Raw genomic sequence first — 72,089 nt, forward strand, 5'->3', positions numbered from 1 at the left:
AATTGGGGGGCTCCAGAAAAAATGGGTGTCCCCCCAGCAGAAATCTGCCACAGGGTGACAGGGGAAGTCCCAGCAGCAGCACCCTCCCCCCGTCCCCAGAAGCACCGAGCAGGGAGGGCAGCCCTCAGCACCCCCCCAACCCTGCCCTCAGCGTGAGGTGAAAGCGGAAGCCCGGGCTTCAGGAGATGCCCCCAGTTCCCAGAAACACTGGGCAGGCGGGGCAGCTGCCAACGTCCTCCTACCCCAACCCCGGCAGAAGCCATTGGCCAAGGGAAAACCCAGCACTCCCACCCTGGCAGAAGCCGTGGGACGTGGAAATAACCCAGTGGCCAACTCCACCCCTGGCAGAAGCTATGGGGCGGCAGGGGAGTCCCCTGCACACAACCCTCCTCTCCAGCAGAAGCGCCGGGTGGGCAGGGTGAGAGAAGCCCCAGCACCCAGACCTCTGCTGCAGCCCTGGGACTGGAGGAGCTCTCACTCCCTGTTGTGCCCCAGGGCCGTGGTGCAGGGACAGAGCTTCCCCAGTCTTGGGGCTACAGCAGGGGTCTGGGTGCTTGAGGGGGGAGGAGAAAGGAGCAAATAGGTTGGGGGTTGCAGTGGAATGGGGGGACCCTGGATGGAACAGGGACAGGCCCCAGGGAAGGGGCAGAAAGGGTGGGACTGCAGGCGGAAGTGGTGGGCCCCCACTTGCTCTGGCCCAGAGCCCCAGAAAACCTTAATCCTCCTCTGCTCTGGATGCTCTCCAAGTTGTCCACATCTTTCCCAAAGTGTGGCATCCAGAATTGGACACTGTACTCCAATTACCTGTGCCAAGTAGAGCAGGACAGTTACCTCTCATGTCTTACATACGACACTCCTGTTAATACACCCCAGAACAATATTAGACTTTTTCACAGGTGCATCACATTGTTGACTCATATGCAATCTGTGGTCCACTATAAGCCCCAGATTTTTTCATCAGTACTACCACCTAGACAGTTATTCCCCATTTCGTAGCTGTGCATTTGATCTTTCCTTTCTAGTGCTTTGCACTTGTCTTTATTGAATTCCATTTTGTTGAATTCAGACCAATTCTCCAGTTTGTCAAGGTCATTTTGAATTCTTATCTTGTCCTCCAAAGTCCTTACAACCCGTCCAGCTTGCAAATTTTATAAGCATACTCTCCACTTCATTATCCAAGTCATTAATGAAAATACTGAATAGTATCAGACCCAGGACTGCCCCCTGCAGGGCCCTACTAGACACATCCTCCCAGTTTACTAGTGAGCCGTTGATAACTACTCTTTGAGTAAGGTCTTTCAACCAGTTGTGCACCCACTTTGTGGTAATTTCATCTAGACTACATTTCCCTAGTTTGCTTATGAGAATGTCATGTAGGACTGTGTCAGAAGCCTTACTAAAATTAAGATATATCACATTTACTGCTCCCTCTTTCACTACTCCAATAACCCTTTCAAAGAAGGAAATTAGGTTGGTTTGGGGTAAAGGGTTCTGAGCAGTCTAGCCCCAGCCCAGCAAAGCACTCAAGCATATTAATTTTAAGCCTCCGAGTAGTCTCACCAGAGTCAAAAGGACTACTCACATGTTTACATGCTCCACTGGATTGGGTCATGCCGATAGCCCTACTCCTGCAGTGCGTCCTATGCATATGCACAGAGCCCCAGTGAGGTCTATAGGGCTCTGTGCAGGAAGCCTGTGCAGATCTCACTGCATGATCAGAGACAAATGGCCTGAATGCAGGATATTTCTGAAGAAAAAACAAATAAAAAGCAAGTGTCCCGTGCAGAAAGACCAAGAAATTACAATACAAGATGATAAAGAGACTATGAAGGAGACAAAAGATGAAATTTTCAAAAGAGACTAAGTCACTTGAGAGTCTATGTCTCATTTTCAAAGTGACTTAGGTGCCTCAATTACTTTGACACTCAATGGGATTTAGGAGCCCAAGTCTTTTGAAATTGAGACTTATGTGTTTTTATAACATCAATCGTAAATACAATTTTCATTATCATTTCAGTTGTTCTCTGGGGCCACCGTTGGCCACTACTAGTTAAATCTTTTAAGTCATATTACAATACAGCTTCTGTAGAGTTTTATTTAAATAGCATTCTTTTATTGCTTTCTTCCCTCTCTCAGGATAACATTAACATTAATGGAAATCTTAAGAGTGTAAGATGTTCACTGCAGGGATCATGTTCTTTGTCTAGAATTTAAAAATAATCTATTTTAAAAGCACTTTGTGCATGTAATGTCCTTCAACATATAAACAATAATGAATTTAATTCACTTCCATGCATTTCTTTAAAAGGTATGCATGACCTAGGAGATAGGGCACTGGATGTAAAGTCAAGAAGCGTGAGTTCTATTCCCACCTCTGTTACCAACCTGTTGTGTGATGTTGGCATGTCACTATTTCTCTTTGTGCCCATTTTCCCTTCCAAGTTTTTTTTCTGCTTATACTGTAAGCTCTTTGGGCAGGGACTGTCTCTCTTTCACTATGTGATTTTATTTTGTCTAGCACAGCATGGTCATAGTCTCGTTGAGGCCCCTAAGCACTACTGTGTCCAGTTTTGGGCCCCACACTACAAGAAGGATGTGGATAAATTGGAGAGTCCAGCAAAGGGCAACAAAAATGATTAGGGGTCTGGAACACATGACTTATGAGGAGAGGCTGAGGGAGCTGGGATTGTTTAGTCTGCAGAAGAGAAGAATGAGGGGGGATTTGATAGCTGCTTTCAACTACCTGAGAGGTGGTTCCAGAGAGGATGGTTCTAGACTATTCTCAGTGGTAGATGAGGACAGGACAAGGAGTAATGGTCTCAAGTTGCAGTGGGGGACGTTTAGGTTGGATATTAAGAAAAACTTTTTCACTAGGAGGGTGGTGAAACACTGGAATGCGTTACCTAGGGAGGTGGTAGAATCTCCTTCCTTAGAAGTTTTTAAGGTCAGGCTTGACAAAGCCCTGGCTGGGATGATTTAATTGGGGATTGGTCCTGCTTTGAGCAGGGGGTTGGACTAGATGACCTCCTGAGGTCCCTTCCAACCCTGATATTCTATGATTCTATGAACTATCTCTTACCAGATCCCAGTTGTTTCTCCCATAATAATGCTCATTATTCTATGCAATTTTCTTTCTTTTTTAAAGGGCTATATTTTTACAATTGGTCAGATTATTTTGAATGAAAAAGTCTGACTTTTGAAGCAAATATCCTACACTCTAAATCATATTCACGTGGAAGAGAAACGTCTACAAGGTGACTCAGTTCTCTCTGTAACCTGCGGGATTCCCTACCCTTTGTAATAGTGAGATTTTTCTGTCAGAATGTGTTCCAATCTCCAAACACTCCCTTCCATGACTACAGTCATCCAGGAAGGTTTATGAAAAGAGCCACAATTCATTCAAACTATAGCTACTTTATCTAACATGACACACACTAAATGGATTAAAAACTAGCTGATCGTTTGCAAAATGTAATTGTAAATGAAGAATCATAGAATCATAGAATATCAGGGTTGGAAGGGACCTCAGGAGGTCATCTAGTCCAACTCCCTGCTCAAAGCAGGACCAATCCCCCATTAAATCATCCCAGCCAGGGCTTTGTCAAGCCTGACCTTAAAAACTTCTAGGGAAGGAGATTCTACCACCTCCCCAGGTAATGCATTCCAGTGTTTCACCACTCTCCTAGTGAAAAAGTTTTTCCTAATATCCAACCTAAACATCCCCCACTGCAACTTGAGACCATTACTCCTTGTCCTGTCCTCTTCTACCACTGAGAATAGTCTAGAACCATCCTCTCTGGAACCACCTCTCAGGTAGTTGAAAGCAGCAATCAAATCCGCCCTCATTCTTCTCTTCTGCAGACTAAACAATCCCAGTTCCCTCAGCCTCTCCTCATAAGTCATGTGTTCCAGACCCCTAATCATTTTTGTTGCCCTTCACTGGACTCTCTCCAATTTATCCACATCCTTCTTGTAGTGTGGGGCCCAAAACTGGACACAGTACTCCAGATGAGGCCTCACCAATGTCGAATAGAGGGGGACGATCACGTCCCTCGATCTGCTCGCTATGCCCCTACTTATACATCCCAAAATGCCACTGGCCTTCTTGGCAACAAGGGCACACTGTTGACTCATATCCAGCTTCTTGTCCACTGTCACCCCTAGGTCCTTTTCCGCAGAACTGCTGCCTAGCCATTCGGTCCCTAGTCTGTAGCGGTGCATTGGGTTCTTCCATCCTAAGTGCAGGACCCTGCACTTATCCTTATTGAACCTCATCAGATTTCTTTTGGCCCAATCCTCCAATTTCCAAAAACATCTGTGTTTATGGGGGTACCACAGGGATCAGTTCTTGGCCCTATGCTAATTAACATTTTCATCAATTACCTGGAAGAAAACATAAAATAGTCACTGATAAAGTTTGCAGATGACACAAAGATTAGGGGAGTGGTAAATACAGAGGACAGGTCAATGATACGAAGCAATCTGGATCACTTGATAATCAGAGCAAAAACAAAAATATGTGTTTTAATACAGCTTGATATAAGTGTATATATCTAGGAACAAAGAATGTAGGACATTTATAAGATGGGGGACTGTATCCTGGGTAGCAGTGACTCTGAAAAAGATTTGGGGGTCATGCTAGATAATCAACTGAACACGCATTCCCAGTGTAACACTGTAGCCAAAAGGGCTAATTTGATCATGGGATGCATAAACAAGGGAATCTCAAGTAGTGGTAGAGATGTTATTTTAGCTCTGAATTTGGCACTGGTGCAACTGCTGCTGGAATACTGTGTCCAGTTCTGGTCCCCACAATTCAAGAAGGATGGTGTTGGATTAGGGAAGAGCCACAAGAATGACTAAAGGATTAGAAAACATACCTTACAATGATAGACTCAAGGACCGCAATGTCTTTGAATTACTAAAGAGAAGGTTAAGGAACAATTTGTTCGCAGTCTGTAAGTATGTACATGGCGAATAAATAATCAAGAAAGGGCTCTTCAATCCAGCAGATAAAGGTAATAACAAGATCCAGTGGCTGGAAGTTGAGGCTAGACAAATTCAGAGTGCAAATAACGCACGCATTTTTTAACAAGTGAGGCTAATTAACTATTGGAACAATTTACTAAGGATTTTGGTGGATTCTTCATCACTGGCAATTTATAAATCAAGGTTGGATTTTTTTTTTGACGATATGCTCTAGTTTAAAATGAATTGTTTTAGGAAAGTTCTATGACCTGTATTATACAGAAGGTCAGACAGGATGATCACAATGGTCCCTTCTGGCCTTGGAATCTATGAATCTCTAATTGTTTTGTTTTGTTTTAATTTTAAGGTAGTGTTGTTGTTTTACAAACTGCAAATAGGGATGAGGTTGTTGTTCTTGTTCCTTTTCTGCTCCCTGTTCTGGCTCACTCATTTGATCGAATAATATTAGGAAAACTGTACACTGCATTGGCAAGGATACGATTCAATGATCCATAGTTCTTTTCTGTTTATACCTTCTATGACCCTATATGCATTAGAATATGTTGGTTTATTTTTAGCAAGTATATAATTTGTTTATTTAAATGTTGTTAAATGTTGTTAAGGTTCCTAGAGGCCTTATTCAATGTTTTGTTTTTAAAGTTGATGCTCTGACCTCAGCCCCACATTGGTCCAGAGCCTTAGATCTACAGCGGATCTTTAATTATCTTGTTGATAATGCAAATAAATACAATCACAATTGCCACCCCTCTTAATGCTTATGTGTCGCTTTATTTATTACCCTCAGTTTACTATCGACAAAAGGTTGAGTTTGGGCTCACTGAATGCTAGTTTTAAAAGCTCAGTCCAGGAAGTAGAGACATTGAAAGCTCTGTTGAGCAAAGTCATGTTACCCAGTGCTTATTTGTATCAGTAGTTCCATTGCCTTAAGTGGAACTACTCTGGGTAATCAGCCTCTAGAATTAGTATATGTTTGAGGGACAATTATACAGTAACTCCTCGCCTATCATTGTAGTTATGTTCCTGAAAAATGCGACTTTAAGCGAAACGATGTTAAGCGAATTCAATTTCCCCATAAGAATTAATGTAAATGGGGGGGGTTAGGTTCCAGGGAAATTTTTTTCACCAGACAAAAGACTATATATATACACACACACACACACACAGAGTATAAGTTTTAAACAAAGAATTTAATACTGGTACACAGTGATGATGATTGTGAAGCTTGGTTGAGGTGGTGAAGTCAGAGGGTGGGATATTTCCCAGTGGATATCTTACTGCTAAATGATGAACTAGCAATTGCCTGAGCCCTCAAGGGTTAACTCATTGTTGTTAATGTAGCCGCACACTGTACAGGGGAGCATGAATGGAGGGAGGGGAGACAGCATGGCAGACAGAGACACATACCCCGTGTATGAGAGAGATCTGCATTGCTCCTTTAAGTACGCTGACCCCACTCTTAAGTACACTGCCTTTTTAAGTTAATCAGCAAGCTGAGATGGCAGCTGCTGCCAGGAAGCTCCCTTCATCCTGAGCCCTGTCGTGTGTCCCCCCTGCTCTATGGAAGATGGGGTAAGTGGGGTGCAGGAGCAGGGAGGTGGGGGACACCCTGACATTAGCCCCCCACTCTCCCTCCCCGCACAGCAAGCAGGAGGTTCATTAGCCCCTTTCTCCTCCTCCCCCTCCCAACTTTAAACAAGTATGTTCCCTAACTGATCAGCAATGTAACAACGAAACAACGTTAATCGGGACAACTTTAAGTGGGGAGTTACTGTATGTGGTAAATGTGGAAATTCAACTCCAGGTCTGAACTACCTTAGCCAAGAACAATCCTGAAGTAGTAATGAAATGATGCAATTTCACATTGTTCTTAAAATATTTGATATACTATTATACCTATTAAGAGAAATACTTTGAGAATAAGGTACAATCTTGTCTACTTAAAAATCTTTCACTACAAAAAGGGAGATTATTATTTTTTGCTCCTCCCAACCACCCAGGAACTCATTGTTAAACAATAGTATTCACTCTGCAAGGAAGGAAGTTCCCTGCAAAGAAGAAGGCCTCTTAAATGGACAGGGCTCTCATCTTAAAGCATCATAATAATTAAGTGAGGGTTAATACGCCAATATATTTTTTTCAGTATTATTTCCTTTGACTAGCCAATCACTTTCAATCTTCCCCACATCACCAGCTCACAGGGAAAAAAAGAGTGGCAACCAGACAAACTACTATACACTACAATGGGTAAGACTAAACAAAGCCTTCTTCCAATAAAAGCTAGGCTCCTTCTCTGCTTTTTCTGCAAGGCAGGCACTTTCCTTTCCTTTCCTTGTTTTTGCCAAGTGTGTCTCTTTAGAAAAACAACATAATACTTGACAAATATACCTTTCCTAAATAAAAGTATGAATCCCTTCACTGATCTCTATTAGTTTGATATACAACCATACAGATGGCATATGTCTGGCCTTGTGGGCACATTCTATATATCTCCAAAGACTTTTGAATTTGCAGAAGGCCCAATGAATATTACAGGGAAATCTAAGACTCCTGTGCAATCAACAACTGTGATCCTCAAGTGGCTGATTTTCCAATAATGGAATGGATTTATAAAATATAAGTAGAGATGCATCAGGATCTCTGGATAATCAATAGTGTTGCTTCTTGAATCCTTAGACCTACACAGCTTCTCTCAGTATGAATATGGAAGACAATTCTCTTGATTACACAGGATACCATGACAGGAGTTCACTGATATTTAAAAATATGAGCCTTTAAAATTATGATTCCTCTTTTTTGTTACAAAGATTATAAGACCAGATAACAGTATAGTGCTATTCCACTCCTGTGACCAATGACTGCATTGATAATAGAAATGGTAAAAATTACTCCTTTTCTTGATAAATTCTTAAGATTACAATCAGTGATATCCTCTTTGGATGCCACAGGCTTCAGGATAGGAATACAATCTTATTAGGGAACTGGATGACTCAGGGAATTGGTAGGAGCTACAAAGACATTCACTGTTATATCACTGATTCAAACCTTGCCCAAGACTGGTGAAGAGTGAAAGAAATAACCATTTGAAGGCAACCTATGAGTTGGAGGGCTCAGTCTAATTCTTATTGGACAGGAGTTTACATTGAAAAGACAGGCCTAAAAATGGAACCCTTTGTTGACAATGTCAGAAGAAGCACCAAAGATTTAGGGAGACTGAATTATCCAGGCCTCCTAACCCCAACCACCCAGAAGATGTCCATCCAGAGAACATGTGAGGTAGTGGGGGTTGGGGGGGGGGGTGTCCTGCTTTGCTGATGGAATGCCCATGCTCAGGAATTAGACTGAGTCACTACTCCATGGCATACCGTGCCAACTCTTGTCACTTTCTGCAGAATTTAATCATTCATTTAAAAAAAATAAAAAACTTCTAAGCTTTACGGTGGCAAAGAAAACTTCTGAACTCATGCGATCCAGTGCTATGCTATCTTTAGAGTCTACATACAGACAGAAACAATAGCTCTAAGAGAGGTATGAACCTCCACTTCATCTCAATGTGGTGTTAACCCTAAGCCTAACTATTACTATTTAAATGCTAAATATTTCATTGATGATAATTTTAGCATAAAAATATCAACTATTCTCAGATTATGAGTGGAGTTTGGAAACGCCAGAGTGGCTTGACTAGAGTACTTCCAATTTTTTTACAGTCTCATTTCTATGCATGTTATATTGGTCCAACTAACCTTTCACAAATACTAAAAACAGTTCACATTAACGTCCCACCCCCCTGCTCCACACTCACACACACCAAGGTTGTAGAGTCAAGCATGTTCAACTCTGTTTAGTTAGCAACCATTTTATCATCTCCACAGGGAGGGCTACTGTGCTAAAAGCTAACAACTGAGAAGTTATTTACATGGACAGCTTGCTGAGACTGGGCAGATTCCAGATGCATTAAAAGTTTGTTTTTCCTAAAGTCTAATATTAAAGCTCAGTCTTTTCTTTTCTTGCCTTAAATCCCAGTGGAAAACTGTGAACGTAATCCAACCAGATATCTTCAAAATCTTAATAGGCAAAGTGGATTGACCTCAGTTCATCTTCATGGAGCTTAGGACAAATTGATCAATTTACTTTCAAAATAATTACCATTTGAATGTTGACTTTGTCCTCCTAAGATTAGCGCATTAAAAAGCTTGTATTCAGGAATGTTAATGCAATGCAGCCCCCCCCCACACACACACACACATACCCCACTAAACGCACTTTATTTAGGCATGCCTCAACTGATTCTGGGTAATGAGAATTTACTAATTCTTTTGTTAAAGAAAAAGAACAAGACAAGAAATAAAACTCAGAAATGGATATGCTTAGAATTGGGGAAGTGGAGACTTATTTGGGGGAAGCAGACCTTCCCTACCTGCCACTATCTTCTTGAGAGAGGCCTTCTCAGGTTTCTTCAAGGGAGGAGGACAGTCCCTTTTCATTCATCCTGGCATTTTTAAGGGGAGAATAGGAGACTTACTCCTTCAATACTTCCCCACAATACTTCCAGGAAATTTGAATGGGGATGAGTTAGAAGTTTCTCTCATTCCCTTAAGGAAACAAAGAGCTTCTCTTTTTTCCCCTCATCACCTGTGAGCAGCATGAGGCTGGTAGTCAGCTTCTCTATTTTCCTGAAGTTTCCTTTACATTTCTTTGTACCGAAAACTTTTTATTTTTCCCCATCCTATTTTGTGTCCTGATTCCCAGTCCATTTATCTCCCCGGATGTTTATATCTCCCTATTTTGCATCTCCCAGCATTTTTCTGAGGTTCTCTCTTGGAAGTCCTCCATACCAGCTTTAATATCATTTATTGTTTTATGCACAGAAGCCATATGTTCAGTGAGGAAACAAACCTTTCTATATTGCTTTTAGAATGTTTTTGAGTTGTAGCTTCAGCATTTCACACACAGACCTGCCTTTTCTCTGTTTGGAACAAGGATAAACTCTGAGGGACTCTCCATCATCTTGGGTCACTATATATATATATATATATAATTTATATTTATATTTTAAATTTAACTAATCTTATATGGCTCAAAGAATTGGTAATGAGATACAGAGCTCTCTACCTCTAGGTCACTGGATCAATTCCAGCTCACATCAGTAGTGTCCAAAAGTTATTGCTACCTGACAGTTGTTTGATGGCCCCTTTTAAATGAATTAGTGGTTTCAGTCTAGGTCCTAAGAGACATGCAAATTTAGCGCTAATGGACATCTAGTGAGATAAGGGACTGAATGGGCATGGAGACTGAACTAGCCCCTGAAGTAGGCCTTCCAGATTAGAACTGAGGCTGGTGGCATGGGAAATATGAACTCCCACTATCTTTGCTTGTATCTATTGCATGAATGACGACTTCAGTATTTAGCGTTCTTGATTTGACTCCTTTCATAAGTCAATTCAATCATAAAAATGTACTGTAAGGAGAAAAGTACACTAGACAATTATATCTTAAAACAGCCATAGACACTATTCATAGTGCACCATCATCTCTGTATTTTATGTGTATGTACACACATATTTTGTGTGTTTATATATTACATTTAGTAAGGGTGTTTTTCCTTTTCTATATTCCCCTTTCCCTTTTATGTTTTCAATACTAATAAAGTTTTATATAATGTAATGAACTTTGTTGTTGTTTTTTAAAAAATGAGGACAGATACCCAGGTTAGTGTTAAAGATTTACACAGGTACCAACAATGTTTCCTTCTGGAAAGATATTCATCATGAATACGTGGGAAAATGATTATTATTCAGTCAGAGTTTAAATACTAGTATTTACATGCTTAATTTAAACCCAGATGAATTAAAGAGTTATATTTGTATAAAAGTTGGGCTAGTGCATAGTTCAATTGGTATGGCTTAGAGTGTGCCTTCTTATCGCCCAGTTCTAAGAATTACCACAAGACCACATTGGTATCAGAAGGCATTTAGACCAGCAGCTCTCAGACTGTGATCCCTGAACTGCTGCTTTAGTTACATAGAGAAATATCTGTCAAACACCAAGAAATGACAATTGCTGTGAGTTTCTTTCTTTTAGGGTTTCCAGATGCTTCATGAACAAATACATTAGAAATCCTACCATTACCTCTTTCCATTCAATATTTCTTTGCCAATTCTTTTGATTATCTTCATATCTTTCCTTAGAAAAGAAAAATCTTTTCAATAAATTATGAATCATGTATAATTCAATCATGACCAAATTTGTAAATGTGCTAAAATCCAACAGGAGCACACCAATACTGCCAGACCCAAGGGCTGCAACAGGGCATCTGTATGCATCACCTTAAAAAGTGAGTTTATTTCAATCTTGTCAATTGTATAGTATCCTAAATATCTTTTCAGATAGCCAAGCACTTTGTTTCCTGCAAAAAATATGTAATTTGGAATAGGAGTGAGAGGTGTTCTACAAGTTAGCCTCAGTCCTAAGAAGAGATATGCTTGATTAAAAGCTTCTAGAACTATTGATTTAGACAAATGGACCCCAAAGTTGCATTTGTATTTTCCTACTCTTGCTATAAATACTTCTTCTTTTTTAGGGAAAGCTTTTCCTGGATGTTATTCTGAAAGGATCAGTCACAGTGTTTATGACCTTTTGCTGTACACTACTCCATTAACATCTTGTAGGAAAGTCTCAGTATATATGTAACTGATGCATTTTATGAGACACAAATCAAAATAGTTAAAAAAAATAGATAAGGTGAAACTCAAGAAGAAGTGCCTGCTTGAGTCCTTCTTTATGGGCAGTGTAGTCTCAGAAGCTTGCCTCTCTCACCAACAGAAGTTGGTCCAATAAAAGATATTACCTCACCCACCTTGTCTCTCTGAGTAGTCCTTTGGCATACTGCCTATAGTTGTTAGTGTCAACTCAACATATGGCCCTTCAAATATACCAACAAATTCCCTCACTGAAATAAAAGAAGGCCCATCTAAGATGCATTATAAGTTTCAAACTAGTTCAACAAGTAAAGGTTTGTGTTTCACTGTGGATGAGACCTTATAGAACTGTGCTTAAATGCTACACTGTTCCCAACCAAACTGTTTTCTACCAGCTTGGCAGGCCAACATGGACTAGATTAGAGCAATATTTAAAAAGTAAGTGCTTGAACAAGAGAGGTCAGAGTTCCTTTAAGGGTTCCCTTCTCCATTGGGGTTAAGAAGTTGGGGTAGGAGGTATAGTCTGAGCCAGGCGGTGGACCAGAGATGGCTCAGATGGGCTACTGGCCCATTGTCACCTGCATGAGGGAAGGTATTTATAGTCTGTTCCCATCAAATACAGTCCCACTTTACCTCAGAGCAGCAACAGCCACCCGTGCCCCCTGCATGGGATCAGAATAGGACTGGGTTTTTGTGGTCTGATGTGGGCATTGCGCTCGGTGCCTTTTTCATGACTGGGAAGGAATTTTTCCCTCACCACCAGATTGTCTACGATGTGGTGGGATTTTTTGCCTTCCCCACAGCAGCCCCAGGAGCCAGTTGGTAGGTCAGGAGGCAAGTTTCAAGCTCTTGTAACTTAGCTGCTGGCAGGTGTCCAGTGCAGACATTGTTTATGCTGTTATATGACAACCTCCTTTCCCTAGCACCTTAAACCTCATACAAAGGGACAACGGTGAGATTCCAGGAACAGGCTGGGACCCAGAGGGCAGTCCTCCACAAATAGGTGGAAATTATTAGGAATGGACCTTCACTGTATGATTTATTGACAGGTAATTCCCAGATAAGTGAATAAAAGTGCAGCCTCCATAGCGCCTGCATTTTGCTTTCTTCTTGCATGGCTGGGACAATGCCTATGGAAGCCTCTCAGCCAAATCCAGCAGTGATCTAAACAGTATGTAAATTATACGTTCTGTTAAAATTGTGTAAGAGGTAAAGCAGAGTAACGTGAATCAATTTGGCATTCCACATGTATGTGCAAAACAAGTACAATCTCCACACCAAGAAACAAAAGGGTGTGCTGCAGGAAAAAGCAACTGAAAGGATGGATGAAAGATGGAGGAGGTTGGGACGACTCTATTATTTGAAAGAAACGAAGGAAGGCAGTGTTTGTTATCTGACACATGAAGGATATAGGAAAGCTCTAGCAACAACCTGATTGCCTTTTTTAACAGTGTTGTTAAGAATGAGGCAAACATGTGTATGCTTCTGTGAAAAGCTCTCTTTTCAGTAGGTTTTCACCACTGCTGCCTGGCCTCAGGCAATGAATAAAACCCAAAGCAGGGGCACTATGGTGCACAAATGTTCTTGTTATTTTAAAGGGATCATGGGTCAAAGGTGAAAAAAATTCATAGAGTAGTTATGATTAAAGGTAGGTTTTTAAATGGTTTTGATAAAGACTTGTAAAATAGCCAAAAGAAATCCTGCAATTTTAATGTTAAGTGGCTTTGTATTGGAAAAATGCCCAAGGGCCATGTCTAGCACGGTCACTTACAAATGACTGATGGGAGATCAATACAGACAGAGTGGGGATGCAGCTTTGTCACTGGGATATGCAGTTAGTATGTGATTAGCCTTAAATAGCATTGACTTAGAGGTAGATGGGCAGTGAAGTGCTTAGTATCCAGTCAGCATGATAGCTGGATGTATACAGCAGTTAATGTAACAGGAACACTACACTAGCATTACCCACTCATGGGGGCACACCACACCCATTTGGGAATTTTAGGAGAAGGTCAGCTTAATGAGTTGAGTAGAGTTGGCAGTCCCAGTTGCATTAGGTCATGAGTCTGGTGTTCCTCTATGACAAGCAGTCCCCTAGGATTTGATAAAATCCAGTGCCTAGTTAATCTGTATATGCAACATTATTATGGGAGGACAAGCAGTCCAGTTTATCTTTCCCAGAGGAAGAAACTTATGTAAAACAAGCAAATAGAAGCCAGACAGTGGGGAGAATGGGAGAGAGAAGGAATTTGGTTACTCCTTTGAACAGCTATAGAATTTAGAAAAAAAATTATCTGGCATTGATAACCCTCCCTTTAGTGTCCCACACTTCATAAGCCAAAGGTCTTCACATTTATATTTCATTAGACATTTCAGAAAGCTGTCTGCCACCGCCCCTTTTCAATGGTGATTTTATTACTGGGAAAGAGGGATTTTAAAAACATGCCTAATCAAGTGTTTTGTAAAGTTTTCCCCAGCGATGATATAGGCAAAAAATCCTAGCGACTTCTCATTTTTATGTCACACACACAATGCGCGCACACACACACACACACACATATACACTTTAGTGCCTATTTGTAATCCCCATTAGCTGGTCAACAGAACTGTAGATAACAGTTATTGAGTGATGCTGTGACAAGCATATAAAATATAGAATAGGAAATTAGTGATTTAAAATGTTTTAAATGTTTACTTTTCACTTATTAAAAATAATTCTCTTTGAAAACCTTCCTTCGTCTGTGTTGTCTTCGGTGACTTTCTACATACCTATTCTCTCAATACCAGAAAACACACTCACATTTGTAAAGTGAAATTATTGCACTGGTAGTCTAATATTTCGGGGGCCATGGGGAGGCCAGTAATCTGTGGCCTAGGGCTATCATTTGCCATCCTTAGCACACTAATTACAGGGAGAATTTGGGTATCCATCTGTCAAAAACTGATGAGCTACAGCACCAGCTAGGAGAGCTCCAGTTATCATGATGTCTGTTACATTGAACTCAGATATTCTTATACGCTTTCCCACTTAAAATGGAGATGACTCAGAAGAGCCCAGAAGGCGTAATGTTGGACGCTGCAAGTGTAACATTCAGGTGGGACTTTACAGCAAAATCATAGCACTCTTTATTAGCAAACTATAGTGCACATATCAGCTAATTAAAAATGGGCCAAAGCCACTAATGGAGCCATAACCTGGGTCAAAGATTCACAAAGCATTTGCTCTTTTACTAAGCTCAAGGAGCAGCTCTGAAGTTCAAACAAGGCAGAGCCTCTGCTATATTTACTCCATCTTTTTTAACTACTAGAACTCACTGTTGACTAAGGTTCTTCTGGAAGTATTATACTGTGTTAGTAACTCAGCTTTTTAATTTGGGCTATTTCTTATTATTTGTTCATACTTACTAGAAGGAGACATGGTTTCTTCTCCAAAGAGTTTGTAATCTAAATCAGAAGACAAAACCAATTTATTCTTCTGATTACATTTATGCAACTTACCAAAGCTGAACACCTCTCTCAAGCAACATTTTGACTATTTACAAAAAAGAGTGTGATTATCAAATTACTTTTGAACACAAACACTAATGGGGGTCATAGTGGATCACAAGCTAAATATGAGTCAACAGTGTAACACTGTTGCAAAAAAAGTAAACTTCAGTCTTGGATGTATTAGCAGGAGAGTAATTCTTCCACTCTACCCTGCGCTAATTGAGCCTCAGCTGGAGCATTGTGTCCAGTTCTGGGCACCACATTTTCAGGAAAGATGCGGACAAATTGGAGAAAGTCCAGAGGAGAGCAACAAAAATGATTATAGGTCTACAAAACATGACCAAAAAGGGAAGATTGTTTAGTCTGGAGAAGAGAAGACTGAGAGGGGACACAATAACAGTTTTCAAGTACATAAAAGGTTGTTACAAGGAGAAGGGAGAAAAAAATTTCTCCTTAACCTCTGAGGATAAGACAATAAGCAATGGGCTTAAATTGCAGCAGGGGCAGTTTAGATTGGATATTAGTAAAAAACTTTCTAACTGTTAGAGTAGTTAAGCGTGGAAATAAATTGCCTAGAGAGGTCGTGGAATCTCTGTCACTGGATATTTTTAAGAGCAGGTTACACAAACTCCTTTTGGGACGGTCTAGATAATATTTAGTCTTGCCATGAGTACAGGGCACTGGACTAGATGACCTCTTGAGGTCCCTTCCAGTCCTACATGTCTATGATTCTATATGCAAGTGTCTTATTGAAACAACTTTAAACATACAGTTAGATTATACTCAAGAGGAAGATAGCCTTGTTGTTAAGGCTCCAGCCTTGGATTCAGCGCATTGGCATTCATAGCTCCCAGGACAGTCGCAGACTGCCTTTGTGACTTTGGATAAATCACTTAATCTCCCTTTGTCTCAGTCCTGCATCTGTAAAATATGGGTAATAGTAGTCCTTCTCTCCTGCCATTTGTTTTGTCTATTTAGAGTATGTTCTTGGGGGCAGAGACTGTGTCTCACTATGGCTATATCTACACTTACAGCAGTGTGTAGAGCACAGACACTGTACATCCCCCTAGCATGGCTATAAGTACCAGTGTGGATGGTGAGACACTACTTAGGCAAGTAAAGGAAAGACACACCAGAACCTTAGAGCATATACCCTACATAGTTGCCCATGTGCCCAAGCAGTGCCTCTCATATCTACACTTCCTCCCCGCTGCCTCAGCTTTTCCTCGCAGCAGTGAAAGGCTTCTTGAGTGGGAATTTGCCAAAGCCTTTCCCCACTACCAGAGGCTTTTACTGCCACATGCAGCTACATTCCAAAGTATGGACACAGCCAGCTTTTCACTATGGCTTGTAGCTACATGTAACATCATAAACAATGTTTATGTGTATTTACAGTGCCCAGCACAATAGGACCCTGAACCCAGTTGGGGCCTCTAGTTGCTGTTATCACACAAACAATAAATAATCACAAAATCATAACTGAAGATTCAGCCATGTTCATTTTCTAAATTGGTTTCCATAGGCTTATGGTCCTTAACCTAGACCTGGAGAGAACAAAGCTTTTTTTGTAAACAATTTTTTTTATTTAAATGGTAGTGGTTGTTCTGAGGCTTAAATTGAATTACAGGACTCCTATCCTCTCCAAAATTCACAGGATGAATTCAAGATTGATGTTAATATGATCTTCTAATAAGTCATAGGTTTTGGAATGATCCTGTGGTTTCACCCATTTGGCACAATGAAAAAAAGTAATTAATTTTGTCTTAAATCTAACCTTTTATCACCACTGGCTTCTTTTTAGAGGGAGAGGAGGACAGAGGTCAGGCCATATTTACACCTTATCAGGATTTAGTCCCCACAAACTACAGCAGCTGCCAAAGAGAGGATTCTCATGATCTGAGAAGCTAAGAAATGTTTAATATTGATTAGAAGATTCATACATTAATGGAAATAGCTATATTGGAAGAGACCCTCTTTACACACAGTGGCAAAGTGTATTTGCTTGATTGGGTAGGGCAACCTTTTATTGAACTGCATAATGCTTTACCTTCAGTGTAGTTTTCTTCGTTTCTACAGAGCATTTTGCCATATGTGCAGTGCCCTGAATAGTTCTTTGGGTAGAAAAAAATGTCTTCTCTTTCCTGACCATGTTTAGTCCATATCTACCTCAATAATATATGAAGATGTGCAGGTAAGTAAAACTTGGCTTCAATACATCCCTGTGATGTAGGAGGGGCAAATGGAACTTCTTGTGCCAATGAAGCCCTTTCCAACAAAGGAATAAATTTATCCCTAATGACAACAGGCAGTATTTCGACCACTGCCTTCCTCTCAGGGTTTCGCCAAGGAAATGCAGATTTAATCTCCACTGGGAACTCCATAACAGTCTGTCATTGGAGGCTGCTAAAAGCTGCCCTAGCCATGTCCCTTTCACAGAAAGTGCTACCAACTTTTAGGATACTGCTTGCCTAAAAACACTTATGCGAAGGGAGGTTGCACTTAACTTGTGACCCTGCAATCCCTTCTGGGAGAATTTTCAAGTTCTGGGGTTCTGTGCCAGTTTCTTCTAGTGCCATGAGTGAATCCAACCTATTCCATGTAAACTAGAGGTAGGGAGTGGCCAGATCATTCGCTCCGTCCCCTCCCCCTGCACATCAGCTAGTATAGCTCAACTGTCATAGGAAAATGGCTTGTGCACTCCTAATGCAAGGGGGAAAGCTATGCATTGTCCTTTATTCACACTGGAGTGTGAGGTACCAATAGAGCACAATATTACAAAATAACACATTTGGTTACAATTCAATAACCTTGTCATTAATATAAAGGGAAGGGTAAACCCCTTTGAAATCCCTCCTGGCCAGGGGAAAGCTCCTCTCACCTGTAAAGGGTTAAGAAGCTAAAGGTAACCTCGCTGGCACCTGACCAAAATGACCAATGAGGAGACAAGATACTTTCAAAAGCTGGGAGGAGGGAGAGAAACAAAGGGTCTGTGTTCTGTCTATATGCTGGTTTCTGCCGGGGATAGACCAGGAATGGAGTCTTAGAACTTTTAGTAAGTAATCTAGCTAGGTATGTGTTAGATTATGATTTCTTTAAATGGCTGAGAAAAGAATTGTGCTGAATAGAATAACTATTTCTGTCTGTGTATCTTTTTTGTAACTTAAAGTTTTGCCTAGAGGGGTTCTCTATGTTTTTGAATCTAATTACCCTGTAAGATATCTACCATCCTGATTTTACAGGGGGGATTTCTTTATTTCTATTTACTTCTATTTTTATTAAAAGTCTTCTTGTAAGAAAACTGAATGCTTTTTCATTGTTCTCAGATCCAAGGGTTTGGGTCGGTGGTCACCTATGCAAACTGGTGAGGCTTTTTATCCAACATTTCCCAGGAAAGGGAGAGTGCAAGTGTTGGGAGGATTGTTCATTGTTCTTAAGATCCAAGGGTCTGGGTCTGTAGTCACCTAGGCAAATTGGTGAGGCTTTTTACCAAACCTTGTCCAGGAAGTGGGGTGCAAGGTTTTGGGAAGTATTTTGGGGGGAAGGATGCGTCCAAACAGCTCTTTCCCAGTAACCAGTATTAGTTTGGTGGTGGTAGTGGCCAGTCCAAGGACAACGGGTGGAATATTTTGTACCTTGGGGAAGTTTTGACCTAAGCTGGTAAAGATAAGCTTAGGAGGTTTTTCATGCAGGTCCCCACATCTGTACCCTAGAGTTCAGAGTGGGGGAGGAACCTTGACAAACCTCAATTATGGAGAGGCCTAAATGAGAGCTAAACTGTAGTGTGCAAATCAAGCTTAAGGTGCATGTATGGGACTCTCTTATTGCTCAGCATCTGACTGCACCCTACCAGCCACTCGGCAGCACTTTGATTGTTTATTTTCTCTTTGAAAAATCACAGCATTCTATATTTATTTATTACACACACAAATAAGATTGGCAAGCAGTTCCTTCAAGTAATCTGCATGGTGTGATACAGATGAGCATAAAATCCTTGAAGAACACAGAAAGATTCTTCCTGTTGAGATGATGGCAGATGTAGCCTAAGCCAGGCTCTTGATCAACTGGTCATTTTTGTTTAATCACGTTACACTTTCAACACAACATTCCCATTTAAATAATATTCTAAATGAAAATGACTATTCAGTAAATAATTGTTTGCATTGCAATACTCTTACTTCACTTAGACCTAAATTCCATTTGCTTTTAAATATCTGATATATCTCTGATGTCTACAGAAATGAACTGTGGATTGTTATTGCCACTGTGATCAAGCTATGTTTTCCTCATTTTGTGTTGCTCCTAAACAAAAGGAGCAGGGATGAAAAATATCTATTGCTGATCTTGGTCTGAATAAAAGTTAATAGAAGGAAGATGATCTGTGTTCTTGTAGATCACTCAAGTCCTCTCATTTCCATTGATGTTCCATTTATGTAATTGTTAAATATACCATTAACACTTTTCCTACTCATCACACGGAATTATTGCAGTCATGTAACACAACACAGTGATGCATCATCATACTTCATAATGAATGGTATAATATGTCATGACATTGAGAAAGCAGGGAAGCAAGGACCTTCAAACATAACCAATTTGTGGAAAAGGTTATTCAGAGGCAGCCTGGTTTAGGGGATTCAGTGTGGGCTACAAGCCTGGAGCAAGTTATTTCAATTTTCATATCTCAATTTCCCCATCTATAAAATGGAGCTAATTATACATATCCAATCTCACAAGAATACTGTGATGATTCATTAGAATGGGTCAATTTCTTCTCACTTTACTCATATGAGTAGTCCCAGTGCAATCAACAAGACTGCTCATACAAGTAAGACAAGAAAGATTTGGCTACTAGTTGCTGAAAATATTGAGTGCTAAACATTATGTGGAGCAAAATGATTGTAATTTCTCAGCCTGAAAAAGTGATTTTCATTCGAATTCCTACACAAAATACGTTGCCATGGCTCAGCTAAGTCACCTCTCGTAACTCCCAGAGACACACTTTCAAAATATTTCTTCCTTACCTTCCAATGTGAGCTGGTACAGTTCAAAGGGTTAAACTTCTGTTTCCAAAGGATCCAGAATAACAACAAGTCCTGACAAGGAAAAGCTGTAACAGTAACTCACTGGTAAATTGTGCACACCATTCTGTTTTGGAACTTACCCATCTACAAGGTACTAAAGTATATTATGTTCACATTGACCTATGTTGACTTGTAAAAAAAAGTATTCTTCTTCTTCTATATAACATATAAGGGATGGAGGATTATATAGACTAGGGATAAATACTAGAGAAAAGAAAAGGTTCTGTGGAAATCAATCTCTCCTTTATATACTCCCAAATTATACTCATAAAGAAGAGGCCTCCAGGAGCTCTGTCAGTCATGATAAAGCTATCACTCTGAGATTTATTACAGGTTCTCTCTTCATGTTTTCAATGGAAAACATCCCACAGGTGTGTTCGCATTACCAGAGATGTATGAAGATGAATTACATGTCTGAGTATTGAAATTCATTGACATATTTTCTAAGATTTAAGCTGTATTCGATCAAATGACCTGAAAAGGCTACTATCCAGAAAACATTCAGAGAGGATTAAAGCACTTTCAAGGGCCAAAAGGTATCATTTAACTCTGGGAAGTGGGAATTCAGCTGGAGCCAAGGAAGGTCAAAAGAGTTGTGATGTACTACAAAGCATAGACAACCACATATACTCTTTCACTCTTGCTCCACAAAATAAGAACTTCATCTCCTTAACTCCTCAGGGTTCTAACTGACTCACATTGAGCAGCACCTTATATACTGGAACAGTTCTCAACTACTCAGCACGAACAGAGCAGCAGAACAAAGCCTTTAAACAGTGCGGGGGGGGGGGGGCAGTGAGGGGAGACTGTGACTATTAAGGGGGCAGTGTATACTGCCCAGCTGCCTGTGCAATGGAGAATCATACTCTGCTCCGTCCTAAGGTAGAACATATTGTTAGCCAGATGCACTGTTCCCAGTCTAACAAATGGGGAAGAGATAGGAGAGGGCCATGACCTGCCCTCTCCCTCCCAGCACTGCAGTAAAAAAGCTGGTACCTGTTTTAAATACACCATCTTGGCAAACATCACCTACATCAATCTGTGGTTTTCAACCTGTGGTCCCTGGGTCCTTCGGGGTCCCCATACTATGTCTAAGGGTCCGCGAAAGGTTGTTGTTACATCATAGAACAGTGGTTTTCAACCAGGGGTCTGCAGACCATGTCTAAGATTTCCAATTCAAAATTCACCTCCATTCAAAAAATTTTAGGGGTCCACAAATGAAAAAGGACTGAAAACCACAGGTCTATATAATCTACAGAGTACTGTACTGGTCCTGTCCTGAGAATTAAAGTCCGCCCAAGAAAGATTTTTGATTTACTGGTTTTCAAAGTCTTAGATGAACATATACATGCATATTATTTATATACTTTCAACTGATGCTGAAGTAGCACTTAGGCAATGAAGTATAAAAGTTGCACTTTTAAAAAATGGAAAAAACCTACCCACACTTGCACATGCCCCCCACCCCTTGTTAAAATAAATGACATTATTGCCAGACCCTGTTCAGCAGAAATTCAGAGTTCCCAGGTGCTACATATCTCATCTTCTCCCAACTCAAGTCAGGAGGGAAAAGGTTTGCTCTTGCTCCTCTTTGCTGCTTCCTTGAGATTCTATCCCTTCCCTTCTCCCCGCAAGCACACACAGACACAACAAGCATACACACATGGGCTGTGTATTCTGCTTCCATCTGATGGCCATATATCAAACATGCTGAATTCATATTCAAGTCCACTGAAGTCCTTACTGGGGAGAATTCTCCCAAGCTCAAAGGCAACAAGTCAGACGCTGAGAAGCCACACAAGACCTTTAAAAACAATAGGATCAGATTGATGGCATCAAGTCTCACGTGCTTATACAGCAGTAAATTTGACCCAACATTGTAACGACAGGAAAAATGCAGCAAATCCAAGTCAGCCAATTCATGTCAGAGTAGGATTTTTTTTAACACTGGTAAAAAAAAAATACTCTGCACAAATTTTAACAGCAACAACAAATTTCTAAGCAAAAAAAGACAGCCCTAATGACCTTTGTGATTCACAAAGCTCTATCAAAAATCGTTTTCATTTCAGTCTTGGTTGCTTTCTCTCTCTTCATCAATAGCAAGACATTTTATATAAAATACTACTATTGGCTACTGTGGATTCAAAAGTTAACAGGAGTTTTTCCCAGAGAGGCATGGAAAAGAAATGATCAGCTTCATATTTTTTAAGTATACTAATTTTTGAAACAATTCACGAATCTGATAGAAACTTGAAATACTACCTTCTACATTTAAAAAGAATCATTGAAATAAATGAAAGGATTTTTAGTCTGCTCCCCTGTGAAGTCTTTTTTGCAGGTCTGAGAGCACCCCCCCAAACACTGGCCCTGATCCTGTCATAGTCAATCTTCAGTGGGACTACACATGCAAGTAAAGTTGAGTGTGCTTAAGTGTTTGCGGAATCAGGGCTATACTAAGGCCTGCATGTCCACCCCGCTTTTCTTTCTCTGTGTACACTGCTGTCTGTTGCATCTTCAGATTCAGTTTTGCTGCTGCCGCTATCGGCTATCCCTCTTGCCCAGCCATCTCCAAAATAGTAAAATTGACTATAAACAAAGTACTGTCAAAGGCAGAAAATAAACAAACTGGGAAAAAAAACAGAGAAAAACATTTTTTCTCTGATCCTTTTCTGACCTAGTAACTTTAGGAGTTATTTGTAGGCAACAGTAGCTACAACATTTACAGATGGCAAGTTGATGGTATCCCTTTAAATGACAAAAGTTTACAGTGGTTAAAATGGATTAAGTCCTGCAGATAAGTGGAAAGATATTTGCCTGCAGCAGCTAGCCCATCAGATTTCAAAGAATGCCTCCAGAATCACATCTGTCATAAAAAAATTGAAAATGAAAATTGCTGATCAAGGGCTTATTGACATGAAGCTACTATAGGTACTGACAAGAAAAACAGGCAAGAACAGTTTGGCACGACAAGGAGACAGGCACCCAGCAGGTGAACCAGGAATCCAAGAATAGTTATGCTAGCTATTTTAGAGTAACTCTCTGTGACATGTCATTCCATATTCTTTATGAAAGTATGATTATGATATGAATATGACATCACTGAGATATACTTTATGCAAGATGGCTCATGTAGAAAGGTTATGATTTACTGAATCATTTCTGTATCTGAAGTTAGGAATATTGACAATGTATCTATATTTCAACTATGCTACTTTGGGTGACGCCCACGGCTAACACTTCAGGTACAACAACGGAAAAGACAGACAGGGCAGATGATCCATTAGTGAGGACAATAGACTGTGAAAAGCTTGGCCTTCCTGTGGACTTTCCATACTGCCACTGACTCATGAATGCTGTGATCCTAGAGTCAGGTGCTCTTGTCACCAGATCCTAAAACATTACCCGGGACTTCTTGTAACTTTCCACTGCAAGGGGGGGGTCAAGTTTGGGAAACAAAGGATTCCTGGCTTATGTAAATCCTATTTAAGGGTGGGGAGGAAGGCAAACAGTACTCCTCCTCTCATGGCCTGCCTGCCCAAGAAGAAAGACTGCAAAAGGGAAGGCAAAGGGGGAGACCAGACTGAGACAGGATCCAGTCTGAAAAGGAATATAACTGGAACTCTGAACCACAGAAACATTGCAAACTGCCTGCAACAATATCTAGGGTGAGAAATACTATTTGTAAATAATTTATTTAATGAAACTATTTTAGTAATCTGCTTTGTTCTGTTTGTTACCCCTTTTACCACTTAAAATCTGCCTTTTATAGTTCATAAAATTTGTTTTGTTTATTAGTAAACCCAGTTTCTGTGATTTCTAACTGAGGGGGAAAGAAGGGTGCACCCTCTCTCCACATTGAGGGAGGAGGCAAATTTCATCATATATCTTTGGGCCTGCACCCAAGGGAGGTGGACATCTAGTGCTGGAGCAAGACCCTTAAACTGAGTCTTCCCAGAGCTGATCTGCAGCTGGGTGTGGCCCTGCCTCTGTGTGTGCATGTGTGTGTGTAGGTTTTAAGAGCCTGGCTCAGCAAGACAGATTATAGGGGGCCCATGCTGGCAGAACAGGTAGACTCAGTGGTATCTCAGCACATCAGGTGGCTTCCCAAGGAGTCCAACCCATCACACTCTCATCTTCCATTAATGGGTTCAATGAGTACAAAGGAACAGTTTGAGGCCTTACTGAATTCAAGTGTGATTTTTGTCCAAAATGCTCCTATGCCTTACATGTCTTAAACCAATAAACCTGTACTTTTCAAGTTCTGGGGTTTTACTGACAAAAACCACGTGTTTTCCAATGTAAGCACAAGCTGGATTCTATTCTGCCTTAAGTATTATAAAATACACTGTAGAGAACATTCCTCTGTTGACAGGGAATGGAATGGAGGACCCACTAGATTCCACCATCTCTAATTTCTATGGTTTTGTTTTCCCACCTACAGTAGGACATGCACTGTGGTATGCACAGTTGCATTTAGCAACGTGGTCAATTTAAAAAAATAAATAATACTTTATGTGTAGTTTGTTTACTTGCTGTTCTAAACAACACTTTTGTTTGCTATAATAGAAAAGAGAAATATAGACATTTTTAGTTTAACTTGTGTGTGGACAGCACTGTGTGTGTGTTTGGCTTCATTGTTTCTCCTGTGTAGTCAGTTTCCTTAGTTTGGATGAGTCTTTCACTCAGCAACAGAAGGGAAGAGAATTTTTTTTAAAAAGTGACTGATAGTACAAAAATTGACAGAGGCACTCAGTGGCAGGTTTGGTACCCAGTGTTGACAACCGTATGCATTCAAAAATCATAAGTCATGACCCAAAAAATCAAGAGACTGTCTTAAAAATCATCAGATCTTAAAAATAATAAATGTTGGGGTCTTTTTATTTGCCTTCTGACATTGAAACGTTTAGGGTTTATGTTTTTAAGCTTCTCCTCCCAACCACAAAGGCCAGAAACTTACTTTTTTAATGAAAGTTGAGATTCTCAAGGGATAATCTAATTCTAACAGAAGAAAAACACCACCTATCATGAGATAAAGTCACAAGAGTTGGCAACACTCATTACCTGTAGTTACTTTTAACTCATTTTTTAAAATAAAGTCAATTTCTAGCTGCTTGTGTCCTTTTAACACAGCAGGGGGCAAGTAGATGACAACAGTTTAGTACTGTCTGTGTGTGAGAAGACAAAACTGTGTTATATCCAGATTTAACAAAAAGCAAAAAAAAACAAAAATCCTTGCTTTGAATCTGGGCTAAAAAAAATGATCCATAAATATAACACAGTAAATTTTGGTCCATACTGGCAATTCTCAGAGGTGTCTTAACCATAAAGGTGCTAGTCTGTGTCTGGAGTTCCCCATAATTTGGAAGGAGGGGGTGGTGCAGTAAAGATCCAGAGATTCATAGATTATAAAGTTAGAATGGACCCAGTGGTTATCTAGTCTGACCTCCTGTATAATACATGCCATCGGACTTCCCTGATTTAATTCCTCTTTGAACTAAAAGTTGAGTTAGGCACCAAGAGTGAAAACTTGGCCCCATTGAAATCAATGGGAGTTTTGCCATTGACTTCATTGGGACCAGGATTTCACCCCATCTCCCAGTTTGATCCCTTTTATGCAGAATCAAACCATATTAAAAAATAGTTTAGTATGTCTAAGCAGCTTAACCCATTAAATTCCACAGGACTGGGGTTGGGTGATAATGAGTTTGAATTGTCAGTGCAACTGCTTACACCAGGTCTGAATTTGGCTCTTAATTTTCAATTCTGAAATGAGATTACAAATGCCTAGCATACAAAGCATGTTAGAAAGTTCTATTCTCACTCTGATCTGATTACAAAGGAAAACATTTTCCAAACTTATTTGATAAAGTGAGTAAGGGAAAAAAAAGTTCAATTATTTTTTGCTGGAAGCAGAACAGTAGTGGTAGAAAACCCCCTAACTCTTTGGAGGTTAAGCATAGAAAAGCTTCCAAAAATGCAGACACTTACAACTGCTTATCCAAAGACTAGAAAAGTAAGTCTAGATGTTTTTTTATAAGAGATTTTTTTTTACATGAGATTGCCATACTTCCTTGTTTTATTTAAATCAGATATCACCCGATCCTGCACTCCTTAATCAGACAAAACTTCCTCTACATTTTTAATTTCACTGGAAATTGTGTCAGAATAAGAATGGCATGACCAGGCCAGACTGTAACAAATACTGCCTGATAATAATAATACCTAGCTATCATTTAACACTTTTCATCAGTAGACCTCAAAGCACTTTACAAAGGAGATCAGTATCATTTGCACCTCGGGAAACTGAGGCACAAGGAGGGAAGTATTTGCCCAAGTTAACCCAGCAGCAAAAACAAGTATAGAACCCACCTGAACATGCTCTATCCACTAGGTCACAGAGCCTCCCATATGCACCCCTGCTCTATTTGCGGTAGCCACCAGTTGCCTCTTGTTTTATACTTAGATTTTAGGGCAAAGACTCTCTCTGTTATTTATCTGTACAGTGCCTAACAATGGATTGGGGTCTCTAGCTGCCACTGCAATAGAAATCTACTTCAGCATTTTCACTTCCAGTCTTGGGGAAACAAAGAAAATGGAAATAAAATGTTTACTGAATCTATAAGCACTTAACAAAAAAAGGCTTCCTAATAATTGGAGTTTTGAATGAAAGTTAGATTCCAATCTGCCCGTCCTAATCAACATTATACTGTATTGAGCATGTAGACAAACAAGTAAATAAAATAAAAAAGGTGAGAGAGAATTTGGCAACCACATCTGGATTTGATATTGCTAAAATGTCACTTGCTGGGTTTTGGTTTTTCCAAGACAAAGCAAAAATCACCCTGGTTTTAGTCTTGTATTTGGATTCTAAAGCTGGGCTGGGAGAGACTCCCTTCAAAGATGGGTTTTTGTACTGGTCCTTAAATTTAAACATTAATTCACAACCCTTCAGACATCCCAAAAGTCACAACAGTGCGGAGGTATGGAATCATCTTGATTGTGTCAGGAATTGAGATTGCTTGGGGGTTGGGCTGAGACTGTGGAACAAACTCCTGCAAGAGCTAAGGACCCTCAGAAACTTCATCACCTTCCACTCCAACAGCAAGGTACACTCCTTCAACCTGCTTTTTCTATCATAAATACATAGCAGGGTATACATAAATAAAATAAAAAACCTTCCAAACCAAAGCAATACACTGCACATAATTCTCCCCACTGGCAGGGAGGATGAAGAAAGAACTAATGTTAGTCACATTGCTTACTGTATTGCTGGAAGGGGCTCAGCTACTCCAGTGATGAGGGCAGGGTAAGAATCTATACAGAATAGAACATTGGAGCAAGCTGGCCTTCTCCCCAGCTCACAAAGGACCCACTGACACACCCAGCATCTCTTTTCTGCTAGTTTTAGTACCCAACATAAGGCAGAACAACAAAACTGCTCCTGGAACCTCCCAAGGCTACAGCTCCCAGGGGATTTCCTCCTTTTTGCCTTTCAATCCCTCCTGCTCCAGAGTCTACGGCAGGATTTTAACTGAGCACCACCTCCCAAGCCCAGGACATTCTCTCTGGAGGCCCTTTTCCCCCACCCCAGCACATTCTCATTGCCTCCCCTCCCAGGGAACTTCCTGAGCAGGCCTCCCGGTTTTTGGCCTGTCTCCCTAGCCCCAGGGACCAAGGACCAAGAGTGCCATGTCTGCTCTCTCTGCCCATTTCCTGACTAACTCACCTGAGTCTCCAGGCCCTCCTTTTTCCCTCTCTCCCTTTCCTCCTCCTCCACCCCCCACAAAGAGCCAGTCCAACTGGAAGTCAGCTGGCCTATCACAGGTGAACTGGCTTTTTCCCCCTTAAAGGGTCAGTTAGTTTAATAATATCGCTATATAGAAGTATTTATTTCATACCTTGGAAATTGTGGTTGCAAAGAACAGCATCATTAATGCCACACCTGTGAGCAAACTCATGGCCAAAACCATTTAAAAATTCCTGATCTCCTAAAGGAATCGTTTCACTAAGATTCCTTCTTGGTCAGAAAGACTCTGATTCAATTACATTTCTAATATTGGTATGGGCATGTTATGAGCTATGTTACACACACAAGTCCAACTTTTCAGCCCCACTCTTGGTGCAAAGCACCCCTGAAATGTACCTGGTCATGGACAAATCATCTGGAAGAAGGAGGATATTCTAGTAGCACACAGCTAGTATAATGGCTCCTTGCAGCCAGCTTGGAAAAAGGGCATGGGCCTGTTTCATATCATTTTGCCTCAGTTTATCTCTGGTTGCCACTGGCAACCAGTGCAAGTTAGAGCTCTAACCTACACTCTGGTGCCAGACTAGCACACAACCAGCCCAGGAACTTAAACCCACCTTTGCATCCACATCCCCACAAGTTCTACCATGCATTCCTCAACCCCAATGATCTGGGCCATGTACTCTGTTTAATATTACCCTGCCTCATACCTGTACATAGAGTCCTGGAGAGCTGTTCTGGAAATGCAGTACATGTTCCAGCTCTCTGGAGTGATGGGTTTCACAACCATGGACTCGGCATTCAGGCAATCTGTCAAATAAGCAAAAAGGATGAACTGGTTAAAATATAATTTTATATCACATTATACATACATATGCATTGGGTACACACACATACGACTATAGCCACTGATTCCTGAACAGTGCCAGGTTCTCAGCTGAAGTAATTTACCATAACGCCACTGAAGTCAATGAAGCTACACCAACATACACCAGCTAAGGATCTAGCCCAAGAATTTTACAACAAAGTATAAGATACGAAAAAGAAGACTATAAAAGTATGTAATGATTGTCAAGGTTACACGGAATGTTGCTGGTAAAGTTGCTGTCCTTCCATGTTGAATACAGAGAATCCTCTGTTAATGACGAGGTTCTGACTAGTCTGAGGGCTTGTCTACGCTGCCCCGTCATTCGTACTACTGGGGTGTGAATAGGAGTGAGCGCCAAAGTGCGTGCTGCACAGTAACTCCCCTGTGTGGATGCTGTGCAAACCAAAAGTTTCCTGCTTCATATTAACATAGTCCTCTTCTGACAGGAACTGGGAACTAGGAACCTTTACATTCATGCCCACAGAGTCCTCACAGGTAGTTACAGTGTAGCAAGCACTTAAGTGTGCACTGCTATTCATACCCCTAAGTTGGAACTGCAGGACAGTGTAGACGTGCCCTGAGTCTGGGAGCTGAAATCAGTATCGTTAGTATATTTAGTATACAGTGACGGAAACTAAAGCCAGGCTAGAAAAGGTTGCTCAGAGCAAAGGAGCAGCAGAAAAGAAAAGTTGTCAGAGTTTGAAACATATACTGGGGTTTAAAACCTGAAACTGCAGTGCAGATGCAGAGTCTTGAGTTTAAACAGGTTTTTCCATGGCTTTCAGTAACATTATGTTTTGTAGTTATTTTTCAGAAGTTTCCACATGCATTTACAGAGTAAAAAACAGTTATAGAACAATCCAAACTCTCCAAATAAACCGATTCTCAACTATTTCAGCAGTCATCATTGCAGATGTGGTATATTTCCCTTGAGTGTTTCAGAGCAATCTCCTGGAACAAGAAAATAGCTCTTGGAGACTATACAAATTGGTTAGTCTCTAAGGTGCCACAAGTACTCTTTTTCTTTATACAATGTAATGTATTTTATTGGTTAGTAATGTGGTGTGTGTGTATCTATACATGCCCTGAACTGGATAGAATCAGAGTTGCTCATCTGTGTGCCATAGGTCCTATACTGCTAACAGCAACTCTCATTTACCTTAAGATGTAGGAGTGTATGGCTAAGGGGGGGAGGGTCTGAGTTCTCTCCTTACTGCTGCTGCGAAGTGCCAAATGCCCATCCAATGAAGCATAATAACAATGATATTCCTAGGTGGCCACTGACTTTGTCCCATGCCAGCCAACGCCAGGTTGGTGTGCCAACAAGTAACTCAATTAACTCCAGGATTGCTCTTAAGTCTCCAGGAATTAAAGGTTAATCTTTAATTAAAGATTATATCATGTAATGAAACCTCCAGGAATATATCCAACCAAAATTGGCAACTCTATTCTATTCCTGGTCAGCGACAAACAGCCAAAGAATTGTTCACTGGATAGATGGCAGAATGCGGTAACTAGTGAACTATTTGTTTTTTTAAAATGGAGTAGGTTGGTTATAAAAAAAAATGGTTGTACTAGTAACAGCTGTAAATCTGTCCTCCTTTGCCTTCTTGGGTTACTCAGGAGAAGGCAACTCTCACCTGTGTGCCCAGGTGCTTAATGTTTTTGACGGTAAAGGAGATCCTGAGTAGCCCAGTGGTAATGTTGGATAGGTAGGAATCCTCTATTAAACTCTCTGCTGCAGTCCTTTTACTTATATAATCTTGGTGGTGATTTCACCTGGCTTGGCCCTGTACACACTCACAGGAATGCCTTGGGAGCCTCCAGGAATAAACCTGAGCTAATATTTGTAATGGTACTAATAGTACAAAAGAACTAATTATAAACAATACACAACCAATATCCTGTTAGATTAGAGTTAACACACTTTTACTTACAGGGCCGGCCCACAACATTTTGGCACCTGAGAAAGGGAACTGAAATGACGCGCCCATGTCCCCTCGCTTGGGCCAAAATTTTGAAAGGTTTCAATTCTGCCTTCTTCCTGTTCTACTCCTCTCATGGTACTACTCTGCTACCCACCCCAATAAAGGAGAACTAACAACTTAAAATGCCTTGTTCAGAAATTTTAAGTAACAGTTAACTTTCAAACGCCTGAACAGCAAATGTAACTTTTCTTGTCTGCATAGTAAACACTGGCATTTTTAACTGTTTGAATAATCAAAGTGGTGCTTTCCGTGCCTTCTTGGTTGCAAAGATTTGAACTGCTTCCTGAAGGTTCACAGTCTGGGCCAGCTCATGCTCTATTGAGCAAGGCCGACCAGCCTATCCTGTGTCATTGTGGAGCATAGATGTGTTTTTATTAACTTCAGCTTGGAGAAGGTGCATTCTCCACTGGCAACTGTTACACGAAGTGTTAGAAGTATGCGCAGAGCAACAAAAGCATTTGGAAAGAGGTGGTCAACTTATTTGTGCACATATATTCTAGAACAGCCTTTGGAGTTGATCCTGCTGAAATGTATCTTGAAAGGGCTTTCAGTTCATCACCTAAATCACTCGCATCAATATCGCATATGTAATTGTGTGTCAACACTGTCTCTAGTGCCCTGCATTGCTGGTGTACGGTCTTCTTCAGGTATAGTGAGGAGTTTTGGAATATCATATAACATCCCAAATATACGTCTGTGTTCCCTGAGCTGCATGAAATGTTCTTCTTGCACAATCTAGCACCTGGATAAAGAATTCAATTTTGGATTGTTGTTTGGGGTCTTTTATGGGATTATCCCATGCCTCATAATCAAAATGTCTTCTTCTTTGGTGACTCTTGCATTCTTGACTGGGTGGGAAAATAGCTTCAGTGTGAAGTTCCTCTGCCAACTTCTGTGCACTCTCCAGAATGTTTTGAAATCCCTCATCTGACCGCTAAGACTGTAGGTATGACTTTGCTTTGTCCAGTTGTTCCATTGCTCCAGACATATCAAGGTCAACACCTTGGAGTCTCTTGCTTACAACATTTATTTCAAAAATTATGTCATGCCACAACACTAAGCCACATAGAAATTTGAAGTTATGTATGTTTGTGGTGATTCCATTTCTCTCTGCCACTGTTTTCTCATGAACAGTTCCTGTCATAGCATTATCCTCCATCATGGCAACTATGGCATCATCTGTTTCCCAATTTGGTGTTTGATAGGCTTTATCGCCTCCACTAGACTTTCCCATCGTGTGTCACTCAGTGGTTTCAGTGTCAGACAGGATGTTCCCACATGTTGCTTCAAAATTTGCCATCGATGAGTTGATGCAGACAAAAATACATAGATGCTTTGCATTACATTAACAAATTCAGCAGCCTCACTAGAAGCTGCTGCTGCATCACTGACCACCAAGTTCAATGAATGAGAACTGCATGGGACAAAAAAAGCTCGAGGGTTTAACTCTCGGATCCGTGTCTGCACTCCTCTGTTCTTTCCTTTCATGTTGGCACCATTATTGTAGCCCTGACCTCTCATGGCAGCTATCGCAATTCCCATATCTTCCAGCTTTTTAAGAAGCATGTTTGTCATACCAGCTCCTGTAGTATCATCAATGACAATAAATTCTAGAAAATGCTGTCTGACAGTCACCATTGCAGGGACATTTTCACTAGGTTCTGTTGTTATTACAAAACACACCATTAAAGTAATTTGTTCTGTACGGCTGATGTCAGGTGTACAGTCCAGAATAACAGAGTACTACCTTGCTGACTTCAGATCTGCCACAATATTCCATTTGACTTTTGTTGCCAGTAACTGTATAATCTCATTTTGAATTGTTTTTCCAAGGTAGTGGTGTATGTACATTTTTTGGGAGGTGACCCTTCTTAGATGCTCCTGGAGTACAGCATCAAACTCAGCCAACAGCTCCACAATTTTAAGGAAGTTTCCATGGTTTGGCACATACAGATGATCTGAAATGCCACGCAGTGCTAGGTTTTGGGTAGCAAGCATTCTCACAATGGTAATGAGCCTTTTCAGAACATTTTGCCAGTAAAGAGACTCTGATGCAATCTTCTCTTGATGCTGATCATCTATGGTGGCCTTTAACCTTAGTCTCATCTCAAGCTCTTTCCACCTATGGAATGCTCTCTGGTGATTTGCTGCCTTCTCATGGCATGCCAGATTTCTAGTCAGATTTTTCCAGTCCTTTGTTCCTGTAGAACCCAGTTTGGCTGGAACATTCGACTGGAAGAGTTTGCAACAAAAACAGTATGTAGCATTCTGGGTTTTAGAGTACATAAGCCACGGCCTCTCCACTTTGTCACCATTGGGGTTTTCACACCAGTAATGTGCTGGATGGAAACTTCTATTTTCATTGTTTTTGGGGGACATGAAATTTTTCACTTGCTGTGGCCCATGCAGTACATGGAAGTCCCTCAGGCTACTGCTCAAGTGTGTCCACAGTCCTGGATCACCTAGACTTAAGGAACTAAACTCAGCAGCAGCTGTTTCTTGCGCCTCAACCATACTCTTCTCTGATCTACACTTTTCTTCAGGAATGTGCATGGGTACATCCATTTGTACAGTAGCTGCCAGGTCACCTGCACTCTGAGTAACTGGAAGATCAGGCATCTCCTCACCACTCACATCCTCACTGGGGCCAGAAGGCTCACCGTGAACATTTGTGTCTATGTATCTCAGGAGAGCTCCTTCCTGCTTAGTTAGAAAAGCGTCCTTTGCTTTCTTTCTTTTTCTGAATGCTGCCCCAGAGAGGCGTTTTCTTCTTTCACTCATGACTGCTGTTCTGTGCCAGCTATAGTGGCTCTCAACACTCAATTGAAGGGGACAAATAAGCAGGCGGGTAGTAGGGCCTGAGTGAGGGAAGATATCAGCGTCTTAAGGGCCTAACTGGCTCCAACTACTTCAGTTGACTGCCTGTTCTCCTCAAGTGGGTTCAGGGAAGCAGCAGGAAACAGGAAGCTCCCTAAAAAGCTGGTGTTAATCAGTCCAGATTCCTGGGGGTGCTAGAGAGGTACATAAGAGGCTCCTTCTCCTCTCTCCCTGCAGCTCCTGCTGCTTTCTGTTATTCCCTCTCTCCTTTTCTCCTGCCTGCCTGTTATGTCTCTTGTGCCCTCCTTCCTCCAGCACAGCACTCCACCATCTCTGTGCATCTAGAGCAGAGAGAATACATATGCCCAAGCAGAAGACACAATTTTCTACACTCTGGGTCCTAGTGGAGCCCTGCCACAGTCTGGTACCTGAGGCAGCCACCTCAGTTCGCCTGATGGTAAGGCCAGGCCTGTTTACTTAACAATTTAGAAAAACCATGATATAACAGATTGAGATTAATTCAAATGTCACAACCCCACTTCAATAAATCAATTACTAAATGCAGTTTACAGTAGTAAATGACATTTTACCAACTTACATTTAAACTGGCACCATTTACCCCACCCCTGAATGTACACTCCTCCGAATGCCAGTGTTCTAAATGCTCGCTTTGGCGCGCATGAAGATCTTGAAGCTGGGTACAGCACTCTGTTGGTCCAGTAAAACAGTCCAGCCAAGGCAACAAAGGGCAGAGCAAATCTAACTTGAGATCCTGGCAAGCTGCGCAACCCCTCTGAAGACGGGAGTTGTTATAACCAGAGGTCAGTAACTTTTGATCCTAGACAATAAGATCACTTTGTCTCTTCTCAGGTTCAGAGAAACCCTTTAAAGTCTCTTTGATATCCCCCTTCCCCTGCAAGCACTTTTCCAAACAAAATAGGGGGCAGTTACTCAGGATGCTTTCACTCAGCTCTGGACCCAGCAACAGTCTCTGCACTGGCTCCAGTGAAGCCCAGCATAGCTTCCATGGCTCCCTGCTTGGTCAAAGACACAGCAGCTTCTAGCTTTTTAGTAGCAGCTCCAGGCTTGGACAGAATTCCACAAAGCAATCTCCACTCCCTTGGCCATCTGAGCAACCCCACCCAGATGGAGCTCATCACATGCTCTACCTGCATCCCCTGGCATCTGAAGGCTCTCTCTTGCCCAAGGCATAATGGGAGTTGTAGTCTCCAAGTTCCTTCTGACTGGAATACTCCCAATTAAATTCAGATACCTCTCTATGCCTACACACTAATTCAGCTACTGAGTCATTAGTGAGCTGGCCTGTACATTTACTGAAATAGAATTGTTTCAGAGTAGCAAAACTGTGGTTGTGTGGAGACACACTCTCCTCAGTGTAGCAGAAGCTGTTAAATTAAAGAACATAGTAGTTAGAATCTATGATGGAGGAAAAAACAAAAAGGGGAACAGAAGTATAAGTGTTATCATGAGCCTGTCTTGGGGTGGGGAGGGGGTTGAGAGAAAAGTTGGAGGAATAGACTGGTTTTGAGTTAACTAAACACTTTTTTTTCTCTTAATGAAATTATTTTCTAACCCTGATGTGCAATGGCGCTAGTAGCAGAGACTCTGCTTTGATACAAACCAACGAGTGAGACATGACAGGAAAGTATGTTTAGGAAACCTGACATGACAGCCAGTTACCTAGTCTCTATGCTCCACAGATGTACTACTTCACTGGGGAAAAAGAGGCAACATACTTCAGCCAGAAGGCAGAGCAGGACATTTTAGGGAGTTTTCACTGCTCCCAAGAAAAAAATTAGAAGCCTTGCCAAGAAAAACTGGATCCTGGACAAAGCCCAAAAAGCTTCTCTAAGAATAAAGTTGGCTTCATGGGCTATAAGAGGAGATTCCTTCCAGATTCCAGACAGAACCTTGGAACAACCATGTAGGAGAATGTCCCACAGAGAACTCATCAAACTCTTCACACAGAGCACATTGTATGCTGGGACTAGATTTTAGTCAATGCTGCATGAACACTCAGGGCAGACAATCAATAAAGCTCATTGTTATCAACTCACTCTCAAGTCGCCATGCCTTGATTAAATAGCTCCTTGTAATCAGGGACACAGAAAAAAGTCTATCTCTTGCAGCAGGAGGGAAGAAAGACAATTAAGAGGAATGGATACAAAGTCTGTTGGGGGGAGGGATCCTGCAGTCTGCACAGAAGAAAAGCAGGGCAGTAGTGGCCTCCCCATCAGTCTTCAGAAGTAGGGAGCAAGTCAACAGAGGCTTCCATCTCCATGCCAAAGAACCCTTGTGCAGCAGAGACTCGTGGTTCATGCCATCTCATGTGTCCTGCTTTTCTATAACTCACAATTAGAAAAATTTGTCCCCAGTACCAGCACTTGCCTAAGAATGAACGAACACTGTCTGCATCCTTGTGATATCTTAAAAGGCTGCCACTGACAGTAGCAGAAATTATTGACCTGCCTCCAATACAAACTTGGCCGTCATGGAACAGGAGATGTGTAATTCATGCTTTCTAACTGTTCTGCCAGTGATCTCAGTCCTGACCTATGGGGACTAGACTGAAATTAGTGGGCTTCTAATTACTGCTTAATTTAAAGCAATTACAAAAGGGGGCACTACCAAACACCATTTATACTCGTGGGATCACACACTAAGTACAACAATGGAAAAACATGTTGGACGATTTTTGTTAGAAATATAAATCTATGCACAATGAATGCTGGTATGCCTGAAAAATCAATAATTGATGGAAACAGACATTATAATAGCAAGACATAAGGATTTATTTGTATTTTTATCATAAGACCTTTATTTTATTTTAGGATTGTACAGTAAGTAACAACCACAAACATTCAGTCTGACCTGAAACTTGTGGCTCATGCTCTCAGCATTACAGCAACACTTCTTGTTTTTTAACTAGTTCAGAGACTGATACCATTCTAGCCATTATTAAACATGAATTGGATCAAAGATGCAACCACAAAAAAAGCTTGAGGTACAGGAGGAAATCAGGAGTGAAGATGTATGAGTCCTGCTGCCTCATGGGCTTGTCTTCACTAGAAAATTATGTCAAGTCATCACCTGACCTTGCGGAGTCATATTAACTAACACAACAATGAGCATGACTTTGCAGTCAGCTTAGACAGAGATAAGTCATGATCAACATCATGTTAGCTATCTGTGAGTCAACCCTACTGGGGCCAGGGTTTAGCCATGACTAGTTGACATACTCTTGAACATGACTTTGTCCGGTGCTATACATAGTGCAAAGGTGTGGTCATCATGGTGTTAGTTAACAGGACTCCTTTAACATCTTGTAAATTTTCTAGTGAAGATAAACCCACTGAAGGGGGCATCAACAATGTTGTAATAAAGAATGGGGCCAGTTCCCTCAAAAGGGGTATTTTTTTCTGAAGCAGTTAGTAAGGGAGGAGTGACATCTTCACATTGCTGCTTGAAACCCATAGTGCTATCTGAAGTGACATCTCCACAGAACTATTTGAAGCCTATGTTAATTTCAGCTTGGTCTAGGGAAAATAAATTTTAGAAAATATTACTGGAGATCCTCGGAAGAGGACAGGTACAAGTTAGCATCTCTGAGTCTCAGGTACCAAAAGGTAGTTAGTCCCATTAATAGAAAAATAATGTGGCATTATTTCTTGAGATATAAAATGGATCACCTTTGATTTTAAGAATAGATCATTCTGTTTATTTGAAAGGAATACTGACAAAATTCTGTTTATTTGAAAGAAATAATGACTTGATCTTTCCTCACCCAAATATGTCCTGGGAGGAAAATAGATAGCTTTCCCACACATACTGAATCAGCTTTGTTTGAGTGAAGGCAAACTTCCACGTTCTTTCTTCCCCTGTAAGAAATTACACCTGCAAAGACTACAGACTGGTATAACCTCTCAAAAAAGACAAATATTTATAAGGCCTAATCACATGGCACCAGCTGATGACTGGTGTTGAGACTTGAATTTTTAATTTTAATTGGTTTAATTAATATTTTTCTGTAGATCATGTTTCAAAAAAACCACCCAAACAAAACAACAACCACCACCACCACCAAACACATACCACTACCCATTTTTCTCTATTTTTTGGATGTATGGAAGAGAAATTCTCCTCCCGCACTTAAAGTCTCTCTCTAGAGCTATATTACAGATTTGTACTTTTCCTTTCTAATATGTTAGTGGAATTTTTCTCCCCAAGTGGGTATATTAAAACTTGCTGTATTTAATAGGCACCTCAGTCTTGTTTTTGTATATGTGTCTGGTTCAAAATTGGCAGTGACAAGAAGGTGAGCTTTTATATAGTACAGGGGAATTCAAACTTTTAGCACCAGTAACTCTTAGCTGTTACCTGATGTAATTTTAAGGGACAAGGTGAAAACCTATCAGTAGAAAATGTTATTACTCACCTCAAATAGGCAGATTTACCTGTTCTTAAAATCTAAGGTCATCTGTTTCACATTCTATCCACCTTGGACTGATTAGAGCAAATTAGATTCTGCACTAATCAGCACAAACCATGTGACCAAAATGTGGAAATCACCCATGATTTGCTTTGCCTGCAGTAAATTTTCACATTATTAGCACAGTGTGTGAACAGTTCAAAAAATACCTCACCATGACAGGGTCCAGTCTTGCAACCTTTACTCATGTGAGTTGTCCTAACTACTGTGCTTGGTCCCATTGATGTCAATGAGACTTCGTGCATGAGTAAGGGTTGATGGATTAGTAGATTGTAAAACTATCTGTCAACAGCATCTTTTGAGCTACTTATTGCAGAGCCAGTAAGAGATCATACATTTGCATAGTATTTTTACAGAATCTAGAAACTACTGTTTTAAAAAGATGTACTTGTAGAATAGATGGTTCTTTTGGTAGTTTTATCAACTTTCACACTAGTCTGAGGGATATTTTCACCTATAAACAGAATACAAAATGAACAAAAACTTGTGCCATGTGATTTTTTTTCCTGCACAAGAGCAAGAAGGGCCTGCATGAGTCACCTTATCAAAATTGTGGGTTCCAGGTAGGAAAAATAATTTCAAGTTTACCAAATCTTACAATCCTGGTTATGGGACCATAGATTTTGCAGAGCATATGTTCAGTGATGAATGGAAAAATCCATCTCTCTAACTCTCTTGAAGAATATAGATTGCCGTGATCAGTGATTGTAGGATTTAAAATCTTTAATACAGCTGTTTAATTAGAAAGAAGCTAAAAATGCATATTGCACATGTTTCCATATTTGAAAAATTTCTGAAAATTCTGTCATAACTTGTAGGAAATGTTGGTCCCAATTCAGAATTTTGTCTCAAAGTCTCAAACAGGTCTCAAAACACACAAACAAAGCCTACCTCCAGTCCCATATATTTAATTGTTAGGTAAAGCTGTAGCATTATGCTTTTTGACACAACCCTACTAAGCAAGAAATAACTGAGTTAAAGCTGCTAGTGCATTAAGCATATTCATCTGGGACCAGGTATTACAGGGGTGTCTGGTAAGGGTGCGATGTGACAGGTAACAAATTTCCTAAAGTCACTGGCATGTGCGATAAAGAATCAACATGAACTTTGCATTTCTTGGCTCTTGTCAGATTGTATCACACAGCCTTCTTACTAAGAAAATGAGGTTTAACAAAATTCAGTTTATACACTATAGTCTCTAAGATATCTGCAAATTGATCCTCGCTATACTGTTCCATCAGTAACTCAGAAAAATTAGGGGCCCTTTTCTTCTTTAAGAGTGGAGGACATATTCTAGCTTCATACTTCCATGGACTTCCTTCTTTATGGATGAAATTGACACTTAGGCTGAGAATCAGGGCTATGCATTACTTAAATCCTCAAATGGGGATGAAGCAAGAATTGAGTGATACAGACCTCGTATTTGACCTCTGCACAGGATGAATTTCACTCTAAATATCGACTGCTGTTTTAGCACATACCCTTTTCCTATCACAAAACCAGAACCAAATAAATCATCCCCAAGTTAGACTTCAACAATATTTTTAGTCACCATAATGTCTCTCTTCCAGAAGTTTTACATGATTCAAGTTCATTTTAATAGCCAGCAATGAAGAAATTACAGTTGTTTCCATTCATACATAGCTTTAATGGGAAAAGCTGGAGAATGGCAGCAGCTGCAAGAAAATCTAACTTTTCAGGAAAAGCACCAGTATTTCTACACATGGGTAATTATGTCTGGATTCTGAGTTTTTCCAGAAAAATTAAACAGGATAGTTGTCTCCTGTGTGGGAGAGGACTAATTGAAAAGGGGGGCGGGGGGAAATGCTGTCTAGGTATGAAAAAATAAACTACTTGTGATGGTAACAGTGGATTACATCATGCATTTCCATAGCAACTAAACTTGTAAAATAACAATTACGTTAGCCTAAGTTATTTGAAATCGCTTCCTTGATAGTTGATATACAACTCCAGTGGAAAAAAATCAGACAGATAAATAGAAAGATTTGTTCCTGCTATTCAGGGTTGATCCACTATTTATCTCTGCTCTTGATTTTTCCCCATTTTACTTTGAACTTTTTCATAAGAAAGAGATATCCCTTCTTCTCTTTGATAGTATAAAAAGCAATGCTTAAACTCTCTATACCTTTTCTATTTTGGAATAGCTCTGCTATTATTTCCTTTATTCAAAGAAAGCTTATTAAACAGTCAGCTTTATAGCTTATGTAACGTTCAAATATATATAAAAAAAAATCAGAAAGAGGAACCCCAAAAAAAATCATCACCAAAAATCTAACTGCTGACGAAATGCCACCAGCAATCCACATCAATGTAACTTATAAAGTTCACGACTCTTCCCAAATAGTACAACATCCTTCCTTATGTAGAGTTAGGTTTCAATTTTCTGACAAAACAACATTACAGAGCAAACATAGTGAGATATATTTATCAAGTGGAATCAGAATATCCTATTCGTCCTGTCTTTTTATGCAAATATTCTTGTAATTTTAAAAAAGAAATGTAGGGACAGATTCTCTAACCTTTACTCACATTAAGTAGAAATTTGGTCTGCGAGTAGGCCCAATTAATTTCAAAATGATTACTCATAGGGTAAGGTGCTACTCAGGGGGAGTAAGGGCAAACTCACAGGAAAGCACAGCATTGAAATATTCCTAATAATGTTATGAACTTAGCTTTACAGCCAACACTTTTTTTTACAAGAAATGTGGAAAACATTAACTAAAATTGTGTTGGTCTGTACAATTTTATTCTGTTAAAGACAGGTTTTATGATACATTTAGCTTTTAAAATGACACTAATAGTCTCTGGAGACACATGGTCTTTCCTGCAGCTCAACAATTAAGTCTATTTCAATGTTATTTGGATAAGTTGAAACAATTCAGTTACTATATGTCTGTTCTGTGGCATGTACTATAAGGCCAATGGAAACCACCTAGAGTTACCTAAATAATAAGGTTTAGCCAGCTTTAGTCATATACCAACCTTTTCTTTGTTTGTGGTTTCTTGGGAGGGGTTCGGGAAAGAGAAGGGCAGGGATTTTTTCCTCTCTCTTAATTTTCTTATTTCTACTAGGGAAAAAATACTCTGAAAATTGTACCGTTCAGAAGTCTGACTTGGTAATCAGCATTATTAATCACAGTTTTGTTCTTGTTTTTCCTTTCTAGCTCTACTTTTGAAATGTGTTTCTCACTAAATTGTACCAGCAAGGTTTTTAAATTTACATACATACAAGAATGTATGTTGATGCATGAGTTTGAATCTCTGCACATGCCTTTGTGTAAAACGTGTACGTTTACAACTGAATTTATATAGAATATTCTGTAGTGTTTTTCACATTGCAGTTATTTAGTCTAATCATAATCTAATTGTTACTGCATGATAAAAAAGGAGTGAGAGGAAGAAATTAAGTGTACTCTAGAGCTAAAAATTTTGCTTAATTTAGACTCCCAAGCCAAAACTGACTCACAAGTAAAATGGAAGTAATGATACCAAGACAGTGAATTAGCTGCAGACAACACAACTAGCTTTTTATGGATAGTTTAGACACTAGAAAAGCTGGTTGGGAACTTATCATGTAAATGTTTTTTTCAATAGAAAATGCAGTTTCTGCAAACCTGAAGTTTTCCCATGGAAAAATTTTGATTTTGTCCCCTCAAAAATTGATTTTCTCTCAGGAAAATCAAAACACAATATTTTGGTTTGGATCAGGTCAACCTGAACTGAAGCATTTTGATTTATTAAAACATTTCATATGGGGGCATTTTGACATTAATCCATGTTCACCTGACACATTGTAGTGCCTCATGGAGGTATCATTTGGGTGTCTCATGCCACATTCTTCCCCATGTGCCACACATTCTTCCTGATGGTGCATCATGGGCAGTGGTGGAACTAATAGAGGGAAGGGGGGACTCTTCCCCTTCCCCCTCTCCCCTGCAGATGACATTAGGTGTATGGGTGGTGCCCTTTTGAACCTATTATGCACAGAGGCCAGTCTAGGCATAGGCAAGCTAAGCAGCTGCCTAGCGTGGCAGATTTTCAGCAAGTTGGGGTGTGATCTATCCCGCACTAGCCTGCCATAGTGCAGACTAATGGTCCATGTGCACTAAAGAGGACCAGGTCAAAGTGCATTATCAAACTGTTAATGCACATCTTCAGGGTGCACCAGGTGTGCACCCTGCACACAGTAACATGTGCAGAGGCCTAACCACTGACCATACAGCTGGAGGACCTGGCCTGATGGGGGCTGCCTGGTGGGAGCCCACAGTGAGGCCTGACCTCCAGCAGGTCTCCCCTGGATGAACCCAAGAAGGCGGGTGTCCCTGCGATGGCTGGTGAGTAGGTAAGTTATACTGTCTGCTCCTCGCATTCTGTGCTCTGCCCTATTCCATCTGCCCCTTCCACCTCATCCCCACTAGAAACCACAAATGAAGAGACTAAACAACTGCAGATACTAAATTAGGGAATACTGTGCTTTTACACTTACAGCAGAACTTGTAGTAAGGGGTATGAAGAATGAAGTGTTCAGATTTTGTCAATCCTCTTGCAGTCAGAGGCAAATTTGACATACCCCTAACATGCTTACATTCATGGAAACATTTATATTTTGATTCACTGAGGTACAGATTTTTGCTAATAACAAGTTATTATTGGCAGTGCAGCATTAAGTTATTTCCCTAGTAACTTACTTTAATTTTCCAAGGTAGCTAGCGCTCATTCCCTTCCTTTTTAAAACCAATGACAAGGAGCTTTAGCTCTTTGTGTTCCCCATGACCATTTCTTGGGTTTGCATATTTCCATTTTTAACCATTCTACACGGGATTCACCATGGCGGGCTCCTTTGTATTGCTTTCTCTGAATGTTCCATGGGACTAGGGAGGGGTTGACATGCAGTTGTCCTGAACCCATCCTGACTAGCCTACTCCTTCCACTGAACCCACAAAATCTCCTCTCTGTACCACTATCTAGATCCTATATTCACAGAGAGGCCTGTCTAGGTGCTGGGGGAGGTGTGAGAAGGCACCTGATATTTCCATTCCCCTGCCTTTGTCAGCATAGGTTAAGTGGAGGTGCACTATCTGAGTACATGCTGTGGGTGCCACTGGGACTCCCAGGGTGGGTCTGAAGGCAATATGTATATTTCTAGGGATTCTCCACTAAGCCAGAGGGAGGACAATGTGCAAGCCTACCTCTGCTCTCAGCTCATTCACTGTGGTCCTCAACACAACCAGCCCTACCCATCCATCATGGATCCCAAACCCACATAGTGTACTCTATTGGATGAAATGGAGGGTCTTATAGAGGCAGCGGATTCCCTCTCCCCCTCAGAAGTTTCTGTGTGGGAGGTAACATGTGGTAGAAATATATTTTACAGGCACTTTTGTACTAAGTTTTGCACTTTTCATTTTTGTCAACAATAAATGGGGTTTTTGACAAGAAAATTTTTCACAGAAAAATTCAGTTCCATTTAAGTTTTGGTTTTCAACAAAAAAATTTAAATTAAAAATTTCACTGAAATATTTCGAAAGTTTTCAGCAATTTTGGGAGAAACCCTATCAAACACCCCTTTTTTCAATTTTTGTACCCCTTCAACCTCCCAATGGGGAAAAACAGAGACAATTTAAAAAGTGAATGAGTTGGATTTTTTCCCCACAAAACTTAAACAAAATATTTCAAAATAATTATTTCAAATGAAAAATTTCAAAATAATTCATTTAGAGTTTGTGGAGTTTATTTTGTTTGTTTTTAAGTTCAGAAAAAAAATCTTTAGGCTTCAGTTTTTGTGTTTCATTAATTTTTCACAAACTATACTAAGCTTTATTCAGCCAGCTTTATTTTTCAGTACATAACCAAAGGTAGCGTGTTTTCCTGATATTTCATCTTAGAATGCATCAAGTCTTGTGCAGATATAATCTCCCTAGTTAATCAATACACCAGCAAGTCTGACAATTCTAGAGGAAAGCCTGAATATTCAATTTATTGAGGCAGAGCAAAGCTATTCTGCAATACTATCCAGTTATGTTAACATGGCAGACATTTTACTTTTCAGCAGTAACTCTGTTACAATATCGGTTCATATATTCAGCCAAATGTTGGTGGACTAAACATTTTTACAGTGATGTTCTGAATCCCTCATTTTCCTCAGGACACCTCATAATATGGGCAATACTGCATGTACTTCAAAGCTTGGGCACAAGGGAACTCAGTTAATAGTACTGGGGCAATCTTAACTCAAAAGTGATAAGCTAATGAACAAATTGCCATCTTTTAGTGCTACTGCTAAGGTTTGAAAATTTCATACTAGAAAGCTTCAAAAGGTGCCTTTTTCAGATCATACCAATTACCCATCTTTCTGTGGATAAATTAAGAATCCCAGAAGCCAGAACTTCTTGTGGGCTAAATATTCAGGACAAGATTTTCAAAAATGGGTGCTTAAAGTCCTAAATCCTTACTTTGGGCTTGTTTACATGGTACAGTAATGCACAGCAATATGTCATTCACTAACTGGCCTGTGTAGACCCTGCTGACACGCACCAAAAGTTCCCTAGTGCACATTAACCTAATCCTGTCAAAACAATCATCACCTTTATTTCAAGAGCACTACATTGCCACGCACTGGAGAACTTTTAGTGTAAACCAGCATGGTCTACACAGGCCAATTAATATGCAACTGGTTGCTGCACTTTACAGTTCCACCCCCATCACATGCATTACTGCCCCACATGAACAAACTGTTAAGGACTGTAAGTAATTACCATGATTTTCAAAAGCCTTTAGAACCCAGCAGCTCCCAGTTCTTAGTTCCATTAATTACACGTGATGTCACTGGGAGCCGCTGGGTGCTCAGGATTTGAAAAAAAAAATCAGACTAATTGGTTAGGATAGCTAAATAAGGATGTTAAATTACCATTGTTTATTTATATGTATCACTATAGTGCCTAGGAGCCCTAGTCCAGGGTCAGAACCCCATTTTGATAGGCACTGTACAAACAGAGAACAAAAAGATTAAAGTACCTATTTCTGAAAATCTTGGTCTCTATTTGTAAATACAGGGGGCAAAATTCTGCAATCAAATATACCCATGCAACCCCATTATCGATACTGAATGTTGAACATCAGTGAAACCAGTGACGATATATAATGTAGAATTTGACCCAGTATTTTTACAATATACTATGATGACTACAAGCCTCTTTGGCTACAGGAGAAGACGGGTTGTTAAAATTGTATTTAACCTCTGGCATTGTTCAATGACATGTCAGCAGACAACAGGAATATATAAGAAGGCCTATGGAAGAGCATTTCTTTGGCCTAATACATAGAGTCTACTATTCTGCAGCCTGCAAAGGTACATTTTAATTACCGCAGTGAAAGTGGATATAAAATCAATAAGCTGTTTTATTTCTCTCATAGATATGTATAAATACTTACTTTACAGCAAGGTTAAACTGCGTTTTCTATCATTAAATATGAAGATTAATGCAGGCCATTCAAACTGGGTTAGAGCATCAGAGAGTAGAGTAGCCCACAAAGAAGTGAAGCTTACCCAGCACTCCCTGAAAATATTCTCTTGGTGCTCAGGAAACCATCTTCTGGGTTATTTTGTTATGTCTGTCATCACCCAGGGAGATTGGAAGGTCACATCACACATAATCGTATCACAAACAAATGGGACAATCATGCCAGTGTTTATATAATTGTGTTTGTTCCCCTTAAATGCTCCATTTTAGCTTTCAGTCCATTCTGCATTTGAATTGTTTTGGGACATCTCATTTTAATTAAGCCATTCCATGCTCACAGGATGTGCAGAGCCTGATGGATTGTTGGAGTTCTTGATTTTAAGAAGAGGTGGGTCTGAGCCAGAACCCCTCATCCAAACCCTCTCAGACTGTGGGGATGTTTCAAACTTGATCTGAATTTCACAGCTTGGATCAATCTCTATAACAAAGTAATAACTAGGTTAGCACACCTCATATAGTTTGGTGCTCTTCATGTTCAAACAGGCTTAAAACTGCCACATTTTGTAACTCTGTGACAACAGACATCACAAACACCTATTGCCTTTCATTGGGTCTCAAGCCATTCCCTCACTCTAGGCTCAACTCCTATGAGGGCAGTCAGAGGTCCCACTTGCTCTCTATTGCCTCAGATAGACAGATAGGTTCCATTTCTCAAAAACAAATAATAGATTACAATGTGTAGGTATTATTTGTGTGCTTAACATTGTGATATTATTTGAAGAGATGAACAGTCAGGAAGGACATTCCAGTGCTTAGAACATGAGCCTGGGCCATGGAAGATTCTGGGTCCAATTCCTGCTCCACTCCAAACATCCTGCATGACCCAGGCAACTCACTTTGGCCTGGATCCACAAAAGGACTTAGGCATTGTGATGCTGAGCATTGCAACACCTAACTTTCAGATGCCTAAAGAAATCAGAGGGTCAACAATGAGATCCACAAAACTTGAGTTAGGCACCTAGGCTCCCTATACAATGAATGCGGAGAGCAGGTGTCTAAGAATGTGATCCATAAAACCCAGCATGCCAGGCAGGAAGTCACCTAGACTAGTAAATGAGAAATGGGACAAGAAGGATATCTCTTAAGCCTCATAGAAAGATTGCCACCTAAATCAAAGCTGCAAAGAGGCACCTATCTCTGCTTGGGATCCATGAACGGGATCCCTGTCCTGAGTCAGATGGCTTAGGCACCGAAGTCATTTCTTGTGAGAATGAGTTAGGTGCATGCCATATTCCACACAGAACAGCCAGAGGAAGACGTGCTGGTGCTATACATAGGGGGACCAGGTGTCCGGTTTTCGACCAGAACACCCAGTCGAAAAGGGACCCCAGAGGTTCTGGTCAGCACTGCCGACTAGGCTGTTAAAAGTCTGGTCAGTGGTACTGCAGAGCTAAGCCAGGCTAGTCCCTACTTGTCTTGGCTCTGCGCTGCACCCCAGAAGGAGCCAGCAGGTCCGGCTCCCAGGCAGGGAGGCCACGGAGCGCCATGCATTGCCCCCGCCCCAACCACTAACTCTGCTCTTTCATTGGCTGAGAACCATGGTCAATGGGAGCTGTGGGGGTGATGGCTGCAGGCAAGATCAGTGCACAGAACCACCTGCCTTGCCCTCTGCTTAGAAGCCAGACTTGCTGGCAGCTTCCAGGGTGCAGTATGGAGTCAGGAGAGGCAGGAAGCCTGCCTTAGACCCACCACACTGCTGACCAGGATCGGCTGGAAGTAAGCCTGAGCCCCAACCCCCAGCCCTGAGCCCCCGCAAACCCAGAGCCTCCTCCTTCATCCCCAGTCCCACCCCAGAGCCTCCATCCCCTGATGGAGCCCTCACCCCAACTCCTGCCCCAGTCTAGACCCCCCACACACACCCTGAACCCCTCTGCCCCACCCCTCAACCTGCAGCCCCCTCCTGCATCCCAAACCCCTCATCCCTGGCCCCACCCCAGAGCCCACACCCTGAGATGGAGCCCTCACCCCCTCCTGCACCCCAACCCCCTGCCCCAGCCTAGAGCCCCATCCCACACCCTGAACCCCTCTGCCCCACTCCTCAGCCTGGAGCCCCCTCCTGCACCCCAAACCCATCATCCCCAGCCCCACCCCAGAGCCTGCATTCCTCACCCCCTCCTGCACCCCAACCCCCTACTCCAGCCTGGAGCCCCTTCCCACACCCTGAACCCCTCATTTCTGACCCCACCCCAGAGCTCACACCCCCAGTTAGTGCCTGCACCCCAACCCCCCGCCCCAGGCTAGTGAACGTGAGTGAGGATGGGGGAGAGTGAGCCACCAAGGAAGTGGGAATGTAGTGAGGGCCTTGGGAAAGGGTGGGGCAGGGGTGTGGCCTCAGGGAAGGGACAGGGCTAGGGTATTCAGTTTTGTGGGATTAGGAAATTGGCAACCCTAGCTATACACCTTATGACTTTTAGCCCAGTGGTTTCAGCACTTGTCTCAGATATGAAAACAAGGTTCAGTTCCCCCTCTGCCTAAGGGAGAGAAAGGATTTGAACAGTCATCTCCCACACGTCTCAGGAGAATATTTAGCCACAGTGGAACTCCTTTAACGCGAAAGACTGAGGGAGCACCACATCAGAATACCCCATAACTCAATGGTTAGAGCACTCTCCTGAGAGGTGTGGGTAAACCTGATCTGGCAGAGGGGGAAATGGAAACTGTCTCCCACATATCCCAGGTAAGTGCTCTAACTGCAGTACTAAAAGTTATAAGGTGGGCTGGATCGGCACCACTGCTATGAGTTAGGTGGATGAATGTCTAACTTCCCCCAGTTTGTGGAACACTCTGGGGCTTAAGTGGGAGAAAGGTGTCCGGATTTCTTGACTTGCTGCTCACAAACCGGGTAGAATTAGTGGGGGAAGCAAAAGTGGATGGGAATCTGGGAGGCAGTGACCATGAGTTGGTTGAGTTCAGGATCCTGATGCAGGGAAGAAAGGTAAGCAGCAGGATATGGACCCTGGACTTCAGGAAAGCAGACTTCGACTCCCTCAGGGAACGGATGGCCAGGATCCCCTGGGGGACTAACTTGAAGGGGAAAGGAGTCCAGGAGAGCTGGCTGTATTTCAAGGAATCCCTGTTGAGGTTACAGGGACAAACCATCCCAATGAGTCGAAAGAATAGTAAATATGGCAGGCGACCAGCTTGGCTTAATGGTGAAATCCTAGCGGATCTTAAACATAAAAAAGAAGCTTACAAGAAGTGGAAGGTTGGACATATGACCAGGGAAGAGTATAAAAATATTGCTCGGGCATGTAGGAATGATATCAGGAGGGCCAAATCGCACCTGGAGCTGCAGCTAGCCAGAGATGTCAAGAGTAACAAGAAGGGTTTCTTCAGGTATGTTGGCAACAAGAAGAAAGCCAAGGAATGTGTGGGCCCCTTACTGAATGAGGGAGGCAACCTAGTGACAGAGGATGTGGAAAAAGCTAATGTACTCAATGCTTTTTTTGCCTCTGTTTTCACTAACAAGGTCAGCTCCCAGACTGCTGCGCTGGGCATCACAAAATGGGGAAGAGATGGCCAGCCCTCTGTGGAGATAGAGGTGGTTAGGGACTATTTAGAAAAGCTGGACGTGCACAAGTCCATGGGGCCGGACGAGTTGCATCCGAGAGTGCTGAAGGAATTGGCGGCTGTGATTGCAGAGCCATTGGCCATTATCTTTGAAAACTCGTGGCGAACCGGGGAAGTCCCGGATGACTGGAAAAGGGCTAATGTAGTGCCAATCTTTAAAAAAGGGAAGAAGGAGGATCCTGGGAACTACAGGCCAGTCAGCCTCACTTCAGTCCCTGGAAAAATCATGGAGCAGGTCCTCAAAGAATCAATCCTGAAGCACTTGCATGAGAGGAAAGTGATCAGGAACAGCCAGCATGGATTCACCAAGGGAAGGTCATGCCTGACTAATCTAATCGCCTTTTATGATGAGATTACTGGTTCTGTGGATGAAGGGAAAGCAGTGGATGTATTGTTTCTTGACTTTAGCAAAGCTTTTGACACGGTCTCCCACAGTATTCTTGTCAGCAAGTTAAGGAAGTATGGGCTGGATGAATGCACTATAAGGTGGGTAGAAAGCTGGCTAGATTGTCGGGCTCAACGGGTAGTGATCAATGGCTCCATGTCTAGTTGGCAGCCGGTATCAAGTGGAGTGCCCCAAGGGTAAACTGGGAGGAGTGGTAGATACGCTGGAGGGGAGGGATAGGATACAGAAGGACCTAGACAAATTGGAGGATTGGGCCAAAAGAAATCTGATGAGGTTCAATAAGGATAAGTGCAGGGTCCTGCACTTAGGACGGAAGAACCCAATGCACAGCTACAGACAAGGGACCGAATGGCTAAGCAGCAGTTCTGCGGAAAAGGACCTAGGGGTGACAGTGGACGAGAAGCTGGATATGAGTCAGCAGTGTGCCCTTGTTGCCAAGAAGGCCAATGGCATTTTGGGATGTATAAGTAGGGGCATAGCGAGCAGATCGAGGGACGTGATCGTTCCCCTCTATTCGACATTGGTGAGGCCTCATCTGGAGTACTGTGTCCAGTTTTGGGCCCCACACTTCAAGAAGGATGTGGATAAATTGGAGAGAGTCCAGCGAAGGGCAACAAAAATGATTAGGGGACTGGAACACATGAGTTATTAGGAGAGGCTGAGGGAGCTGGGATTGTTTAGCCTGCAGAAGAGAAGAATGAGGGGGGATTTGATAGCTGCTTTCAACTACCTGAAAGGGGGTTCCAAAGAGGATGGCTCTAGACTGTTCTCAATGGTAGCAGATGACAGAACGAGGAGTAATGGTCTCAAGTTGCAGTGGGGGAGGTTTAGATTGGATATTAGGAAAAACTTTTTCACTAAGAGGGTGGTGAAACACTGGAATGCGTTACCTAGGGAGGTGGTAGAATCTCCTTCCTTAGAGGTTTTTAAGGTCAGGCTTGACAAAGCCCTGGCTGGGATGATTTAACTGGGAATTGGTCCTGTTTCAAGCAGGGGGTTGGACTAGATGACCTTCTGGGGTCCCTTCCAACCCTGATATTCTATGATTCTATGATTCTATGCATGCCCACAGGCAGAAATATAGGTGCTGAGTGCATTTAGGCACCTACAGAGTTAGGCGGGAGCGGAGCAGTTTGTTTGTGGATTGCAGTGAAGCCTAAAAATAGGACCTAGGTTCCTAAGTAGCTTTGTAGATCTGGGCCTTAGCTCTGTGCCTCTGTGCCTCAGCTTCCCATCTGTAAAATGGGGATAATAATACTTCCCCACCTTACAGGGTGTAGTGGGGATAAATATAATAAAGAGTGTAAGCTGCTCAGATACGATAGTGATGGAAGGGGGCATATTAGTATCTTAGACAAATAGCACATATTTTAAAAAAAAACCCTCAAATCTGATTTTAAATGTCCACATATTTAGGTGTTCTGATCTAGGGGTTTTGTTTGAATTAACCTCTAATTATTTTAGGGTTGGGCTGAGTTTTGTTCCCCCTGCCCCTTCTACTCTTATGCATTATAGTGTCTGCAAGACAGTACAATCCATTCTATGAAAATCTATAATATAGGTCCTCGTGCTTTTTAAAAAGTGAGTTCTCTATTTTAAAATTTTGTTTTAACTTGGTTTGTGCCCAGTTTTCACATATTCCTCATGTATTTCAGAGTGATGGCTCTTTGACATGATAGCTGGAGAAAGAGGTATCTGCAATGGTGTGCAGAGGGACATGAACTACAAAATATCTGGTTATGCTGTAACAGACAGGTGAGAAGTGGAGGAAAGTTTGCCAATAGCAGAAAGCTAGTTTTGAATACATTACATCACAATCTCTTTCCTGTCTAAATTATATGAGTATCAGATTAACATGGGACAGGAGCCCAGTGGGAATAGAGACTTTATGATTCAAAATAGAAGAATATCAGAGGCAACATATCATACAAAGGCGGTACAGCAAGTACAAGGATGTTATGATCCTTTAGCCTATTTTTATTACCATCACAGAAGATGAACTGTGTTATAAAGACATATGCATTAAGAAACCAATCCTGCGCCTACTGAAGTCAATGGGAAAAAACTCATTGAGTTCAATGTTGCAGCATAATGTCTTTAATAAAAAAATTATCTTATGTTAAGGCCCACTCTAGCACCCATTTAAGTCAATGGGAGTCTTTTGTTTGACTTCAGTAGCAATGAATCTGGTCCTTCATGCAACAGTAAAGTTAAAATATCAAGCACTCAAAAATTGAAAACTTTTGAAAAATTTCTAGAGCAGTGTTAGTTTATCCATATTGCACATCCTGGCTGTTTCAAGTATAAGCCACAACAGCTGTGATCCCGAAAACATGTCGAGACTGCTCATTTGAGTAAAGGTAAACATGTGCTCATGTGTTGGCAAGGTAATATTACACTATCATTTTAATTCTGAATTTTAAATATGCTGAAATTATCTTCTTCAAATCTGAATTGATTTTCTTAATTACTGAGGATAATATAAGCAAGCCAAGTCTGAAGTTTCTGGACTCAGCCATTTTTGAGTTACTATGCTAGTGCCAAAATTTCCATGAGAACGTATAGGCCAGATATGGGTTTTTCCTGCTTGTATAATTTCACCGCAATAATGACCAAACTAATTTTGCTCAGACTTACTTTTTAAAAATTATTTTGACACTGAGACCAAGCATGGAAAATATTAACCCCAAAGGAATTTTTTTGAGAAAATAGGCAACTGATAAGATGGGCAGATCAGGGAAGATGGAACTCAGTAGCACTCTCTATTGCTACTACACGTTTTTCACGATAGAATGATTGCACTGAACACTACTTTCCATCGAGACCTAACTAGCAGGCCTTCGGGGGAGGAATGGTGAAGCAGCTACACTTCCCAGACAGAATATGCATCCTGAAAACAAAGTCTCCAGTGAGTACTCTTATAAAGGAAACAAACCCTTCATACACCACTGTATACCCAGATTTCTAAGCTGAGCTGTGGGGGGAGAAATACATCTTTTAACTCATGTCAGAAAACTGCTCAAAACCATTGATGGGTAAACAGATTAATTCTTGGTTTATAGGACTATTGCCTTTTCCTCTTTTGTCCCTAAAGGCCTTTCCCTTACAATGTTGAACTGAGAGTTCTGACTGTGGAATTAGGGGTCCAGACTCAGAATAAATCAGAGTTCTTGCAAGCACCTTAAGCACTGTGAGATCACTGAACACCACACAATTTGTGTCCCGATTGGTTCACTGAAACTTGAGACCACTGTGTGATCTGTATTATATACTGAAGTTGTTCTTGGATGCTACGCGACACCCATTGTACACCCATTCTCTTGAGAGCGTAGTGTAGTAATACCGTTAAATGGTGACATCAGATTAGTGGCTAGGTCAGCCGCCCCAGTCCAAGAATACCGGCCCTTTGTAAATGTTGGCTCATGCTGCACAGTGGACTATGAGTTACATGCAGTATTGCTAGCTTGAATGTATCTTCTGGACCTCTTAACCAGCATTATTTACACTTATAATCCTTTCCTTCCTCTTTCACTAGGCTGAACTCTTGGCTTTCTGATTAAACTGATGATTTTGCACTAAAAAAGCTCCATACATTTTAATAATAGGGGCCAAATTCCATATTCCAGTGTATGTGTGGAACTCTCATTAACTTTATTACACACATTAAAAAGGTGCAAGTTATTGTGTATGACCCAGCTGGGCTCATTCACTATGTGAGTGGTATCCTCCGTTATGGAGTAAACTGTCCCAAGTACTGGAAACACTGGTCCATCCCTCAGTGCCTGTGATTTTCTGTGGCTCCCAAGCTATCCAAATTACCCAGAGCACCAAGATAGTTTGGAGTCAAGTTGGGCAGCACAGCAGCAGACGTAGAAAATAGCAGGTGGCAAGGGCACCAAACACTTTACCGTAGTGCAACTAGGGGTCTTCATCTGACTCCCAGGTCTTAAGGTTCTCAACTGGCTGATAGTTACTCCATGCCTATGACTGCCATGGAAATTTGACCCATTATCGAGTGTGTTGACTCTAGTGTAAATCTGCCAAGACCTTTCTCCAACAACACAGCAAGGAGAGACAAATGGACATATCTAAAAGAAGAATTTCAGCCTAAAGATGTTTCAAATACAGCCAGAACACACTAGGAATTTTCCACAACTCCCTCCTCTTCACTTCTATGAACTCTTCACTATCATCGAGCTACTCAGAAAGAAAAATTGGCTAATGGCATGAAAGAACCTGGAAGCAGCACTTGCTTATGCCAGCTGGGAATATGGTCCCTGGCCTCTTTCTCATTGGGAAGGAAGAAGAGCAGCAGAGACTCCTGGAGACAGAACTTGCACTCGCAGAATTCAGCAGAGGCAGCAGAGCAAGGGAGGAGGGTAGTCTCTCTGATCAACCAGATGCCGTATACTACATGGAATAGCAATATTAATCATGTTAACATATATAATATTGTTATGTACTACGTTTTAGAAAACAAGGGGAAGGGACAAATAAATATTCTGCTCTAAGCAAGACTGGGGCTCTTTTGTGCAACACATGTGAAAGGATAGAGCTCTTCAGGGCAAGGACTATCACATACACATGGACACACACACACACATCCCCCCTTTCCCCCCCCCTTGAATAATTTATCAGCATCTAAATATCCAAATCCTGAAACTATATTTTGCAGTGTTTAATAGAGAATAATTTATTACCACTCATTTTAGCCCATAATTTTACAATATTGTTTCAAATTATTATTTATTTCCTTCTTCAGCTTTGTCTAACCATATGTCTCATATGCTATGACTGTATCTACAGAGATCTTGGTTTCACACAGCTCCACCAGTCTGTACACAGTTTTAGCTCAAAGCCCCAACACTGGGCATCTTGCCATCTTGTTCATTGACTTCATTTTCTCACATATTTTGTTAGGGGTAATTCACTCTGGAATTTTGTTTTGAATACAATACATTGTAAGGTACAGTCACACAGGAAATTTCCCAATATTTTCATGACATTCACAATCTTCATGATACTAAATGTTATCAGGCACTGAGGCAGGAAGGGTTATACAAAGAAATGACCAGCATTGTCTTTCCACATAAGTCTGCATTAACATATGAAGAGAACACTGAAACAGTCTATTCTCACATCTACTGTATAACAGAATAGCTTGTAGAAGAGACTTATAATGAAACATGTATAGTGGGTGTCAGGAGATTTGAAATCACAGCTAAATGTTATTGAACATTTTTATTTGGGTTCCCCTTTAAATTCCCTGAATACTTTCTATTTTAAAAAGTGCTCACATAGGGCTCATTAACGGGAAGTGAAGAGACTTCAGCCATATGGATGTAGGTGTATTTCTGAGTGCCAATGCCTGACTTCTCGTGTGGGATTTTGAAGTAGAAACCCAAGCTCCAAAGGTGGAGGGCACAACTCTGCTAGCAATAACTATTTATGACAAAGAGTGATTACTGCGAGACACAGAATAGTAACAGGATACGCTGTAACAAATTGTAGATGAATCACTAATAACCGAGGAAGAATAAGCAGAGGAGAAAAAGGATGAAGCTCAGTTCAGACATTTTTTTTCTACTTAGGAAGTCAAATTCTTCCTTATTTTATTGAACTGAAGTTATTTATATTGATTTACAAACACTGAGTAAGTTTCCACCCCTCGCTTTGGATGCCTTTTTAGGAGATAAAATTCAATAAAATACAATCCAAGTATGCAATCATTTGGCAATACTGGAAATCCATGTGCAATATTTTAATGTGTCAGCTAGAATAGAATGGCAATACATCCCAGCTCAGTGTCAGCCCTTTCCCCATACTGATCTCAAAACAATTTAAAGTTCTGGGATAATATTTCCAAAAGTTTCTAAGTTACTGTCAATAAGAACTAAGCTCCTGAGTGCCTAAGTCATTTGAAAATTTACATCCGATCTACACTGCATGTTCTGTGCCATGCTGACCACGCTGCCAGTAATCAACATATAAAAGGGTAGAATTTTGAAAAGTACTCAGCACCTCTGGCTCCCATAGAAATCAATGTGAGTTTTACCATTAATTTCCCTGGGAATGGATGTAGACCATTGCTGAGTGCTTTCAAAAACTCCCACTTCAAAATAACAGTGGTCGCTTCTCTGCTGAGGAGTAGCAGATGTTAGGGCCTTGCAGGTCAATTTCCCACTGTAGAAAAATCAGTGACAGAGTCTGGATATTTTCTTACTGCCACTTATTTTGTTTTTTTTACACTGTACACAATGCTCTTGGAACAGACAAGGTCACAAGTGGCATGCAGGCAAACTCCTATTTCAGGAATCTCAATCCAAACACTAAAGCCAGGTTCCCAGGAAGCAACTCCAGCCCAAGAATTGATTCTAGTTAGAGAGGTGAAGGCAAAGAGCAAACACTCTTGCTGCTTACAACAGGTCCCCCAAAGAGAAGAACCTGTGTCACAAAAACAATACAGCACTTCCTGAAGGATTGTACAATGCTTGCACACTCAGACCTTACAAAAATATTTTTCCAAAGATTTTTTCTCCCCTAATTTCATTCTAATCCATTTTCCCTCCCAGCCACATTCCTTCCTATACAGTTCCATATCCATGACATGAGAAACAGAGTAAAGTGAGAAACACTTCATAGTGACAGGTTTCAGAGTAGCAGCCGTGTTAGTCTGTATTCGCAAAAAGAAAAGGAGTACTTGTGGCACCTTAGAGACTAACCAATTTATTTGAGCATAAGCTTTCGTGAGCTACAGCTCACTTCATCGGAGCTTATGCTCAAATAAATTGGTTAGTCTCTAAGGTGCCACAAATACTCCTTTTCTTTTTACTTCATAGTGAGAAACACAGAAAAGAGCCTGCTTCTGACTTTGCTTTGCATGGGATTTAGATTATAACACCATTAACTTTAATGCAACTACTCCTGATTTACAACAATATGAAGTCAGAATCAAGACCCAGATGCCTCTTGCATGCTTTGCAGCCAGTTTGCTTCGGAAAACCACCAGCAGACTCATAGGATGGTGTGAGAAAGGTGTAAGTGATTTTGTCATTTTCAATCTGGTTTCATATTCTGACTTGTATTCAGTCATGAATATGATTGGACCCTGGTATTTACACCCAAAGATTTGAGGATGAATTCCATTTTACAGTGCCTTCATATTTAGCCCTTTAGATGAAACACAGCCCTTATTCCATTTTAATAAGTGGTGTGTCACCCATGAAAGTTACAGTTGCAGTTTGGCATCAAACCAGCAAGACACAGTTTTTGGATATGTCATGAGAAGCAAAGCTACACCCATAGAGATCTGCCAGGTCTCAGTTTTTTGACACGACACACAGTTTTAGCAGGCCTGGTCACACTGCAAAATGTTTCATTTTTCCCAGTCTATATTGCTCCTCTTACCCTTTCACTGGCAGCCAAGCTGACCTGCATCTGACATCAGACACAGAGGAAGTGGGGCAGGATTTCAGCTGTCAGCCCAATAGTGCAGAAACACCATGGCAAAAAATACAGGAATATAAACTTTTTGTTTTAATAGTCACTATCTCCTGGTGCAAAGTTGTCAGCAGGGACTTTTGGAAGTTTGTTTTGGTTTGGTTTGGGCTTTTTTTTTTTTGTTTGTTTGTTTGTTTTTTGAGGGATACCAACCAACCAAGACACACAGATTTTCACAATAATAGTAAGAATTTGGTAGACCGCATTAAAACAGATCACAGGTATCTATGTACTTGATAATCATAATGATAATTTCTTGAGCTGTAAAGGAGACCGTAAACTTCAGCAAATTCTGATCTGTAGTTGAACGAAGCAGAATACACATAAATAACTCAAGTCACTCTGCAGGGTCTTTAATAAGAATCAAGGGAAATAGGACCAGTTCCACTAGCTAGGCCTCGCACAGATTCAGTCTGACCCTCTCTGATCTTTCTGAGGAAAATAACTACTACAGAAAAAACAAAACAAAAATATTCAAGGGAGTCAAAGAGGAAAAAAATAACAACAGAGGTAGACAAAGACAGTAAGAAAGAAAAGAAAAACTATTGAAAGCCTGTGCAGACAAGTATGAATCAATTATTCTAAAAAGCAGATGTAAAATGAAGCTGCTTAAACATATAAGGCACTTCTACATTGTATTCAAATAATGCTGAAATTATAGAGCTGTCATTCGCAGACCTGTCGAGGGTGCCTTTCTTACCACGTTAATGATTTAGCATTTCTCTTGGAAGGTTGTAGCAATTTTGACATTAGAGTCATTGGACAGGAAAGCCATAAAATGTACCTGGAGCACCTCCTCTGTCGTTTTTGTGTGGTCTTATAAAAGGTTCTCCAAGTCAATTATGCCACCAGAAAAAATGAGTGACCCAAAGGGGAAGAATTTGTAAAAGTGCAGGAACCCTGGGCTCGAGACAGAGAGAGCAGATTGTGGAACAAATGTAACTGTGAAGATTTAAATAATTTGATGGCACATAATCTAATCTGACATGGCAGCAGGTTATTTTACAAATTGTGAATTGCTCTGCCCACGAGTGTCATAATAAGAGCCTGTTTAAGAGACAACTAAAAGATACAGATTTTTCTGGAAGGGAATATTCAAATGACAGAAATGGAAAACAAGGGGAAAGGGTGCTTCCCAGTTTGAGCGCTTATCGACGTGGCCGCTATCCAGCTTCCTGTGAGGAATTTCCATTTGGACTCCCTTTATGAAAGCTAGGTACTAAATAACAGTGGATACACCAGATCTAGCAGATAAACTGTGGCACCATGTTAAGTATCTGCCCTATTCTATACATGTTTCAGACTCATTTTAACAGCTACTGCACAGCATTCTGAATCCTTTTCAAAGTTGTTTGAAAACAGGAATTCTTTGAGCCCTTCCAGTTGTTAATGAGCCTGAGGGAAAAAAAGGATCAAGCATGTTTTAGTCGTTATGTAATGGACACACTGCTCTGTGCTGTACATCAGAACCCAGCAGTATTTCATTCGACTTGAAGACTGATCGTGGAATGATTTAATTCCATGGCTAGTAAAGGCCTCGGCCTACACTGAGCAGCACAGCCTGCTTTTGTACTATGCTAGGTGAGCTCCTTGATTGTCTAGGTATTGTTGTTCAATGAAGAGCTGGTTTACAGATAAAGGTGGCACTGTCAAGAGTTCTGAATAGCTCAGAGCTAATTGCTGACCCTAACAGGCCCAATTAGCTGCTACAAGCTCAGCAAGACAGCCCATGGGACCAGTCCTTTCTTACACACGCATATTGAAACTCTCATTGCACTGGTACCTTGGCTACAAGCTTTGTAGTTACCTTTCAACAGATCAGAGGTTTATTAGGAAGAATGACTGCTGAACCGTCTCTAGATGTGAACAGACACACATACACATGCATACGGCTAAGAGTTGAACTGCAAAAGGCTGATGAATTAGAACCAAATGCAATATATTTAAGGGGGGAAAGGAGGTATTTTCAATCAGATTCTCTAATGGTTATAATTTGATGAGATAATCCTAACCATTTAGGTCTAATAAATTTACAGATCATGAACAATGGCTACGTTAAATCTATTGTTGCTAGCAGTAACACTAGAAGCACGGACTCACAGGCTCTCCTCACAGCATTTGTTTTTATTCACTCAGTCTCTCCGTTCCACATCAGCTGCCATCTGGACAAAATTGAGAAATCATGACACCTGCCTGAAGAATAAGATGCTGATCAGATGGAATGAGCTGAGGCTTTATCTTGAGAGCAGAAATGTGAACTGTTGGTAACACAATCACTTAAAAGGTTTGTAAATTATGTGCCTTCAGAGCAGCATATGGCTCACGTGAAATATGGATTTGTGAACTTTTCACTAAACTTACGGCTCAGATGCTATTATGTTAGCTGCTGTATAAACATGTATAATAAATAAATAAAACTTTACACACGCACACACACACCGTAAAAAAGGTACCAATGGCTTCCTTTGCCCTTTTTAATAATAATTATTTGCACTCATATAGCAAAATGTCCATATCAGTTTCATCCAAATATCTCAAAGTGCCTTATGGTACAACTATGTAGGGCCAGTTAAGGGAATCTGGGACTGTAAGCACATCACAATATGGAGCCCCCGGTGACCCATAGCCCTTCATCCACCACACACATACACCTTGAGGCAGAGGCAGCAACATGGATCCTCCTTAGTTTAGGAGCAGCAAAGATCACCTCTCCCCACCTGGAAAGATAGGTAATTACCCCAGCAGCCAGGCGGTAGCCCAGGGGTAGGTGTGACAGTCACACTACACTCTTCTATTGTTGCACTCAAGAAACCATTTCAGTTTGGCGTCGGCAGGGTCTCCTAGAATAATGGGTCCTAGGTTAACATTGCACTGAGGTGCAAGGGATAGTTCATGCTGCTCATAGCGATTATTTCAGGATGCCTGCAGGCTCAGTCAGACATCACTGCATTAGTAAGTCACAGGTCACATTTTCAAGCTTATCTTTACAGCCATGAAAGGCTAGAAACTTACTTTAAAAAATGAAAGCTGAGATTCTGACCTTACCTTCAGGCCATAATCACTTATATGACTACAGGAGCTGGGACCCTAGGCATGGAGCTATCCAGCTCTGGCTCATTGAGTTTAATCCAACTCTGGCTCATTGAGGTCAATAAGTACTATAGTCCTAGTGTTGCAGATGGGTGAATTGAGGCAAAGAGAGGTCAATGACTTCCCTCAAGAGCCCACAAGAAGTCAGCACAATAGTGGGTAATAGAACCTAGCAGTCTTGACGTTCAGACTTTGCTCTAACCACTGTTGCTTCCATGTGATCTCAAAATAATCATAATAATTCTATGCATCCAATGAAGTGGGCTGTAGCCCACAAAAGCTTATGCTCAAATAAATTTGTTAGTCTCTAAGGTGCCACAAGTACTCCTGTTCTTTTTGCGGATACAGACTAACACGGCTGTTACTCTGAAACACAGTATAAGAATCACTCAACCACCCCAAAAATGAAGCCACTTCTGCATACTATAGCTACACCTCTGTCAATAGGAGGGGATGTGAAGAATAACTTTTACAACAACTAAATTACTATTTTTAAGTAGGCAGAAATCTATAACTTGAGTGTGAAGTAAGTACAGCATTCACTTTAATGGGTCAAATGTTTAAAAAGTCCTCTAAAAATATGGGTATAAAATGTATAAGCAATCATCTGCTTGCACATTCTTTGCTTGCATGTTTTCTTGTATGTTTGACAGCTGCCATCCTGGCCAACACACCAAAGACTGAAACAGGGATGTCCAGAGCTAAAACCATGAGCTGCTACACAGACTCCTATCCTCTGTGGATTGGGCACAAAGGGGAACTTGCCATAAACACTGATCAATGACGTACATACTTCCTCTGATCATAGGAAGTTCATTCCAAGCATCTGAGGTCAACAGCAGTTTGAATCTCAGAAGATACCCCACTTATATGATGCCCTCCATCTTGGTTGACACACCAGGGATTGACTAGGGACCCCCAGAGCTAAAAGCATAAGCTTCTTGTGCTGTAATGGACAGTTATCCTGTGTGGATTGGGCTCTGAGGAAGACCTGTAACCCACTCACTAGTGGGTTATATATGCATACATGCATATGTCTGTTTGCACATGCAAATATGGATATTGCAAGTGTTTCATGCCCATTTTTAGTAACCTTTTAGAATAATTGGCTATGCATATTTCTAACATAAAATGAGCGCATTTCCTGGGTCCTGCTAACTGGGGGTTGAATCCCAAGAAAAAAAATGGAATCTTATTGCTCTCCCTGACTCCCAATAGCTTCTGTGGTTGTGAAAGTACTTCTGGATTACATAGTTTTATCTGATTTAGAAAACTCGCTCAGGAGTTATTTGAGGGCTGGTCGGAATTAAATAAATTTAGTCTACCACTACCATGTCAGTTTCTGATGCTTTATGGGAGCCAGTTTTGTGGTAAGAAACAGGCTCCTGCAGTCTTATGTTTCCACCTGGCTACAAGAAATAGTGACAAATTAGGTGGGGTGGGGAGGAAGAGAAATATTCCATTTTTAATTGACTTTTTATTTGCTTTTTATAGCCATGCTTAAACTGAGAGTTATCAGAAGCCATTCAAAGTCTCTTTCTTTTCCCATTTTAAAATATATTCCTCCTAAAGCCAGATGAAAAATACTGTTAATGGGGCTTTGTGACTCCCGCAAAGTCCCCTACAAATTAAGGGACTCTGAAAAAATGTCAGCTGCCCAGTTCCCAGGAAAGAAAAATTAAACAATAAAGGCTTATCGACTTGTTCCTGAGAAGATAAAGTGCTTATGAATGAGACCCTTTCATATGCTCTGGTTTGTGATCAGAGTCTACAATTGCCAAGATTCTCAGAAAGTATCCTGATTAGCAAGAGAAGCTCTGATTAAATGAGTTTTAAGATTTTCTACTGAATCCCCATACTCCCTTCAACCTGCTTTTGTACAATATGCCATCTGGTTTTGTCAGGCCACTATCACTCTCACTTATAACTGGTGCCATAAACACATCACATTCGTGCAGATCAGCTGATTGTGCTAAGTTCAAGAAAGGACACCAGCATAAAGATGACAGCAGCTTTTCTCTGGCTTTGCTCCAGATCCCATGCAGGCATTTTTTGTTGTTCTCCATGACAGACCAAGAGGCTCTTGCCTTCTCTGTAGTACAGATCCCATCTTGCTCTCTTTTGGGGCCTGATACAACTCCCATTGATGTCAGTGGGAGTTTTTCCATTGACTTCAATATTTGATTTATTAGGTCCTTTCTGCACTACAGGTCTTCTGCTGCTATTACCAGGGCCAATCTCTTTGCTACCTATCGTACTGAGGAAAAGGGTTGGGGCTCACAGCCATGGACAGTGAACATCATTCTCTCTAGTATTTGCCTAGAATGTAGAGACATGGGTGTCACTATACGTATGATTTGAAATGGACCTTTAGAGGCCTTAGGTTAGAGTTAAGGAAATCCCATTATTTTTAACACAACTATAAAAAGAGTCTTTGGCAAGTGACCTCCGTTATCAATGCACCCAGGATTCTGCTTGCTGTAAGTTGATAGTGATAAGTGAGATCAGGACAACAGCCAAGAAGAAAAAAAAAGGGAAACCTCTGCTAACAACAACATCAACAGTTACCTAAATATAGCAATGAAAGTCCCTAAGGCCTAGAAGCTGTTAGGCTAACACTGGGAATGTAGGTGGCTCTTCTGACTCAGTTTCTTAGAAAAAAATAAGCTAAATTAACTGAAATTGGTTTTAAAAGTATTATTTTACTTTATTAAATGCTTCATTAGTCTAATGTTTATTTCAGGGAAATGAAAATTGGAACTGACCAGTTTCTTCAACTTAAGCCTCAGGTTCTTGTTTCTACTGACATAGATACAGATATTGCACCAAGGAAAATAAGATAAGAGTTAAAAAATACCATTCTCCTTTACTTCGTTTTCCTTATGCAGTTCTGGTTTCATAAATACCTCCAACACCCACCAGACAACCCAGGGCAGAGAGCAAAAAGTCTCACTTTTCCAATTCAGCAGCTCAAGTACTGGTTTAAACCATCAGCAGTAAAACAAAAACAATTAATTTAAAAATGCTTAATTTTCATAAATTACACATTTTGATATTTTTAATTTAAATTTTTTGAAAGTTATTTTATAAAATAGACCACATCTTAAGTAGCTCAAGTATAATGCCTACCTACATTTCAGTCTCTCGCCTCATTTCCAACCAATTTTGTAAGTTTCTGTAATAGAACTGCACTCATGGGGCAAAATACACCAGGGCCAGAATAAACAGCTGTGAAAGATGGTGGTAGTGGACAGGTTTCCGGGAGAAGTTGCTGTGGAGGAAAATGGTCATGTTCTCCCTGTGACATGGTGTCAGCTGCTATGACCCTGCATAGCAATGCAGCTGATTCATCGTAGCAACTGGACCAGATGAATCTTACTAACTTCAAACCAAGACCATAAAAGCGGTCAGAATGTCTTAGTATCAGAGACAAGAAGGAGCTGCCAACCCTAGAAACTAGCCAGCTCCTGCTGAAGTTTATATGTGCTATCATTTAAAATAACAATGAAGGAAAAACCTAAAAGGACGATATGTGCGGACAACATTCAAATGAGTGAGTCTTAAGTTAGGTCAAACTTGGAAATAACATCAGCTTTCACTGCCCTCTGCTGCTGGAACTTCAATACTATGAGGGCAGCCATACAAGTGGGCTTTGCTGCCCAAGAAGGGCCATGGTCAGGGAGGACAGGGATGTGTTGACTCAGTGTATTCCCTAGCCCTCTCTGCCAAACAATTTTTTATGGAGCCCCTGGTGGAATTTAAAACTGACACCCATCCACAGATCTCCAGTTGTGGGAGAGTAGCAGTGGAGAGGAGGGGGGCACTGGATCAGCATTCACATCGCATCCCCTCTTAGTACCTGGCTAATCCCTGGGAAGCTAATGATCCAACTTAGCAGCCCAAATTCTGTGAATCCCAGTCAATTGCCAGCCATTATCTCCGACGTGGTGCCGTCCCCTGGCTTTCTACTAATCAGCCTGTCTTTAAGAGTTTTCCAACTCAATGTCGAGGGTTTGCCAGCATCCAAACACAATGTAATCAGTGGGGAGAATTCCTGCTTTCTCGCAGGGGTAATCTATCCCATACAGACACATACCCCTTTGCCCAAGATACAAGTACGTAAGCAGTGCCTGACAGAGTATGAGTAGCCTAAGACTGACTCACCATTCCATGCACGTGACAAGCATTCCCACATGGACCAAACTGGGGATATCATTGGCTAAGGATTGGATGATTACCCAGTTAACAAAGTGATTCAGTTCATCAGCTGGGGACAGTTAAAAGAGAGACAGGAAGAGGAAGGAGGGGAAAGTGAAGGTCAGGAAGGAAGGGCTAGAGAAGCCCAGGATCTCAGGGAGATGAGATCTCTTCCCCCCTCACCCTGTGTGTATGGATAAGGAAAAAGTTTCGTGTTTTGGGGGACAAGCACTTGTACAGAACACTGTAAATAAAGCACATGGTGTTCACCTTGCCATGGGAGAATGTGAGGACTGTTTGCAGCGAAGTGAAGGAGGCCCATCCTGTGACAAGGTGCGGTTTTGAACTTCCTGAACCAATAGGACTGAATTGGACCCTAAAATGATGCATGTAAAATTAATACTTAATGATGCTCTGGTGTTTTTGTAACAGGTGATGCTATCTAACAAGTGATCAGAGAAGAAAACATTTTCTGAGTCCCAATTAAAACAAAAGTCTTAGAGGCACCTCAAGCTCTTTGCTATAGATTTTTTTAAAAAAAGATGGGGCTTCCCCCACCACTATCCCTTAAGACGTCCAACCACCCTCTTTCTACTGTTCCTGTAAGAAGGACTGAATGTACAACATAGCAACACTGGTCAAATTCTAAAGAGGTATTTAAGAAAATACTGTACTGTATATAAAAGGCATGGAGAAGCTGAATAGGTTTACATACTGTTAATGTAGACAAATGACATGAACAACATATCTAGCTGCAATTTAATTAGATCAATATGATTAGCCTGTGCTATATTACACTATCTAGACTTAGCCTTGCAAAGCATGCTGCTTAAAAATGCTTTACAACCCTAAAACATTGTAGTAGCACATGCTGTTTCAATGCTATCATGCATCACTATCACCACTAAAACAGCATTAAGAGTGGGAGTTTATAGGACACTCAAGAGACACATAAAATATTACCCTTGCAGAGGAAAATTCTGACAATGTAGCCTGCAAAATTATTTTAACTGTCAAAAAGAGCTTACTTGAAATTAATTCCAAACTGTGCAGCATGGTCGTGATTACATAACAAGTTAATTTAACCAGTGGTTGCAGGAGTTGACATAATGAACAAAGCAGAGCAAGGTAGCATGGTTTACCAATGAGTATTGTGCTTGAAGTCCTGCATAAGTTTCATATACACAGTAAATCATGAATGGCTGTTTAATTGTGGCATCATCTACTTCAACATGGGCTAGATGTCATGTTTGATGAAAGGTTATATGATTTTTTTTAAAATGGCAATGACTTTGCTTCTAATTAGAATATGGGACTGCACAGAGACACCTTTTCCCAATGTAGTAAAAAAATACCCACTTCCATCTGCTGTTGTGCCCATTCCACTTGGGCTCATAGCTGACCATAGTAATCTATGAATTTGTAACATCTAGGCTCAACTACTGTGATTTTCTGGATCTAGCAATAAAGCCCCAGGCCCTGAAAGAAACTCCAGCTAGTACAGCATAAAGCAGCATCCCCAGCTTAGCGAAACAAGTCATCAGGAATATATCATTCTGAATTGTCACTATCTGAGGTGGCTTTCCACTGAACAGAGAATCCATTTTTAAACTAATCCAACCAGAATTTTAAAGCAAGATTTGAACCAAATTCTAGGAGTGGAAAGCCTAGGATACTAACCCACTGTGCCACGTAAACCCTCTCTCTTTGCATTTATAAACTTTTTAAAAGTGAACATGATGCTCATGAAGGTGAATTAATGGCCCTGGTGACTGAAATCCTCCATTTATATACAGCATGTGACCATGAGTAGGCAGCAATGCAGAATTTTCAATACTACCTGACCAGGGATGCTGGAACAATTTTTATAGTGGGGGTGCTGAGAGCCGTTGAACCCAACTGTAAACCCTGTATATGATGGAAATCACTTCAAGCTGGGGGTGCGGTAGCACCCCCAGCACCCCTAGTTCCAGCACCTATGTACCTGACCTTACTTATGTCACATCCCTGACTGACGAGGGGGGCAGACTGAAGTTCTATACCCATTTGATCTTGACACTAGTCTACTAGCAACTGGATTGAGATCAACAACCCATTTCACACAGGACACCAACAGTTATACCATTCATATGTGCAATGTGTTTACACAATATAAATCAATGATCCAGTCCAGGAATTTTCAGCAATGATGGCTTGGGGTTTAGAAAAATATATCTAACATTTAAAATCTTATGGTTTTTGTGAAGTCAATGAATGAGCTTCCATATGAAAGCTCTTTAACTTTTTATTTTGATGATGTTTTTCGTTCCAGTAGTAGCATAGCTTGCATGGGTGTGAGATGGTTGTGACAATGTCCAGAAGACAGCCACACTATTTTTTGCTACTAGCAAAGGTATTTTGCTCTTAGTAAAGGACCATCTTAGGTTAAATTAAATTTGGAGCAAAAGATATCTGTGTTTCATTTATGTGGATTACAGATGTTGCCATTCTGCTTTTAAAATGACTGGGTCAGGACTTTCCACAACATACCCATTTTTATATCATATTATAGTGTACAGAACACACACTCCCTGACGGAGGACAAATTTGTCTGAAATGAAGCAATTCTTTGAGGATTTAATTATAACTAATGTAGCACATTAAAGAAAAATCAATGTATATTTAGTATGTATAATTATCTTGGATATTAAGAGCCCAAATTTCACTCCAAACAGAATAATCCCATTCCAAAATTCAACTTTTGAGTTTAGTAAGTTTTAACTTGGTCTTTTCTAAAACTGTCTAATGTGAGAATAAACTTGTATGATAGGAATACCACATTCCTTTTAAAAATGTATTTGAAGTAGCCCTTTTCTAGTATAGAATCTGTTCATTTGATGTTTAGACCAAAGATTCCCTTGCTAGTGGTATGTCTCTTCACAGAAATGAAAAACGGTTGATCCTCACGGATGACATAATTACTGAAGTCCCAGAACATATATGATATTTGAACCTTGGAAAGCTTCACCCAGAGTTAGGGATCTATTCCCATCCTTCAATGCCTATCAAACGACTGGACTGAGGTCATTGAGTAGTTCACAGAATAGTCATTGGGGAAGGAGAAAACACTTGTCAGCCCCATGCTGAATGGAATGAGGTTTTTTGTCCCAGGTATTTGTCATACATTTTAGCATGTAGGCTTTCCTGGTTAATCTTTGTTTCTTATGGTACCACACATCAATTATAGGAATACCCTTCGTCAGTTCTGCATCTATCATTTTAGGTATTACACCTTTGTGTTCAGTGAAGGTACAATAGACTGAAAGTGTTAGACTGCTAAAAGTACAAACATTGTGAAGTACCAAAACACCTTTTTCTGATGGTAACTGCAAGACTGAGAAACAACCTCTGGGTCTTTTAGTTGCCCAGACAAGGGAGAAAATGAAAACATTAAAATAAAAAGTTGTGGCAGAAACAAAGAAGGATCTTGAAACCCATAAACAAAATGTGAGGCATATATCATCTTGATTGAATTATTCTTCCAATCAAAGTCAAAGGAAAGATAGAGCATCCAATAAATAATGATGTCTCTAGTCAGAGAAGTGACACTTTTTAAAATAGTATTTGGTTTTTAGTTTTATGTATAGTTATCCTTAAGTACCTAATAGAATCTTATTTTAATATCATTTCCTTGTTAAAGTAGGATTAGCAATTGTATACTCAATGTTAAGTCATTCATTTTTATCCCCATTAACTGAGAATAATGTAAAACTGATTTATTGTTTGTAGGATTATGGGCAGATGATTGGGATTACAGGAACAAATCAATATGTCATCTGCATAGAATAAAATGAAATTTGTGGCATTTCTGATTTTTATTCCTCGAAGCAACTCTTGGTTGCTGAAAAATTAGTCTAGAGGTTCAATTACAATTGCAAAAAGAAAAGGGAATAATGGACAGCACTGCCTAGTTCCCCAGTGTCATTTCAAAAAGGGCGAGTTTATATTGCTAGTATGTACAAACCTGGACAGTACATTATATAAGATTTTAATCCAATTTTTATGAAGGTCTTTCCAAAGTTGAGGGGTTTTTTGAGATCAGTCAACAAGTATTTCCATTCTAATGAATCTAAAGATTTTCCCAAGTCAATTGAATGGACAAATCTAGAGTTATCAAATTCTTATGGTGAATAAACACAGAAAAGTCTTCTTAAATTATCAGCAGTGGAGCAGCGTGGAAAACAAATCTTGATTGATCTATGTGGACAACGTCTCCTGTTACTAGTAGGAATCTTTTGAGCTGAAGTGCAGAGGTGTCTCACAAGGCCTATGCACCACTTTAGTCCCCCAGAAAATCTACACTAAAGGCTTAAAGAGAACGTAAGTAAGGGCCCTCTGCACACAAACACCTTTCACCTCAGTGCATAAAAAAAAGACAAAGGTTTAAGATCATCGGACAGAGCTATGGGTCTATAGGAGGAACAGTTTATTAGGATTGCCCAGTAGTGCAACAGCACTTTCACAGAATGAATTGAGCAGTTTTGGTGGTTCAAATGCATGCTTAAACACTGCTAATAACAGTTCTGCAACTAAACTTATGGTTTCTCCATGACTATCTGAGCACATTACTTTGCCTGATCCTAGACTTTTAAGAGCTTTTCGTATGTCTTGATAAATGTAAGTAAGTTTCAATAAACTGCTTTTATTTATTAACTCGATCTCTGGATTTGAAGGCATCTTGGAAGATTAGTGTGTCTGACACAACTCTGAAACTGTTATTTATGATTTCTGGATCATATGTCAAAGTTTGAGCTTTAGTTTTTATAGTTGACATGTGGAACCCTGGTGCGCAGTGCTCCATTGGTCACCCATGACTAAAAGAGAAGTTGCTGCATATTGTACCAATTCCCACATGCTGTTCAGAACTGACTCCAGGCAGAGGACACTGAGGGCATGGCTACACTTGCAGATGTAGAGCGCTTTGAGTTAAACCAGCCTTCGGAGAGCGCAGTAGGGAAAGCGCTGCAGTCTGTCCACACTGACCGCTTCAAGAGCACTGGTGTGGCCACATTTGCAGCAGTTGCAGTGGCATTGGGAGCAGTGCATTATGGGCAGCTATCCCAGCATGCAAGTGACTGCAACGTGCTTTTCAAATGCGGGGACGGGGGGAATGGAGTGTGACAAGGAGTGTGTTGTGTGTATTTGGGGGGAGAGAGCATGTCAGCATGCTGTCTTGTAAGTTCAGATAGCAGCAGACCCCCCTCCTGCCCCCTGCCTCTCTCTTTCACACACAGCATTCCACACTAATGGTTGCTTTGTCTCGGAGCAGATAAGCAGCCGGCTGTCAGAAACGGAGCTGTTAAAGGGCATATCTGCATTCCTGCAGTGATTCAAAAACAATGACAAGAGTGGCCACTTGACTTAAGGGGATTATGGGACATTTCCAGAGGCTGATCAGAGCACAGTAATTCAACACCTCGTTCACACTGGCACTGCGGTGCTCCAGCGAGGGCGCAGCAAACGTTATTCCACTTGCCAAAGTGGAGTACCAGCAGCGCTGTAGCCGTGGAGTCAGAGCGCTCTATGTGCCTTGCCAGTGTGGACTGGTAGTGAGCTAGTGCGCCCGGGGCTCCTTTATTGCGCTATAACTCCCAAGTGTAGCCAAGCCCTGAGATGATGTAACACAGAGGCAAATGATTTGTGGTCACTGCTATTAGGTCATCTTTCAAGAGGAATGAGTATACTCGCCTAACTAGCCAAAGATGGAGGACGGCTTTTCCCACCACTGTTCCCACATGCATGTCTATGAGTAAAAATGAGTCCAGCAGAACCTTAAGTCTGTGCATCAAATTGATAATTGATGGGCAAAGCCTTCTATAAAAGGTGAGTTCCTTGAAATATTCCCTTTCCCTGCCAGCATCACTTTGTCTTACCCAGAATGAGCTGGATCCAGCTTCTTTTCATCCATGTGCTTATTTCTCTCAGGTATTGGGACATCTGTGTGATTACACTGACTGCATCTGCAAAAACAGACATGCAGCTGTGTACTTGTATCACTGGTGATAGATCTCCCAAATATGTTGAAAAAAATAGAAACTGGGATTAAAACTTGCATATCTCACAGGAGAGGGCTCTCTGTTATCTGTCCAAGAGGAATGTGCTAAGCCAGTTTAGTGCTGCTCATCCAGTCCGCCTTAGTCTTGTAAGTGAATCAGCAGCACCTTGGGGTTGGTGTTGTCGAAGGCTGCTGAGAGATTCAATAGCACTAACACACAGGTTTTCCCTCTGTCAGCTGTTATAAAGAGTTCATCCACCAATATCATTAGACTTGTCTTCATGCTATATTCCCAGTCTGAAACCTGATTATGAAGAGTTTAGGATGCTGGCAGAGAGCTGGAGTTACCCTAGACACTACTTGCCCAGTAATTTTGCTGAGGAATAGGAGTATGGATATTTTAAACGTTCATGTTTCACAGACTTGTTGATAGATGACAGAAAGAGGTCTGAAAAGCTTTGCGAGCTATAGCTTTCAATCATTTCCCGGTTTAGCTGTAGTGTAAACTCAATTATTTCAAACTTTAAGTCTCCTGTTAGGGTTTCAACCTCAGAATCTAAATCTTTGAAAATGCCTTTATTTCTCTATGGATGGTCAGACTAAAAGAAGATCTTGCTGCTGGACATCTCTCTCTCTCTCTCTCTCTTTAATTCTTTGTTAAGCACAGAGTATGTTCTTGGTCCTGTACAAGACACAAAGAAAGAAAAGACAGTGCCTGCCTGGTGGTCTTACACTGAAAGTATTTTCGAGGAGGATACAAAAGAGTGGAAAGTAGGACAGCAGCTTTGTTATGCATAATAGTTATTATGAGGAAAGAGAAATGATGATGCATTGTTTGCTACAGTGATGACACACACAGTAGTAATTGCACTGTTAGCATGGGAATTATCCCAAGATCTTGTGGATGTTGTAATAAATCTCACAAGATCTTATGTGTTAACTACCCAAATGCTATATGTTACAACTGCACATTGAGAAATGGCAAGTAAATTCACAAGTCTGAGAAAAGCTTCCCTTAATGTAGCATATGATGAGAGGCTGGTAAGAAGCTGGAATCTTTAAAACGGTTATCATGTAGTGATGTCCCAAATTGAACTATGAAATCAGCACAAAGACAGAAAGTCCAAGAGAAACTCTAATTAAATACAAAAGGGCGCTGGAAGACTAATTTAGCTCTGCCATACCACAATACCGCATAGAACTAAGGACGTAGTCATAACCAAGGTACTGAAATGCTAGATGCAGATATTAACTGACAGCCATGCTGTAAGCACAAATGTATGAGGAAGCACTAGAAGTATGTTATATGAGCAATTAGAATAGAGCAGTAGCTGAATCTTACTTTTATTATGATTTAACTGGGAATTGGTCCTGCTTTGAGCAGGGGGTTGGACCAGATGACCTTCTGGGGTCCCTTCCAACCCTGATATTCTATGATTCTATGATTCTAACATTAATATCACTGACTAAACCAGGGAGATCACCCTCATCAATAGCTCTCATTTGGGAAGGGGAAAAAATTAGCTGAAGGCTTAAGGTTATGATTTGAGGCACTGGTGAGACCTCA

This window comes from Lepidochelys olivacea, assembly GCF_965140295.1.
Source record: "Lepidochelys olivacea isolate rLepOli2 genome assembly, chromosome: 2".
NCBI lineage: Eukaryota > Metazoa > Chordata > Testudines > Cheloniidae > Lepidochelys > Lepidochelys olivacea.